The 72,089-nt window shown below is 37.1% G+C and overlaps 1 protein-coding gene across 3 annotated transcripts; it reads right to left on the bottom strand.

Moving 5' to 3' along the window:
* Nucleotides 1-16,588: 16,588 nt before the first annotated feature.
* On the bottom strand, nt 16,589-69,869 carry Cd36-ps1 (CD36 molecule, pseudogene 1). Of its 3 annotated transcripts, none has more exons than XM_063286898.1 (13): nt 56,899-57,028; nt 51,647-51,807; nt 48,771-48,918; nt 48,205-48,384; nt 46,681-46,772; nt 44,791-44,837; nt 38,847-38,916; nt 35,939-36,126; nt 34,629-34,747; nt 33,568-33,641; nt 33,000-33,054; nt 31,901-32,065; nt 16,589-21,503 (listed from the first exon to the last, which is right to left on the bottom strand). In XM_063286898.1, the coding sequence occupies exons 1-12, from the start codon at nt 57,016-57,018 to the stop codon at nt 31,901-31,903; spliced, it is 1,419 nt and encodes a 472-aa protein (XP_063142968.1). In that variant the 5' UTR covers nt 57,019-57,028; the 3' UTR covers nt 16,589-21,503. The 3 variants fall into 3 exon arrangements, with proteins under 3 accessions (XP_063142968.1, XP_063142970.1, XP_063142969.1); XM_063286900.1 differs by lacking the exon at nt 16,589-21,503 and adding an exon at nt 69,373-69,868 and having other exon boundaries at nt 21,998-32,065; XM_063286899.1 differs by lacking the exon at nt 16,589-21,503 and having other exon boundaries at nt 21,998-32,065; nt 56,899-69,869.
* Nucleotides 69,870-72,089: the final 2,220 nt, after the last annotated feature.

Raw genomic sequence — 72,089 nt, 5'->3', positions numbered from 1 at the left:
AAGGAAAAGGAAGGAGGTAGGTGAAGGAACTAACCGAGACCCAAGTTTCAATCCATTCCTTATCCAAAATAACAAATAACTTCCTATTTGCATATGTGGGTGGGCCATGACGTCAACTAAAAGGTGTTTATTAAATGTTTTATATGAAGAATGAACACACACACACACACACACACACACACACACACACACACACAAACACACGCACGCAGGTTCAATTAGTGCTAGATTTTATGCCAATGAATTGAATAAACCTTTTAAAATTCTTAACATAAAATGACTTGCTCTTTGTTCTTTCTCATTTTCCTTTCTCATGGAGTTAATATTAGATTTTGTCTGCCATCTAGTGGAATAGTGACAAATCACATGTAAAATTTTTCAAAATCCATCCTCGTAGTAGGAGTTGAAACCCATTTGTCTGTACCTAAAGTAAGTTTTTTTTTTTTTGTTCAAACTTGTTACATTATATGTCTATAAATTTACTGATTTCTTTTAGATTGTCTTGGTGTTTTTTTTTAACAATACATTTCAAAACAATATATAACTACCTTCTGGGTATTACTGGAATCTCTAATAGTAGTGTTTTTATCTCTGCCCCCTGCCCCAACCCCTTTTCTTTCCTTAATTTGGCTTCTTGTCTATCTTACCCAAACTTTTTAAAGCATTAAATCTTTGTTTTACTGATTATTTTTTACTGTCTTTTAAACTTTTATCATTCTTTCTATCTTTGTCTTGTTCTGCTTTTCTTAAACCTTGAGTTTCTTCGTTTAGTTATTTATTTTAATTTTCTGGTATTTAATGTAGGCATTCACAGCTCCTTTGACCAGCTTTTGTTACAATTCAGTAACAAATGAGCTACATGTTTGCTTTCATTTGTCTGAGTGTTGTTGAGATACTTTTTGTTTTTGTTTATGTTCATTTCCTTGTTGATTTCCCTGATCAATTAATCATTACTTAATCTCCACTTGTTTTGGCTGTCTTTTTAATTTTTTCTTTTAAAGGATATTTTTTAATTTACACTTCAAATGTTATTCTCGGTTTCCAAGACATAAACCCCCTATCCCATCCCCCTCCCCTTCTTCTATAAGGGTGTTTCCCTCACAATGAACCACCGCTTCCAATCTCCCCCACCCCGACATTGCCCTACACTGGGGTCCAGCCTTGGCAGGACCAAGGGCTTCTCCTTCCATTGGTGCCCAACAAGGCCATCCTCTGCTACATATGTATCTGGAGCCCTGGGTCAGTCCAAGTATAGACTTTGGGCAGTGGTTTAGTATCTGGGTGCTCTGGTTGGTTGGCATTGTTGTTCTTATGGGGTTGCAGCCTCTTCAACTCTTTCAATCCTTTCTCTAATTCCTCCAACTGGGACCCTGTTCTCAGTTCAATGGTTTGCTGCTAGCATTCACCTCTGTATTTGACATACTCTGGCTGTGCATCTCAGGAGACATCTAAATCGAGCTCCTGTCAACATGCACTTCTTAGTTTTACCAATCTTATCTAGTTTTGGTGGCTGTGTGTATATGGGCTATATACCCATGTGGGTCAGGCTCTGAATGGCCATTCAACAGAGGCCCCGTTCTCGGTTCAGTGGCTTACTGCTGGCGTTTGCCTCTGTATTTGACATATTCTGGCTGTGTCTCTCAAGAAAGAACTACATTCAGTTCCTGTCAGCCTGCACTTCTTACCTTCATCCATCTTATCTAGTTTGGTGACTGTAAATGTATGGGCCACATGAGGGGCAGGCTCTGAATGGCCGTTCCTTCAGTCTCTGTTCTAAACTTTGCCTCTCTATCCCTTCCTATGGGTAATTTTGTTCCCCTTTTAAAGAAGGTGTGAAGCATCCACATTTTGGTAATCATTCTTAAGTTTCATGTGGTTTGTGCATCTTGCATAATTCGAGCATTTGGGTTAATATCCACTTATCAATGAGTACATACCATATGTGTTTTTCTGTGATTGGGTTACCTCACTCAGGATGATATTTTCTAGTTCCATCCATTTGCCTATGGATTTCATGAAGTCATTGTTTTTGATAGCTGAGTAGTACTCCATTGTGTAAATGTACCACATTTCCTGTATGTATTTCTCTGTTGAAGGGGATCTGGGTTCTTTTCAACTTCTGGCTGTTATAAATAAGGCTGCTATGAACATAGTGAAACATGTGTCTTTGTTTTGTGTTGAAGCATCTTTTGGGTATATGCCCAAGAGAGGTATAGCTGGGTCCTCAGGTAGTTCAATGTCCAATTTTCTGAGGAGGCTCCAGACTGATTTCCAGGGTGATTGTACCAGCTTGCAATCCCACCAACAAAGGAGGAGTGTTCCTCTTTCTCCACATTCTCGCCAGCATCTGATGTCACATGAGTTTTTGATCTTAGCCATTCTCCCTGGTGTGAGGTGAAATCTCAGGGTTGTTTTGATTTGCATTTCCCTGATGACTAAGGATGTTGAACATTTCTTTAGGTGTTTCTTAGCCATTAGATGTTCCCCAGCTGAGAATTCTTTGTTTAGATCTGTACCCCATTTTTAATAGGGTTATTTGTCTTCCTGCAGTCTAACTTCTTCAGTTCTTTGTATATTTTGGATATAAGGCCTCTATCTGTTGTAGGATTGGTAAAGATCTTTTCCCAATCTGTTGGTTGCTATTTTGTCCTAATGACAGTGTCCTTTGCCTTACAAAAGCTTTGCAGTTTTATGAGGTCCCATTTGTCAATTCTTGATCTTAGAGCATAAGCCATTGGTGTTTTGTTCAGGAAATTTTCCCCAGTGCCCACGTGATTGAGACTCATCCCCACTTTTTCTTCTATTCATTTGAGTGTATCTGGTTTGATGTGGAGGTCCTTTATCTGTTGCTGTAAAATTATAACTACTTTCCGTTACCCCTCATTAGGTCCGGCACCTTGGTGTTCCAAGACATCTGTTAGATATCTTCATCTCAGTCAGCAGAACATCTCACCTGCTTCGCTCTATCCCATATCACAGTGCCATTGGCTACTCTCTGAGCCTGGCAATAATCTCTCTACCCCTCTAGTTTCCAAGGCAGGTTGCCACCATGCCAGACATACACATCCCAATTTGGTGGCAGCCCAGTGTCTACAGCTACCACACAGTCTCTTGAATTCAATTAAATCATCACGTGAAAGAGCATACAACACAATAACCTCTGATCCAATTGATAATATATAACTGCCCACTTAGACACACAAAGCCCTATTTAATCCATTTCTTAAGAATATTCATGACAACCTGTAAATGTACAAAGAGGAATCTTAATATCTGCCTCCATGTTCTCTCCATTGCTTCTCCCCATCTGTCCACTCTCCTCTTCCTCTCTAAAACTTTTCTCCTGCCCATCCTTCCTTCTTGTCCAATGACAGGCCTCATTCTATTTGGTACTTGTCTTCTCCTGCATAATGACATCATCCTACATTGATCCACTTGAACTTGAGATTTGCACAAGGAGATAAGAATAGGTCAGTTTACATTCTTCTACATGCTGATCTCCAGTTGAACCAACACCATTTGCTGAAAATATTATCTTTTTTCCATTGGGTGGTTTTACCTTCTTTTACCTTCTATTCCACTGATCTACCTGCCTGTCTCTGTACCAATACCATACAGTTTTTATCAGTATTGCTCTGTAATACAGTTTGAGGTCAGGGACGGTGATTCCCCCAGAAGTTCATTTATTGTTGAGGATAGTTTTCACTATCCTAGGATTTTTGGTTATTCCAAATGAATTTGGAAATTGTTCTTTCTAACTCTATGGAGAACTGAGTTGGAATTTTGATGGGGATTGCATTGATTCTGTAGATTGCTTTTGGCAAAATGGCCATTTTTACTATATTAATCCTGCCAATCCATGAGCCTGGATGGTCTTTCCATCTTCTGAGATTTTCTAAATTTCTTTCTTCAGAGACTTGAAGTTCTTATACAGATCTTTCACTTGCTTGGTTAGAGTAACATCGAGGTATACTGTAATATTTGTGACTACTGTGAAGTGTGTCATTTCCCTAATTTCTTTTCTCAGCTTGTTTATCCTTTGAATAGAGGAAGGTTACTGATTTGTTTGAGTTGATTTTATACCCAACCTCTTTGCTGAAGTTGTTTATCAGGCTTAGTAAGTTCAATGATGGAACTTTTGGGGTCACTTATGTATACTATCATATCATCTGCAAATAGTGATATTTTGACTTCTTCTTTTCCAATTTATATCCCTTTGACCTCCTTTCATTGTTTGAATGCTTTGTCTAAGACTTTGAGTACTATATCCAATAAGTAGGGAGAGAGTGGGCAGCTTTGTCTAGTCCCTGATTTTAGTGGGATTGCTTCAAGTTTCTCTCCATTTCGTTTAATATTAGCTACTAGTTTGCTGTATATTGCTTTTACTATGTTTAGGTATGGGCCTTGAACTCTTCATCTTTCCAGGACTTTTATCATGAAGGGGTGCTGAATTTTGTCAAATGCTTTCTCAGAATCTAATGAAATGATCATGTTGTTTTGTCTTTGAGTTTGTTTATGTAATGAATAACGTTGATGAATTTCCATATATTGAACCATCCCTGCATCCTCTGGATGAAGCCTACTTGAGCAGGATGGATGATTGTTTTGATGTGTTCTTGGATTTTGTTTGTGAGAATTTTATTGATTATTTTCCATCAATATTCATAAGGGAAATTGGTCTGAAGTTCTCTTTCTTTGTTTGGTCTTTGTGTGGTTTAGGTATAAGCATAATTATGGCTTCATAGAAGGAATTAGGTAGTGCTCTGTCTGTTTCTATTTTGTGGAATAGTTTGGACAGTGTTGGCAAGAAGTCTTCTATGAAAGTATGATTGAATTTTGCACTAAACCCATCTAGTCTTGGGCTCTTTTTGGTTGGGAGACTTTTAATAACTGTTTTAATTTTTTTAGGAGTTATGGGGTTGTTTAGGTAGTTTATCTGATCCTGGTACCTGGCATTTGTCTAGAAAATTTTCCATTTCTTCCAGATTTTCCAGTTTTGTTGAATATAGGCTTTTGTGGTAGGATCTGATTGTCGATGCCCGCACCAACATGGCACCGAGAATCGGGCAAAAGCCTGCGGGATTAAAGAAACACACACACACACACACACACACACACACACACACACACACACATACACACACACACACACAGGTTATTCGTGTCAAGCAAGAAGAGGAAGGGGCTCCTGTAGCTTTATTCACCAAATATAAATATCCCAAGTTAACCAGGTAGAAACATTCTAGAAAGCACAGTGGAAAACCCCTGCTGGAGATTTCGGTAACAAAAGACCAACTAAGTGCCCTGAGTTAACTAGGGAGAAATCTGGAAAGACCAGCTTAAATCTCAAAGATAAAAGACTGAAAAGACAAAAGACGGGAATGAATTGACCATTTCCCCCCCCCCCCACCCCCAGGTGTGTAGGTACTGGGCCAGACTGCTCCTTTGTTAGGAACAAAAGGCTACCACAAACATTAGCAGGGCTCAGCAGGGGTCAAACCCTGCAAGAGACCCAGAAGGGTCTGACAAGGTGGGTGAAGCATTGCAGGGGACCCAGGAGGCTCTGACATCTGATAATTTTTTGAATTTCCTCAGATTCTGTTGTTATGTCTCCCTTTTCATTTCTGATTTTGTTAATTTGCATACACTTTCTGTGACCTCTGGTTAGTCTGGTTAAGGGTTTATTTATCTTGCTGATTTTCTCAAAGAACCATCTCCTGGTTTTGTTGATTCTTTGTATAGTCCTTTTTGTTTCTACTTGGTTGATTTAAGTCCTGATTTTGATTATTTCCTGACTTCTACTCTTCTTGGGTGTGTTAACTTCTTTTTGTTCTAAAGTTTTTAAGTGTGCTGTCTAGCTGCTGATGTATGCTCTCTCCTGTTTCTTTTTGCAGACACTCAGAGCTATGAGCTTTCCTGTTAGCACCGCTTTCATTGTTTCCCATAAGTTTGGGTATGTTGTGCCTCCATTTTCACTACATTGTAATAAGTCTTTAATTTCTTTCTTTACTTCTTCCTTGACCAGGTTATCATTGAGTGGAGCATTGTTCAACTTCCATGGATGTATATGTCGGTTTTCTGTCGTTTTACTGAAGAACAACCTTAGTCCGTGATGATCTAATAGGATTTATGGGATTATGTCTATCTTCTTCTATCTGCTGAGGTTTATGTTGTGGCTGATTATATGGTCAATTTTTGAGAAGGTACCATAAGGTGCTGAGAAGAAGGTATATTCTTTTGTTTTGGCATGAAATGTTCTATAAATATCTGTTAAATCCAGTTGGTTCATAACTTCTGCTATTTTTTCTATGTCTCTGTTTAATTTCTGTTTCCATGATCTGTCCACAAATTGGAGTGGTGTGTTAAAATCTCCTACTATTTTGTGTAAGGTAAAATGTGTGATTTGAGCTTTAGTAAGGTTTCTTTTATGAATGTAGGTGCCCTTTCATTTGGAGCATAGATGTTTAGGATTGAGAGTTCATTTGGTGGATTTTTCCTTTGATGAATATGAAGTTTCCTTCCTTACCTTTCTTGATAACTTTTGGTTGAAAGTTGACTTTTTCAATAATAGAATTGCTACTCCTGCTTGTTTCTTTGAACCATTTGCTTGGAAATTTGTTTTCCTGCCTTTTACTCTAGGTAGTATCTGTCTTTGTCCCTGAGGTGTGGGTCCTGTTTGCAGCATTACGTAGCCAGTCCATGACTCTATGTCTTTTTATTGGGGAATTGAGTCCATTGATATTAAGAGATATTAAGGAATAGTGATTATTGTTTCTTGTTATTTTTGTTGTTACAGGCTGAATTATGTTTTGTGGCTCCCTTCTTCATTTATTTATTTATTTTTTGTTTCAAGAAGATTACTTTCTTCCTTTTCTAGGTTATAGTTTCCCTCCTTGTGTTGGAGTTTTCCATGTATTATTCTTTGTAGGGCTGGATTTGTGAAAAGATATTGTGTAATTTTGGTGTTATTGTGGAATATCTAGGTTTATCCATATATGTTAATTGAGGGCTTTGCTGCATATGGTTGCCTGGGCTGGCTTCTTGTGTTCATCTGCCCAGGATTTTCTGGCTTTCATAGTCTCTGGTGAGAAATCTGGTATAATTCTTATAGGCCTGCCTTTATATCTTACTCAACCTTTTCCCCTTACTGCTTTTAAAATTCTTTCTTTGTTTTGTGCATTTGGTTTTGACTATTATGTGACTGGAGGAATTACTTTTCTGGTCCAATCTATTTGAAATTCTGTATGCTTCTTGTATGTTTATGGGCATCTCTTTTTTTTAGTTTAGGAAAGTTTTCTTCTATAACTTTGTTGAAGATATTTACTGGCCCTTTAAATTGGAAGCCTTCATTCTCTTCTATACCTATTATCCTTAGGTTTGATCTTCTCATTTTGACCTGAATTATCTGGATGTTTTGTCCTAGGACCTTTTTGCATTTTACATTATCTTTGACAGTTGTCTTGATGTTTTCTCTGGTATCTTCTGCCCTTGAGATTCTCTTTTCTATCTTTTGTAATCTGTTGGTGATGCTTTCTTGCATCTGTGAAGGCTGATCTCTTCCCTAGGTTTTCTATCTCCAGGGTTGTCTCCCTTTATGCTTTCTTTATTATTTCTATTTTCATTTTTATACCCTATATGGTTTTGTTCAATTCCTTCACCTGTTTGGTTGTGTTTTCCTATAATTCTTTAAGGAATTTTGTGTTTCCTATTTAAAGGCTTTTACTTGTTTACTTGTGCTGTCCTGCTTTTCTTTAGGGGAGTTGTTTATATCCTTCTTAAAGTCCTCCATCATCATCATAAAATATGATTTTAAATCCAAATCTTGCTTTTCAGGTGTGTTTGGATATTCCATATTTGCTTTGGTGGGAGAACTGGGGTCTGATGATGCCAAGTAGTCTTGGTTTCTGTTGTTTAGGTTTCTGTCCCTGCCTCTTGCCATCAGGTTGTCTCTGGTGTTAGCTTGTCTTGCTGTCTCTTACATTTATGTTACATTTTTTAGATCTTGTCAAACATTTTGTGTGCTTAGAAGAATGTATAGTCTGAGGCAACTGAATGGAATATTGTGTGATTTCTTAAGTCCATTTGATCTCTAGTGCCATATGACTCTGAAGTTTCTTTTCTATTTAGTATATATGTGTGTGTATGTATGTATGTATATATGTATGTATGTATGTATATATGTAGTGTGTATGCATGAGTGTGTGTATATGTATGTATGTATGTATGTATGTATGTATGCTTGTATGTAGTATGTGTATGTGCGTGTAGTGGATCAAGGTTCTGGGTGACCTAGTAGGGTTTTGCAGTCACTTGCTATTGCCACCCTTATTTTATGACACTGGATATGTTTATATCCACTGGATATATTCACAGCAGGACTTACAATGGTCAAGATGCAGTTGTGGCTGGACTTAGTAGAACAATACTAACTCTACTTTTTGAAGAAAAGACAATTGTCTGCTAGGGTTTTGGAGAGTCAGTTCAGCTTCAAGGACTTCACTTGGAGTGCTGAGGCTGCTATGTACAGGGAAGAGCAACACAATGAAGTCTCTGATTCTCTGGAACATATAGTGTATGCTCTGCCCACAGAACACAAGAGTTTGTATCACAGAGTTGTTCCTGAGTCATTGTGGTGCTGGAATGTGCAATTGCTCAGCTTTGTGACATGTCCTGGATGTAGATTTCTGCCTTTACTATGCAGATTAGTACTTTCCATTAATTTGAGACATGGACCACTGAGGACAATATTATTTTTCATCTTGACACTATAAGGAGAGGGCATCAGTAACTGGAATGCTGCTTCATAGTATAGCTTAGGTTTGGGAAAGGCATTCTTATCTTCCCATTCAAGTATGATGTATTACCAACTGAGAATAAAGCATTGGATTTAGCCTCAGGGGAAAAGGAATGAAAAGGCTGGTTGTCTATGAACTAGAACTTCCTCCAGCACTTAGTCTAATTTAGGGGCACAGCAACATAGGCCATGGTTGGGAGGGAGTACACAGTGTCTACTCTCTCTTTAGGACAGCCCACCATCCATATGCTTCGAAGCACTGTTAGCTGGGTTCCAAGCCTATAGAGGCTTTAGGAGTCTCTGACAGTAGAAATTGTAAGTTTCTTAAGAAAAGAAGTGGTGGGGTCTTTTTGTCCAAATCTCCCCAAAGGAAGAAAATCTTTTCTGGCTCTTATTTGAGCCTAGATGTGGGGTGAGATAAAAGGGACAAGATATTTTCTTTCATTTTGTATGTTGTTTAGACATTTTGATTTCTATATTCTGTGGAATTTTTGAGGTTTTGATCTCCCCTGAATTCTGATGTGTGTGTGTGTGTGTGTGTGTGTGTGTGTGTGTGTGTGTGTGAATGTGTGTGTCTGTCATTAAGGAATTCTAGCTAACCATCTTACTCTGTTCTCTGCTGCTGTGTCTCTTTTGTCTCCACACTCACAAGTCCACTAAATAATCTTGGCTATTCTCCCTGCTGTAAGAGTGGTGTACTGGTTAATTCTGTAGCTCTTGGCAGAACCAAAAGGCATGGGACATACAGAAGAGGAAAGAGCTGTTTTGATTCATGTTTTCTGAGTTCCATCAATTAGGATGTGGAAGATGTGACAGAGAAGCTCATTATTGGCAAGGATGTAGAAAACATACGGTGAGAAAAACATGAAGGTACTAGGGAAATACACCCATAAATATACATCACCAAGACCTAAGCCCTCTAACTAGCACTTCTTCTCAAAGCTTCTCAGAACCTCTCCATACAGAACTCGTAGATAGGGACCAAGTATTTTAAGCAGGAACCAGAGGAAGACATTGCAGTTTCAAACTCTAGCAAACTGAAACTTTTTACATTATCAAAGTTATTTTCATGGAATAATACATATTTGTACTTTTCAAGAATCTTGAAATTTCATCACTGTGCACAATGGGTGTATGGCAATAACAGTTTTAAAATTGAAGTATCAGGCCCATTCTTTTTACCACAGTGTACACACTTAGAAAAGTGTTCTTATAACACCCAAGAAATGGCCTCATGCTACCAGTGTAATTTAGTTATGATTGCATTTTAAAAAAATTTTCATATCAGTTAATATGATGATTTAAAAAAAACAGAATACAATGATACTGGGATTTGGTGCTATACAAATTCAAGATAAATAATGGATCCTGGATTTTGTTTAATCCTTTAGGTTTACAAAATGATTGGGCATGTACATGTTCATGTAGGGAACTTATCAGTGAAACAAGGTCATTTTGTGTTCTTATATAAACACAGCTGTCAATATAAAATTGCATATGTCAACATATAGGTCTGTGAGTATATCAAAAGTGTTCTGAATTTATCAGCCATTTTATGCTTCACAATTTTGTATGTAATGGAAATTTTTTGCTATGACTTAGACAGTTGACGTTGTAGTGAATTTTTCAGATATTGTACTGCTTTTCCTAGAGCTGTTAGCTATGTGGGATTTACATGATTGGTATAATACAGAAACCTTAAGACAATGTTTTTTAGTTCTTCCATTTTTATTAAATTGGGTATTTCTTACATTTCAAATGTTATTCTCTTTTCTGGTTTCCAGGCCATCATCCTCCTATCTCCTTCCCCTCCCCTTCTATATGGGTGTTCCCCTTTCCATCCAACCCCCATTATCGACACCCCCAACAATCCCATTATACTGGGGATCTAGCCTTGGCAGGACAAAGAGCTTTTCCTTCCACTGGTGTCCATACTAGGCTATTCATTGCTACCTATGAATTTAGAGCCCAGGGTCAGTCCATGTATAGTCTTTGGGTAGTGGCTTAGTCCCTGAAAGCTCTGGTTGGTTGGCATTGTTGTTCTTATGGGATCTCAAGACCTTCAGCTCTTTCAGCTCTTTCTCTGATTCTTTCAATGGGGGTCCTCTTCTCAGTTCAGTAGTTTGCTGTTGGTGTTCGCCTCTGTATTTGACATATTCTGGCCATGTCTCACAAGAGAGATCTACATCCAGTTCCTGTCAGCCTACACTTCTTAGCTTCATCCATCTTAACTAGTTTTGTGGCTGTATATGTATGGGCCACATGTGGGGAAGGTTCTGAATGGCCATTCCTTCAATCTCTGTTCTAAATTTTGGCTCTCTATCCCTTCCTATGGGAATTTTTGTCCCTCTTTTAAAGAAGGAGTGAAGCATCCACATTTTGGTCATCCTTCTTGAGTTTCATGTGGTCTATGAATCTTGGGTAATTTGAGCATTTGGGTGTAGGGAGCTGTATTGGATTTGGGCCTGGCCGCTTTGTGACTTCATAGCTCAAGGTGGCTAGATGACTTTGGGCTGTATGGCCACAGATGCTCACCCCTAGGTGGCTGCTGTTAGAATATGAGATTGTTGAGAGGACAAAAGCCTCTCCCAGGAAGACCCCGGGAGCAATCACAGGATGTTTCAGCCTGAACAAAACACCGGATGTCCCTGAGCAGATTCCTGAGAAGGGTTCGACCTTTTCAAAGAACATGTCCCCAGAAGACTGTTGCCTCTTTGTTTAAGGAGGATATCTTGCAGTTTAGTGATTTACCCTATATCCTTGGGCACTTCCCAATACTCCCCCACCCTAAGCTTCAGTTCCCGCTTCTATTCTTGCCTCAGAGCTTTAAATGCTGTACATTTCTCTCAATAAGCAAGACCTTGACAATGGAACTATTGCTTGGTCTCCTTCTCTTCACCCCCTTTGACCCACAGGCAGAAAGCCTCTTCGGGACGCTGAATAACTGCACCCGCTAGATGGGTCATTTGGACTAATTTACATTTATCAATGAGTGCATACCATGTGTGTTTTTCTGTGATTGGGTTACCTCATTCAGGATAATATTTTCTAGTTCCATCCATTTGCCTATGAATTTCATGAAGTCATTGTTTTTGATAAGTGAGTGGTACTCCATTGTGTAGATGCACCACATTTTCTGTATCCATTCCTCTGTTGAAGGACATCTGGGTTCTTTTCAGCTTCTGGCTATTATAAATAAGGCTGCTATGAACATAGTGGAGCATGTGTCTTTGTTTTATGTTGATGCATCTTTCGGGTATACGCCCAAGAGAGGTATAGCTGTGTCCTGAGGGAGTGCAATATCCAATTTTTTGACGAACCTCCAGACTGATTTCCAGAATGGTTATACCAGTCTGCAATCCCACCAACAAAGGCGGAAAGTTTCTCTTTCTCCACATCCTTGCCAGCATCTGCTCTCGCCTGAGTTTTTTGACCTTATTCATTCTGACCAGTGTGAGGTGGAATCTCAGTGTTGTTTTGATTTGCATTTCCCCTTATGACTAAAGATGTTGAACTTTTCTTAAGTGCTTCTCAGCCATTCAACATGCCTCAGCTGTGAATTCTTTGTTTAGCTTTAAACCCCATTTTTAAGAGGGTTATTTGTCTCCCTGCAGTCTAACTTCTTGAGTTCTTTGTATATTTTGGAAATAAGCCTGCTATCAGTTGTAGGATTGGTAAAGATCTTTTCCCAATCTGTTTTTTGCTGTTTTGTCCTAACAACAGTGTCCTTTGCCTTACAGAAGCTTTGTAGCTTTATGAGATCCCATTTGTCGATTCTTGATCTTAGAGCATAAGCCATTGGTGTTCTGTTCAGGAAATTTTCTTCAGTGCCCATGTGTTCGAGATTCTTCCCCAGTTTTTCTTCTATTAGTTTGAGTGGTTTAATGTGAAGGTCCTTGATCCACTTGGACTAAAGCATGGGTCAATTTGCATTCTTCTACATGCTGACCTCAAGTTGAACCAGCACCATTTGCTGAAAATGCTATCTTTTTTCCATTGGATGGTTTTGGCTCCTTTGTCAAAGACCAAGTGACTACAGGTGTGTGGCCTCATTTCTGGTTCTTCAATTCTATTCCACTGGTCTATCTGCATGTCTCGGTACCAATACCATACAGTTTTTATCACTATTGCTCTGTGATACTGCTTGAGTTCATGGATGGTTATTCCCCTGAAGTCTTTTTATTGTTGAGGAGAGTTTTAGCTCTCCTGGGTTTTTTGTTATTCCAGATGAATTTGCAAATTGTTCTGTCTAATTCTCTGAACAATTGGATTGGAATTTTGATGGGGATTGCACTGAATCTGTAGATCGATTTTGGTAAAATGGCCATTTTTACTATATTAATCCTGCCAATCCATGAGCATGGGGGATCTTTCCATCTTCTGAGTTCTTCAATTTCTTTCTTCAGAGACTTGAAGTTCTTATCATACAGATCTCTCACTTGCTTGTTTAGAGTCACACCGAGGTATTTTATTTTATTTGGAATTATTATGAAGGGTGTCGTTTCCCTAATTTCTTTCTCAGCCTTTTTATCTTTTGTGTAGAGGAGGGCTACTGATTTGTTTGAGTTAATTTTATACACAACCACTTTGCTGAAGTTGTAGACCAATGTTTTATTTGTGTTGATATTTTTACAACATGAATTTTGTAAGTCACTATAAAAGATGTTGGCTAGAGATAGTATGTGTTTCATGTATAACTTTACAAAAAACTGAAGTAAGAGAATTATGGTGTCTAAATACATTGATATTGTTTATATATCTGATGACTACAGTTCTTTTAATTTATGATATTTCCCTCAAAATTTATTCTAAGGATATTTTCCTATAAATTATCTGTTGTAATATAGCTAAATATGGTAAGAGACTTCATATGTGGTTTGTTATAGTTCTTAAATGTAAAGGTTTCATTATGTCAGCATATTTAACAATTACTTCTTCCTATTTTTGGTAATTTTTTTATCAATGTGTGCTCATCAAAGTGGTAAGCTTCATAAGACATTTTTTATTTCCAGGTGTTTCCTGTGCTTTCACCATATCTACCATTATGTTGCCCTCCCTTCCTCTTTCTGTGGATGTGTAATTGAGGAATGTGGCACACAGTGGAGAGAGAAAAGTATTCGGTTATTGCCAGTGTGATACAAGTACTATATGAAAACACAAGAGAAGAAAGTGTAAATGGCATTTCAAATGCCACTAAGTTTGTTTGTATGTACACATGAATATATGCATCTGAGCATTTATCTGTGCATGATATATTTCCCTTACTTTTCTTCTTCAAGAAAATTTTATTTACATATGTGTGTGAGTGTATATGTGTCATGCACACTCACACTTATGAGTACTCATGCTCGTGGAGGCTAGAAGATGGTATCATCCTATAGATTTGTGAATCTCTAAGTTATCTCATTTTATATATGATCATATATGGCTTCATCTACTTTTCTGCCAACAAGATAATTTTATTTCTTATTCCTGAATAAACCTCCATTGTGTCTATACACTATATACTTTATAGAATAATAGACGTGGTGTGTATCACATTTTCTTTATTTTCTCATGATGAAGACTTAGATTGATTCCATAACATGCATTGTAGATGTGCTACAATCCATAGAGATGTAGTGGTGCTACAAGAAGTGAAGCTAGAACAAGATTTTTGTAGCTATTGGTAGCTCCAGAGACAACCCAAAAAGCTTTCAGCTTTGAGAAATTCTTTAATTCTTTAATTAGCATTTAAAACATATGCTTTTAAATCTGTGTGTCTTCATGAAATCTTAAAAGTGCTACAATCATGGTCCTGAGGGCTCTCTGCAGCAAGGCAAGGAGGGAGTTGCTTACAGCTGCCTATCGGTTCCATGTTCTTATGACTTCTTCTAGCAGTTGACATGGACCTGAAAGCTCCTTTGTGCTTCTTTAGATTATCAAACCATTGTCTGACAAGTCCTTCGACAAATAATAGTTAGAATTTGCAGTGTTTTCCCTTCTAAATGTATCTGAACAAGCTGGATGAAGACCAGTCTTGAGGGACCATCACTGCCTTGTCACAGTTAGTAATGTCTTCCAACTTCTCTTTGACAATCAAGTATTCAGACTATGATGTGATGATTCTGAAAAGTTGGGATAGATTTATATGCATATTGTAAGATGATGACTAAAGTTAGCCATGGGTGAAGAATTTAATGGAAGGTTGAGGTCTAAGAAAGACTTTCACAGAGTTACAGCAAGAACTTTAAGGAACATTTGGTGATGAACTTCCACTGTAGCTATGGAGTCAAGAAAAGAGATATTTACTGTAATGAAAATCATGAACTATTCAAATTGGATGTGTGATTTGCTAAGGGAATCCTGAGAATAGGGAGCCAACTGACATTTCAGACGATAAGCAATTTGTTAGGGACCCTTTTATATCTTAGGCATTTAAAAAATCATACACAAGTTAAATAATCAGAAACTATGTTTTCAACCAGGTTCTTAATAAGGAAAACATACCTAATTCCTATTTAGGGAAGCTTAAGTACATTATCAGTAGTGATAAATATCTTATTCAGCATGTATATAAAACTAAGTCAAATCTACTTTCAATATTTAAAATTCAGACATCCAACAAAAGACACTGATCTTTGAATTTTGCTCATTGTTTTTCTAATGTGTCAATAGATTAAATTGTTAATCATAACTATTTACCCCAATTCCTGTTATTCATGATTAAAACTCTACATCAACCTGTTCGTTTCATGGTTGCCTTTGTATATGTTTCTTTTACCTTAGGATTCCAGGATTTTCACTCATTCTGTAGCACACCTTGTTATCTCAGTGACTTCCACACCCCACACATCTATATTTCAGTAACATCTGCATGTCTTTCTTAACTAAGTAAAGTCTTTCTAAAATCTTACTTAATATTCAAGCTTCTTTCCTGTGTGTAACATTTATAATTTGCTCAATCTTTTGAATTTCCTTCATTTTCTGCATGCTTATTTTCTCTAAATGAAAAGAAATTTATTTTCTAATCTCAGAATGTGCCATAGGATCAAGTAGACAATTAATTTGACCCAATGGCATCTTACTGGTATACCACTAGGCATACAGAATATGAGAACAAAATATCTCAAACAAAATATAAAAAGAATGTATTAATTAGCTGAAAGGATTCAGTGAGAAGCCAGGCCAGAGAGGATAGGTTTATAAATGTGAACAGAGCACAGACATCACCCTCTCCGTCTCTTCTCTATCACTTTCTGTCTCTGTCTTTGTCTCTCTGTCTCTCTTTGTCTCTGTCCCTCTGTCTCTCCCTGTCTTTCCATCTCTGCCTTCCTTCTCTGTCTCCATATATGTCTCTCTCTCTCTCTCTCTCTCTCTCTCTCTCTCTCTCTCTCTCTCTGTATATTTGAATTTGAGGAAGTAAGAATAAAATATACAAGGTGTATGGCATGAAAATTTACTGTTGAAATGGGAGAAAGATCATGGACCAGGTACACCAGGCCACATCTGTTTGTAAAGTGCATGTTTTCAGCAGGGGGAAATTATGTCTCATATATGACACATGTGGATACATGTGTCCTACACATTTCAGTTCTCATGTACATTTACTACTTCTATCCATGGATATTTTCAACAAAACTGCAACATGTTTCTCGAAGGCTAACCTGGCTACTTTCTCCCACATTTCGATCTACTCTTGCTTTTCCCCTTTATTAATAGAGCTACAATTCTTAAATAAAACAGAAAAGATACATAATACAGCAAAGGGACATTATGTATCCTGACAAGACATTATCTACAGTTTCTATTTCCTTTGGCCTCAGATCCCCCTCTTACTTTTCTAGACAATCTCCATGTATACTGGGAGTGGGCTAACATGGGAAGACAAAGAATGGAGGATATAATATTGAATTTTTAATTCATACAGACACAGTTGCAGAAACCAATAAACTGTAAACTTGTTTGAATGTTTCCGAGATATCTATTGGTAAATATGTAACATTGATACATGCTGAAACTTCAAATTGACCCCAGCCAAAAGAAAGTTTTCAAAATTCTGTTTCTTAGTCTATGTCGGGAAATGTTAAAGCTTTTCTTATGTCTATTTTAGTGTTGATTCCCATAAAGCTTACCAAAAACTAAATTATCTTCTTTAATCGCTAGAAGCGAGAATGTGAAACTACTTTTCATACTTCTTCCCTCTCCCAGGTTTCTTTACAGACGCTTCTTTCCAAAAATGCATTAGGACTCAGCTGTCTGTAATGAAGATAAGATTAGGGCAGAAATACATTTAACTTGGTACCTTGATCCATCATTCATTTAAGCTCCTGTGCCTGCCACTCTGGGTATATTGTTGTACAGTACAACTCAGGAGGCCACCATATGCTTCTCTTTGTCTTTATGTTCTTCCTGCTCACTGCTCTAGTACTCTGTGATCCAGCCCAAGATTTGCCAATATTAACAACTGTTAACTATTATAATTTTCTGTGAACACAGAATATCTACCCAGAACTACTGGATCCTGAAAGCTTGCTTTTCCAAGTGGCTTGTTTCTGTTTTAGCAAAATTTGTAAGATACACATCAAACCTCAGTGTCTGTAACCTCCTCCTCACCTGCCCTCTGCTTAGTGCAGTAAATATGACTATTTGTCAAGCACTTTGTTGAGAAAATCACATAACACATTCCAGCAAACCCAGGGACCATAAAGTTCGTACCATTTTACCCTCCACTCTGCCATCCAGATTAGCTTTATTGCTGCCTGCGAATATCATTTTCCTGGCTGAACGGGGTAAAATGACAAACAGAAGAATATTTATAGTGACATTCTCGAGTCGGTTGGATTTCATTTCAGCTCAATATGCTTATCCAGCTTTGATCTCTATGTCCTTCTGATCATAAATCAACTTAATACCAGCAACAGGGAAATAAAAGTCGTGCAGGTAATCCGGCTTCTCAAGATTTCATCCCTCACTTTTCAAGTCCTTTGGCACATGTGAATCAGTCATGTACTACATTGCACTACTAGCTTGAACTGTCATGGAACCTGAGATTCTGCAGTTTTAACAAGTTTCTAGATGATATGGAGGCTGCTAGGGCCCCAGAATTCAGATAATTAAAGCAATGATAGTATCAAATATTTATACATGCCCTAGCTGTATTGAAGCCCCCTTCAAACCTAGGGGAAATAGAAGTCTTATTGAGTACTGTCTTAGAATATCTGAGAAGAAAAATGGAAATGACTCCTGAGCACACGATATAAACTTAAAGTAGCTACCTCAAGAAGTGCAGAAGCCAAATGTAACAAAAATACAACAAGTCAGAGTCATGTTAACAAGAGCAAAGTTTTAACATTTAAACAAAAATTTAACAGTTTAAATAGTATAGTTAGCTTGGAGTCCCAAAATGAAACAAACAAACTGCCAAACATTACTATATGAATCTGATAGAGATAAATACATTCTCTCTTAGGTCACTAACATAGCTCATCCCAACAACATATAAATAACAAGAAAAACTACACAGGTGGCTTTGAGTTCTTTTAATGGGAAATCCATAGTGGATAGCATTCCAGTTCAAATCCTTCCAGCTAAAAGAGGAAGGCCACAGGAGAACAGCTTCAGCATCTCAAATACACAGGGCTTCAGGCTAGACCACTGACCTGTGCCTGGAACACCAAGATCTGGGCTATGTGAACTGTAGCCAGAAAGGGTATGATGTAGCTCAGACGATGATAAGTTAAGAGACTGACAGCTGTTGTACGTGTACTAATATAATCCTGAGTATTCAGTCATTTTACACAAGACTTTTCAAAGTTAACCAGTAATTCAAATTCTTTGTGTACTTGGAGCAGCAGCATGCAAGTACCTATTCTCAATTTCTGTTGACTTTTCTGAGCCCATTTACAGATGTGATTGAATTTTAAATTCAATTAATAAGGAGCAGCTTTAGTGTTCCAAGTAAACCTAATAGAGATTTTGTTTAAAAAAATTCATCTTGATTAAATGCTATTGTCTTTGTGTGTAGTAAAAACCACAAAAGAATTTATGAACAACTACCAGTATGCAAATATCCTCTCTTAATACCACTTATTTTCACTGCCTATCAGTACAGTAAACATAATTTTCAAACCTGGAATATTTAAATATTTTATTTATTTAGTAATTGTTTGTTTAATTTTTTTGAGGTACTGTCTTTCTATTAGTCCAAGCTTATAGGTTGATGTCATTATGCAGGTGAAGGCAGATGATAAAACGAAGTTTGTCATTGGATGAAAAGGAATCGAGGAGGGAACAGAGGTTTTAGAAGGGAGGAGAGCTGGGGAAGGAGAAGGGCTGGGACAATATGGTAGCAGATGTTAAGATTCTTCTCTATGCATAGATACAGGGTGTTATGACTATTTTTAAGGGGTGGGTATGTACAGAACTTTGTATGCCTAGACGGGCAAATTATATCTTATCAATTGGATCAGAGGTTATTGTGTGGTGTGTTCTTTCACACATGAAAGTTAATTGAGTTTGAGAGAGTGTGTGGTGGTAAGATGTACCGGGCCACCACAAAATTGGTAAGTGTATGCCTAGTATGATGGAAATCTGCCAAGCAGACTGTAAGTGAATCGTTTGCAGACTGCCCGGGTTAGAGGGAGCCTGGGAGAGAAAGTGTGGAGCAGTAGGCATGGGAACCAGTTGCAACAAGTGCCTTTTTTATTTTTACCACTACACAAGATGGCATTGAATTCAAGAATCTCTTGCTTCTATCTACTGAGCACTAATGCTATTCCATTTATTCCAACCTCATATAATTTACAGGAAAATATCTTTGCATTCCATATATGCAAGACAGAATTTTAAAATCCATGAACACACACATGCACATGTGTGTATAAATAGATGTTTACATGTATACTGTTGAACACATCTATCATTCACTTACATCTGTACTACCTTACTTATATTATGTCTTTAATGGGAAACTCAAAAGAAAAAAATCAATAGATCATTTTTTGCCATCTAAAGTAAATATCCATATTTATTCTGAGATTGAATATTTTCTTTTTTTGTAGATTCTTTTCTTGTATAATATATTGTGATTATAGTTTCCCTCCATCTTCACCTTTCAGCTCTTGCCCACATCCTCTTCTCTCCCTTCCTCTCCAGTTTCCCTCTTTCTGTTTCTCATTTAAAAAGAACAAATTTCTAAGAGACACAAATTAACAAGACAAAATAAAATATAATAAGATGAGGCAAAAACTATTATATGAAGAAAGTTGGACATGGCAATTCAATAAGAGGAAAAGAATCCCAAGAGTAGGAGCAAGAGTCAGATATCCACTTTTTCTCCCATAAAAATACCAAGCTAATAGCCATATTGTACTCTGAGGACCTGCATGTAGGCCCATGTAGGCCCAGCGCATAGTTCTTCAATCTCTGTGAACTCATATGAGCCTTGTTTAGTTGATTCAGAGGGCCTTGTTCTCTATCTCTGTGTCTTACAAACCTTCCTACTCTTTGTCCACTGGATTCCCTAAGCTCAGAGAGGAAAGATTTGGTGGAGACCTAGAGTCTCTCTCCACATAATGTCTGGCTGTGGGTCTCTGCATAGATCGCCATATGCTGTAAGAGGAAGCCTCTCTGGTGATGAATGGATAAGCCATTTTTCTAGGAGTATAGCAGAATATCATTAAGTATCATTTTATTGATATTTTTGACCAGCAGTGTTTGGCTTTATCCTGTCTCTGGGCTGTCCAGTCTCTGGTTCTTGGTTACCAAATGAAAGCAGTGTCAGGGATGAATTGCTTCTAATGAAGTGAGGTCAGATCAGGCATTGATTGTCTACTACAAGTTCTGTGCTACCATTTCTCTAGCATATTTTTCAAGCAGAAGAGATTGTAGGTCAAATGTATTGTGGCTAAGTCAGTATCTATCTTCCTCTTTCAGTAGCCTGCAAAGTACCTTGCCATGCCAAAGAGATTACAGCTTATGGGTGAGGGCTCCATGTAGGGACCAGATGACTTCTCCATGTTCAATGAGTTGTGTGGGTGTTTTCCTCAAGAATGGGACCTCTCTGTCCATTTGCAGAGAACAACTGGTGGTCTTAACCATAGCCTGGATTATTTGGGGATTTCCAGAGAACTCCCTTGTCCAACAACTCAATTGAACTTAACCTAGTTTTGCCACTTGAAGCCTTACCTGGGCACAGGATGTTGTATTCCCCATTATGAGAAGTCCTCATTAGGATCACCTCTGAAGATCTCAGGAAGCTTTCATTGCACTAGATTTCCACCACCCCTCACTTTCAACCATCTCTCCGAGCACCCATTGCTGCCCACTGTAGGGTGCACTCCTGTGGTGAACAACAGTACTGCGCATGCGCAGGCTTTGCACCTGGCATCAGTTGGCCAGTAATATGCTAATGAGGGAGCAGTACCATGCTAATGAGGTGATTCATGCTCCACCAATCCCTGAAGGAGAATTAGCATAGCCTCAGCCTGTTGTCTATATAAGGTGAGCGCTTTTGCTGCTTGAGGTCCCCGTATCAGAAATGAGGTGGTCCTGCAATAAAGGCTGTTAAGAAGGATCCGACGGTGTTGCGTCTTCCTTGCCAGACGAGGTGGGTGTGTCAACTGGTGGCCTGTACGGGGAACCGAGGACATCCTCGTGGATTTCAGAACTTTTCAGCTTCAGGACAGCGACATCGGTAAAGTTCCCAGATAAGGGACGATAAAGTTCTCTGGAGGTAAGCACAGACAATGGATAAAGTTCTCTGGAGGTAAGCAGAGACGATGGATAAAGTTCTCTGGAGGTAAGCAGAGACGATGAAAGCCTTGGTATAGAGGCTGAAAGGTTTGTGAAGGTGAAAGCCTTGGTATAGAGGCCGAAAGGTTTATGAACTACTGCAATGTTGTTTCCAATGGATCCTTTGTGGGTAGGGCTTGTAATTTTGTTTCTTTTTTTCTTTGTGTGGGATAGAGAAGCCACAGAGGGCAAGCTTGAGCCCGGACCAAAACCTCTTTGGCAAATGGTCCCAGCCTGCTTGGAGGATAAACGATGTGAGGAAGCCCTTAAGACAGGTCAGAGGGTCCTTGAAGAGCAACAAGAAAGTATGTCAGAGGGAGAAAAGTTCTCGAAAGAAAAAAAGAAAAGAAAAGGAGATAAAAGGAACAGAGAGAAGGCAGAGATAAAAAATGGGGTCAGTGCAGCTTTTGTTGTGGCTCAAGTTGAGGCTATTGCTAGGTATGTGATTAGGCTCTGGAAACCTCACAGAGTCATACTGATCAGATTTGATAGACGTAGATAACCTGAAAAATTTTATTCAGGAGAATCAAACAAAAAGATAAACTTTTGTCTTGAAAATTGTATAGAGTGTGCCTACTTGGATTCCTGGTCTCAAGGAGATTTAGCAGGTGACAAGGTGCTTCTCTTAAAAAAGCAGTTTCGGGGCTGGGGATTTAGCTCAGTGGTAGAGCGCTTACCTAGGAAGCACAAGGCCCTGGGTTCGGTCCCCAGCTCCAAAAAAAAAAAAAAAAAAAAAAAAGAACCAAAAAAAAAAAAAAGCAGTTTCAATCGGCCTTTGGAGCCTTGCACCTGTAGCTAAGGTATGTGTAGCCACTTCAATTTTGTTTTCTGACTGGTTTTAAATGTATAAATATTCTCTACATGCCTTGGTTATGGACCATTGGCTTTTAAGTTATTGGATATGGTTAAAAAATGTAACATTGGTAACAGAAAGTTGACATAAAACTAGTAAATTTAGACGGAGTCATTCTAGACAACATGTGGCATGAGCCAATCTAGGGAAACAGGTCTAAATTGGGATGATATTTTTATGGAAATTTTATCCTAGAAATCAGGATTCTAAAAGATTTTAAGGCAATGTCTCTTTGTTGAGGTATTGGAGATCACACCATCATGCATTCATATGTAGGAATTGGCAGTCAAACCTTGTAGCATGAAGGATAGACTCGGTGTTTTGGAGACTGGATTTTGGGATGATGAGGCTGATCTTGAGGAAGAGGTTGCTCAGTGTGAGAGGGAGAGATATGATCCAGACTGGCCACATGCTAGTGCACGTGGCAATGAGGCAGACAATTAGGCAAGAAAGCGGTTATACCAACAGCACCTCCATATAACCCTCAACATAAAAGCATGGTGAAGCCTACAAAACCTACTTCCTTTTGCCCAGAGGTGTGGAAAGAGATGGGATTAATAAGACCCTTGAATATTACCCTTCTGCTGTTGCACAGCTTGCTGTGTTAGGCGTAAAATCTTGTATTCAGCATTTTGGTATTTTACCCAAGAAAATTACTATACCATATACAACAGCTCAGATAGAAACATTGTGTGCCTTGATAGATGATTGGGCCATATTACGCTGCAGTTTTGATGGAGAGTTTGACAATCATTATCCTAAGGATCCTTTGCTACAATTTTTCTTTGAACATCCAGTGATTTTTTCCAAAGGTCACTGCCTCATAGATTTAGTTCAAGAACAAACTGAAGCACTGTATCATATGATACAGCTGTCCTGCATTTCCTCCTTTAGAGTTTATGCATTATTTCTTTGCGATCTAACTTTTCTCAGCATTCTCAACAAAGAAATCTTGAATTACATGAAAGGAAACTGGTCCATGAAAGCAGAGCAACTATCAAGACAATTGCTGATGCAGATTGCTGTCCTCAACAGCACTAGGTTGGACCCCATCACAGTTGAAGATTTGACCTCATGTATTACCAATGCTTTCTCCCTTTTTAAGGAGTGGACGGGCATGTTTGCCTGGGGAGCTATTGTCCTCCTGGGATGCGGAGTAGGTCTCTGGCTTATTGGCTGTTTAAAAAGAGAACATGCCAGACCTAAAGTGGTTGTTTACCAGGCTATGACCACCATTAAAAAGGGTGCTTCTCCCAACATATGGCTGGCCTCTTTGAAAGATTAAGAGTTCGCCCTAGATTATTTTTGTCACTGTCATGTGGAGTCATTGTATCCAGAGACAGGCAACTTTCCTCAAGCTTGGACCAACCTAAGCTTGGGGCCCAGTGGCGATAGGGTAACTCTATGACGGATAAGGCCGAGTTTGGATGAGAACGACCTAAGACAGGAGCAATGACAAGATTGATGTGACACCCAGATCTAGACCAGTCATTTTATTAAACAAAAAAGGGGGAGATGTAGGGCACCCTCCTGTGGTTAACAACGGTACTGCGCATGCGCAGGCTTTGCACCTGGTATCAGTTGGCTGGTAATATGCTAATGAGGGAGCAGTACCATGCTAATGAGGTGATTCATGCTCCGCCAATCCCTGAAGGACAATTAGCATAGCCTCAGCCTGCTGTCTATATAAGGCGAGCGCTTTTGCTGCTTGAGGTCCCTATATCAGAAAAGAGGTGGTCCTGCAATAAAGGCTGTTAAGAAGGATCCGACGGTGTTGCGTCTTCCTTGCTGGACGAGGTGGGCGCAACACCCCCCAGTCTCTCTCCACCTCATATCCCTCCATCTGATTACTGAACTCTGATTCCCACCCACACCCAGCCTGTCTGTAAAATCTATTGTATTTAAATGTCACAGGGAGATCCCTACTTTTCTCCAGACCCCTCCCCTTTACCTAAGATCTCTAGATCTATGGATTACAGCTTGGTTAACATTTACTTACTAGTTAATATTCCTTTAAGTGAATTAAGTTAACATACAGCAGACTTACCTTCCTAGATCTGAGCTACCTTACTCAATGAGTTTTGTTTAGTACCATCTATAAATCTTCAAGTTATATGATTTCATTTTTTTAAATTACTGAGTATTAGGCCATTTTTAGATGTACCTCATATCATTATTCATTCATCTGTTGAGGGATATCTAAGTTTTTCCCAATTTCTGACTATTATGGACAAAACAGCAAAAAACGTGGTTGAGTAAATGATTCCATGGTAGGATGAAGTACCCTTTGAGTATCTGTCTAAGAGTAGTATAGTTGCATCTTGAGATAGATAAATTTCCAGTTTGCTGAGGAATCACCATGCTAATTTCCATAGTGATTGTATAGTTCACAAGCATATCAGCAGCGCAGGAGGAGTGACCCTTTTACTTCGCATCCTCACCTGCATGAGTTGTCACTTGTTTTAGTGATCTTAATCATTCTGACAGGGATAAGATGGGAACTTGAATCAGGAAAGTTGGAAGGTCATCTTGATTTGCATTTCTTTGATATGTGAGGATGTTGAACACTTTTTGTGTTTCCACATCTGAGAATTCCTGTTTATATCTGTGCTCCATTTTTAATTGGGTTGTCTGGTATCTTGGTACCTAGTTGTTTGAGTATGTATTTTGAATATTAGCTGTTTATCAAATGCACAGGTGGTAAAAATCTTTCCCATTCTCTAGGCTGCTGCATTATAAAATAAACAGTGTCCTTTGCCATGCTAACAGTGTTATGTTGAGAACATCTTTTCCTGTGCCAATAAGTTTAAGATTCTTTCCCACTTTCTTTTCTATCAGGTTCAGTATATGTTTTTATAGTGAACTCTTTGACCCCATTAAACTTATGTTTGTGCACGGTGATGGATATGGATCTATTTGCATTCTTCTACTTGCAGACATCCAGTTTGACTAGAACCATTTGGTAAAGATGATTTCTTTTTCCATCATATATTTCTGGCCTATTTATCAAAAAATGAGGTATTCATAGGTTTCTGAATTTGTAATTTATTACTATATCCATGAAGTATATGTTTATACTTCTAGCAGTTCTTCTATTATTTATCATAATTCAGTATTGTCTCTCTGTCTCTCTCAGTCTCTCTCTGTCTCTGTCTCTGTCTCTCTCTCTGTTTCTACATTAAACTAGAACTTTTCTTTCAAGATCTATAAAAAATGTTTTGGAATTTATTGGGAATTGCATTGAATCTACAGATTGCTTTTGGTAGAATCATTTATACTGTGTGGCTGTTACTGATCCACAAGCAAAGAAGATATTTCCATCTTCTGATATTTTGTTCAAAGACTTGAAGATTTTTATCATAGCTTTTCCCTGGCTTGATTACAGTTATTTCAAGACATTTTGTGCTGTTTAAGACTCTTTTGAAAGGCCTTGTTCCCTTGACTTTCTTCTCAGGTCTTTTGTCATCTGTATACAGGAGGGCTACTGGTTTTTCTGCTTAATCTTGTATTCAGCTACTTTGTTGAACGTGTTTATCAGCTTTAGGAGACTTTAGAGTCGCTCATGTTTATTATTAGGACATCCACATTGATTGAAAGTTTTTCTGGGTATGTTACTCTGTGCTGGCATCTGTGCTGTGAGTCTGTAGAGTCACCTATTCAGGCCCTTCTGTCTTTTAGAGTCTCCATTGAGAAGTCAGGCAAAATTCTAATAGGCGTGTCAGTATATGTTACTTGATCTTTTTCCCTTGGAGCTTTTACTATTCTGTCTTTGTTCTATATGTCTAGTCTTTTGATTATTGTGTGCTCTAGTTATATCATTTTCTAGTCCAGTTTATTTGGTGTTCTGTATGCTTCTTGTACATTGGTAGACATGTTCTTCTTTAGAATTGGGGCCCTTTTTTTCATTTTTTTCTATCATTTGGTTAAAAATATTTTCTGTGCCTTTGACCTATTTTTTTTCCTCCTTCATGTATTCTTATTATTCTCATTTTGGCTTATTTTTGGTCTTTTCATATGTTCTCAGATTTTCTAGATATTTTTGTGCCAGTATTTTTCATATAACATTTCTTTGATGGAGTTATCCATCTTTCTATCATGTCTTCAATACCTGACACTCTTTTTTTCCTATCTCTTGTATTTCTTTGATCCAATATCTTGGAATGTTATTGATATTTCAATTTCTATCAAACTTTAACTGCTCACATAGATTTTTCTTACTGAGTTCAGTTGTTTCTCTATATTTTTAATTTGCTGCAACATCTATAGGCCAGCTATTTGAATTCTTACCAAGCAGCCTGTCCATGTCCGCATGTTTCCACACTTCATGCTTCCTGATGGTTTTAGCACTGTGCTTCATGCACCAACATTCACACAATTGAGGAAGGGAACACTTTTGTCCATTCTTTATAGACTCTGTGTAAAAATGTCATTAAATGCTATGCTAAGAATCCGCACAGAGATGACCTGTATTTGGGCCACTTTGTCTGCCTGTTTCAGTGTTATAAGATGCTAGAAGTCCATAATGCTACACAAAGAAACCATGTCACCACTGGCAAGTGCACACTGGGCCATGTCTGAAGCTCATAGTCATAGAAATCTCCATATCGTTGCATTTCTCCTGAAGTCTAATGCCACCATGATTTCCTAGACTGCTGCATGCTGTACATAGAGTCCACCTTCATGGAACTTGGGGTGCTTGACTCACTAGTCATGGAGAACGTATCAGCTTTCTCTATGAGACATGTAAGACAGGTGTCTCCCAATACTGTTGCACATCTGATGTTAAAGTCTACAGCAAAGTCTGATTTTCCCTTGTAGGTAAAAATTCTTTCTGCCCATGATTCTCTCAGTGAATTTGCCAAAAAGCTGATGGGAGTAATATGAACTGTTCTCCTTCCTTTTTCAATGCATCTTTCGTTAATCCTGTACTGCAGGCGTGTGATGTGATCGCACTTTTTTTCTGAACTCTGGTGAAGCTACTTCTCTCAATATCTTAGAGCAATGATTTCCCCATCCTAATTAAAAGAAAAGACGCAAGTCTTTTTGTTTTGAGGACCTTCAGATATCCGGAAGATCCTTCCTAAGAGCTATTAGCTCAACCTGAGGTTTTTAATAGAACTTACAAATAAACCTGAAAACTTACACCTAGATGCTATGTGATTACTTTTTAAAGTTCTTTAAATTTTACCGTTTATTTATTAAAATTGTTTCTTTGGGAGTGCTGCATGCCTTTAATCCTACCACTCAGTGCAAACCTCTCATCCCAGCAATCAGGAGGCAGAGACGGCAAATCTAGACCAGCCTGGTCCACAGTCTTAGAAAGCAAGTTCCAGGACCACCAGGGCAACCCTGAGAAACTCTTTATCAAAAGCCAAAATAAAAAACCAAAAGCAAAAACAGACACAGAAACAAAAGCAAAAACAGAAACAAAAAGCAGGAAAAAAGAAAAAGAAAAAAGAAAGTGAGAGAAAGAGAAGGTTTCTTTTAAATTTGAGGTTTACCATAACATAATTTCCCACTCTCCTTTCTCTCCTACAACCTTCTCATACACTCCTCCATCCCTCTTAAATTCCATGTGCACATACATGCCTGAGTGTATAAATGTATAAGTGTCACATGCACACAGAAGGCTGCAGAGGAGAGGCAGGCATTGTAGCAACTAAACAGGAGTTATATGAGGCTATGAGCAGACATATAGGAGCTGAGAACCAAACTCAGGTCTGCTGTAGAAACCTCAAGCACTTCTAACCATTGACCCAGCAGTCCTGCCCCAAACTGTCATGCTGTTTTTGATAAGTTTTGTATCTAGTCAAGAGAGTTCCTTTTCCTTTCTTTTTCTATGTATACAACACAAATGTTTGCTTTTATTTTGTCTTCTATACTAGAATCTATTGGGACTAATATTCTTTGAAATAGGTTACTCTGCTAAAGGAAGCAAAGCAACTATCACTGTGTCCTGGAAAGACGTTAGCCTTCACTCTTACATTCCTGCTATAAAATTAAAGCAAAACATCCATTTCCAATTGGATTAAGACAGAGAAGTCAGGTTAAATGATTCAGAATGATGTAAGACTTCAGATGAAATACTTCCACAAATAATAATAATAATAATAATAATAATAATAATAAAACATATCATGATACAATAGTAACTAGAGAAAACATTTGAACTTAAGAACATCTTTAATGTTAGAAACCAGTTCTTTCTGGGTGATTATGAAAGCAGAATATATTACCACAAATATATATTTAAAGCCCATTCTAGCTTTTGTAAGATTCTATATCATAATCCATTTATAATAAATTACATCTTTTAACACTATAACAGCTCTCTGAAGTTACATTAGTTGCAGCTGAGCAGAAAGAGAAAAACCTACTCAGTTTTTAAAAGAGCTAGGCAGCATGGAACTTGACAACATACTTAAAATAAAGAGCTAAAATGTGCTAAAAATAGTTCATTTCATGGCGAGGAACAGAACATATAAGCTCTGTGTAAGAAAGTAAAAAGAAAAAAGTATCTGTGATACCTGGCCTTGTTGTTGCCAAGGACACCAGAGAGGGAGAGGATTAAACAATATATCAACAATGGTTCATATGTGAATTGTTCATTTTTCATCCTTAAATCTTTAAAATGATATAATCCTTATGACATATCATGTGCTGACAGTCACAAGGAACATTTGCTATAAATGAAAGGGCCACCCCAGACATGATAACAGTTTACTTCGATGAGGAGCAAAACATTTCTTAGAATATACATTCTTGAAACTTGCCAACAGGGAAAATAAATCGTCAATCAGAACCAAAAAAGATAATTGGTTCTGCAGAAATTGAAGTCCACTCAGTTGCAGATGATGGACTTGAAAAAATACAAGATTTTATTAAAAAATATAGGCTTAGTGACATATTAATCTTTTCGAAATATGCTGTTACTTATTGCAGTATATAAATAAATATATATCTGCAATAAGAGAGAGAGAGAGAGAGAGAGAGAGAGAGAGAGAGAGAGAGAGAGCGCACATCACCATTTCTTCAACTACAGATAGGTGTGTTTTATAAAAACAAGCATGTATTAAGTCTTCGTTTTGGAGATTGGTTTTACCAAAGATGTAGCTAGTGCATAAAGTAGGTTCATCCACTACAGAAGAGACATTACCAATCAGAGAGCAGTGAGATAATAAAAAGGCAAAATAGTCTTATATCACATATATCACATCATACATATCATATTCTATCGAGATATGATAGTTTCAGTTATGCAGCACAGTATCTCATGCTAAAGAGAGAAGTCACCTTTCAGTTTCATTTTAAGGGAGATACATGCTCCTCCTCAAGAAGGACACGTAGAAAGCTGCATCCTTAACTCCCAAGAGGTAAGCATACTGAGAGCAGGGAGGGTAGTCAATTAAACTGGCTACTGACAACCCTCATACATTCAAGACTGCCTTCCATGAAGAGATATACGTGTACAGCTTTCAACTGAGCTTACTGTAGTCTCCCCAGCAGCAAGTCACTTTCTCCCTAGCGCGCTACCTAACTCCATTTTGTACATCCAACCCCCCTTAAAATTGTGCACAACTTTTCTCAGAGACATAACTTTTAACATATTACAAAATGATTGCTTCATCAAACCTGAGTCTCATAATTGTGAGTCTAGTAGAGTTAATTTATTGCCAAGGAAGAATCTGTTTTTTGAAAGCACGGTCTTTAAGAGGTGATATATTTCTGTCTTTAAAACAGTGGAACGCATGGATTAAATAGACACAGTGATGTAGGTACTAAGAGCTTTTAATTCTGTTATCAATTAGTACTATATGAACCTAAGAAACCTTATATTCAAGGATCATTAAACATTGATGAAGTTATTCATTTAACTAAATAAACCAGTAGCTTATACAGACTTGCTTTTGTATTTGAGCAGGGATTTGATAACTTTTCAATGGATATTCTGTTTGATCTATGATATTGATATGTGTACACATGCATTCCATTATAACACTGATGGGCTAATGAGAAATATTAAAGTATTTAACTTTGGAGGAGACATTTTTCTCATATTTTATTGAGAATAAATGTCTTTCATGCAATTGATTGAGAAGTTTTCATTTTATGTGCGTGGGTATTTTGCCTGCACGTCTCTTTGTCCATCGTCATGTATGTGTCAATGACCGTGGAGGCCAACAAGTGGTACTGGAGTTAGCAGCTACCTGCTGGGAAAGGGTCATTTGGAAGAGCAATGGTGCTCATAACCAACTGCCATGTCTCTGCCTCATATTTTATGCATTACATTGTTCATATGTCTTGTTAACATTTTAAACACATGGCGCTCAAAAGAATTTTAGAGTGAAACAAATGATCCAGAACAAAACATTGAGTTGCTTTTTCCACACCATAAAGATGCTCAACTCCCATACAATAAATACTGTTAGCTAACTTCCACATTACTTTAGAAAACATTGACATGGTTATCTTAGACTTCAACATGGACAATGTGACATTTGTTCTAATCTTACAGAATGTCTCCAGGGAATAATACCATAGTATTTACTCCAGGTTACTGGAGACTTACACAGGAGTGATGTGATAATTCATGTAAAATATTTAGCATTATCGGTATGTGTTCAATATTAATTATTGGGATTAAAATCAAAATTTCTGCAAGACAAAGGTTATGGTTAATTTTTGGCTTAAGTAGAATACAATTTCAAACTAAGCATTTTCTCCTCATCATTTTTTCTAATAGAATTGGAGATTTATATTTCAAAGTTTATTTCCACTTAGGCTAGGGGAAGTATGCTAAGCTTCCCTTTCTGTTCATGTAGAGAAACATGGATAGTGATATCTAGTCACAGTGGTCATTACTATGTAAAACACCCTGTACAATTTAGCCAAGACTCTTATGTATTATCCACATTACCATACTTTCTCTCAAAACTGAGTCACTCAATCAATTAATTATACTATTATCTTGTAATTTTTTATTCTAATTCTCAGAAAATGGCTTTTAATTCATCATCAGCATGTTGTGCTATTAAGCTCTACTTGGGAATAAGAAAGGCTAGCATCTACAAGCATCCACCCAGGGTTTATGGTAATAATTTCTTTTGCCTCTGTTAATCAAAATCTATATATTGCTACATCTACATCTTGTTCTTATAAATTTCTATCTACTAAAATTTTTATAATTATAATTTTTATAAGGTATAATTTTAATAATTCTTAAAATAAAAGAAATTAGCAAGTATTAATTTGGACAAAAATTATAATTGTGTTCATTTCCCTGTGGTAATGATGATTTCAATAATCATTTGCTTCTCAATTTTCTTTACAACAATAACATCAAAAGTTGGGATATATTAAGACATTATAGCTGGCTAAACATGTGCAGAAATGTATATATGTGCTTTAATGTATAATCCCTTCTCGATGAGATGAAAACATACTTTGATGAAATGATACATACTTTGATGAGCACTTACTTATTTTCCATTCTTAAATCTGCAAGCACAGTATGAAATCATGAAAGCAACAAACATCACTACTCCAACACCAAGTAAGACCATCTCAACCAGGCCCAGGAGCTTTATTTTCCCGGTCACTTGGTTTCTGAACATTTCTGCTTTCTCATCGCCAATGGTCCCAGTCTGCAACCAAGATAACCATTAACGTTATTTTGTTAAATTAATAAAACAAAATAACTTTATGCCATTCTCTCCTTTCAACATTCACATAGGTGTCATCTACCTGTGTCAGCAAGGCAGTAAAATTCACTTCCCGTCTGAAGTTGACCTACTGCACTTGCTGATGTGCGAAGTGACTCCCTTCCCACTTTGATCAGGCTGCCTAGAGCTCGGCAGTGCATGAGCATCCATTTGATCTTTCAGATTCTTTGAACTATTTCACAACTTTCCAAATGTTTCCCGGTGTCAGGGAGAAAGGGCAAAGGTCAACAGCTGTACTTCCTTCGAAGGTTTGTGCAATGCATTTTCTAATTCTGTGACTAATGAATTTAGTAGCTTACAGCAAGACAGTTTACCAGGCGATAGGATTGTGAGTCTAGTCTAACCTGCCCTGATTAGGAATAATTGGTTTTTATCGTCACGATTACATTCAATGAATCATGAATTCTGTGCTATTACATATGTGTTTGTTTCTTGAGTACAAGTAAACATGTAAAACTATATGTCTGTCTGAAAAAGAAACCATAAAATTTAACAAACAGTTCAATGTAATTTAGTTTTTTTTCTAATAGATATATCAAAGTGTACAAGCATATGCACAGGCAGTGTAAATACATTATATTTGAGTACATATATATTATATGTACTACATCTCATTTTATTTATCTTTTATTTTTATTTTTTAATGATTATTCCACTTTGCATCTTAAATGATACTCCCCCTTCCTGGTTACACATCCACCAACCCCTCCTCCTATACTATACTTCCCCGTCCCCTTTGCCTGTATGAGAGCACTTGCCCACACACCCATACTCTCCTACCCACTGCTGCAGAGTCATTTTAAGTAACAAAATCGTTTTACATAAAAATTATTTTAATGAATAATGAAGCACTAACCTCATTTAGCCACAGTATAGGTACAATGTAAGGTCTCTTCAGATTCTTCAGTGGTCTATAATATACATCGAAAATAATTGTGAGTATGCTTGTACATACCTAAAATATACTTAGAGTAAATAAGCTATTGGAAATCAATTATTCCTGTATATCACTTAAGTTCTCTGGTTTTGTTCTAGTCAATGAATCAATTTTAATGGAAATGTCTCTCATAGTCTCAATTCACATATCTAATATAGATTTCTAATTATATCTTATGGGTTCACAGGTACATATTTTAGTCTACAAACGTACATGACCTAGAAGTTACAGTACTAATAATTGGATATAGGGTACATAAGAAGTACCCTCAACAGTATCCAACTAATAGTAGTTAAAATAGACTATTTCAATAAGCATCAGATCTGATTCTCTTTCAAGTAAAATATGTCTCAGACATTTAACAATTCCATAGTAGCATAAATATGAAAAACTGTAAGACGTTCTTTCCATTTTTCTTCATTCACTTACAATCTTATAAGGAAGTGCTACTAATGCATTAATAAAAAACATTGTTAGGGAAACTCACTCTATTTTTCTAGCTGGCTTGACCAGTATGTTGACCTGCAGTCGTTTTGCAAACTGTAGAGTGAATCCAGTTATCTGAAAAGAACAAATTTAAATAACTATAAACTTCTAAAACATTCCTTTAGAATAGTCAGATTTTGCCTTTTCTATTATTCAAAGAGAGTAATTTTGTATTTAAAAATGAAAGAATTCTTAAGGCTGAAAAATTAGAGTATTTAAATGAATAATGTACATAAGTGGTCATGTTCTACCTGCATTTATATTCATAATTGTATCTATATACATAATGTATGCATGTATATATACATAAATATGGTGAGAGAATTTGTCTTAGCTAACTATAGTTTCCTTTACATTGTGAAATAAACACAATTTTGTTCAGAAAGAAAGAACATTAGTAAAACAATACAAAAAGGCCAATACAGTTCATGTAGTTGCTGAACTATATTTCCAAATATTTATTTCTTCAGAGCCCAGATATCAGTAAAGAACAGTATTACAGACATCTGTTATTTAAGGAGAACTGTAAGTCCATAGCTCGCAGATGCTGAGGGTCAGTTCCAGAGCATGGTTGCTTAACAAGCGTTAGACTATTCAGTATATCCATATTCTCCTTTTAAAGGTTCAAAAAGATAATTATCAAGGTAATTTAAATGCTAATAGTAGTACTAGAGCAACTGTTATATGTTATTCTGGTTATATATTTTGTCTGAAACTTACATATAATCACAATGTGCTTTAATCTCCAATAGCAATGATTCCTTACAAAAGCAAATCTAGTTAAGTGAAATAATAATAATAGTCATAGTAATAATAATAATAATAATAATAATAAGGGACAATTACACTAACTTTTATTATTAGAATTCCTTGGTTCCAGGAAAAGCCTTATAAAGTTCCATTTGCTGAAACCAAAAATAAATTTCATGCCATTCATACATCAAAATAGGAAGAAATGAGTTTTATTCTCCTTGACAGTTTCACTGGTCTTAAGGGTATGATCCAAAGATAATTATTTTAACTTAGAGGAATATTAATTAAGTCAGTAAGACAATGACTTACGGGTTCCACATCCAAGTATGTCCTATGCTCATCTTCGTTAGGATTCAAGCCTTCGATAGGTTCTGAGACATCAGGACTTGCATGTAGGAAATGTGGAAGAGAAATGTACACAGGCTTTCCTGAAGACACATTTAAAGAGACAATTGGAAGTAGATTACTGCACAACTCACATATGACTTAAAATATTTGCTAGAGGATAGCCTTTGGTAGATTAAGATACACTTGTTTCTGGAATGCTGATAGTAAAAGCATTACATGCAGTCAGTATTCCGCAAAATAAGAAACAACTGTGACATTTTATTAAACAGTCAGTTGTCTGTTTCTTCACACACTAATTTCTAAAATTCTAATGTTCACTGTTGAACCCAATTGGAACATGTTCAACAGTCGAGTGGTGCTACTCGTACACTGAGCATCTCAGTAGTTTGTTCTTCTTTATCATGATTATTCCATGATCAATACAAACATGACAAGGATGACTTTGAGGTCTGGGCTTTTCCCTTTTTACTGTAGGGGCACAAAAACAACTTATTTTATTCTCTGCTTTCTAGAGGCAGGGGCACTACGATAATGGCAGATGATTAGAAAACTTACTAAATGCTGGGAAATTTTCTTTCTCTGTAACCATCAAAACAACATGGCATAATGCCAGTATGGTTTTCCTAATAAGTCCATTTTACAGTACTAAAACACAACCGTAGCTTCAGGAAAAAGAGCAGAAAGGAAGCATGGGAAAAAAAAACACATAAAAGCAAAACAGAATGTGCTACCACTAAAGATTACATCCCATGAGCATTGTTTTCTTTCTTTTTAAATGTCCCATAAAAAAGAGTTATGGGTTAATATTATATTAGGTGTCAAGATACATTATTCTCATTCATCCATTTCCTTCTTTTTCCTCTTTCATTCAACTAGCAGCCTTTCTCTAAGCTTCTTTGCATGTGAATTTCAATACTAACTCTTCCTTGCTTAAGATCTCATGCTTTCCTATTATGGTCCCTATTGTAGTTTTAAGACCAGAGAGAGAGAGAGAGAGAGAGAGAGAGAGAGAGAGAGAGAGAGAGAGAGGAGAGAGGAGAGAGGAGAGAGGAGAGAGAGGGGAGAGAGAGAGAAAGAGAGAGATATTTCAGTTTATATTCTGCAGGTAAGAGAATATTTGTGATATTTATCCTTCTGAATATGGCATATTTTGCATAATACAATGTTATCTAGACCAATCTAATTTTACATGATACACGTTAAAGAATAAAATCCCCAAGCATAAGAAATACAAGTTCACACGAACTTTGATAACGAGCACATCTACACACCTTCTTTGCACTTGCCAATGTCCAGCACACCATACGACGTACAGTTATTTGAGATTACTTTTTCAGTGCAGAAACAGTGGTTGTCTGGGTTCTGGAGTGGGGAGGCAAAGGCGTTGGCTGGAAGAACAAATCTGTATACGGGGATTCCTTTAAGGTTCACTTCAGATTCAAACACAGCATAGATGGACCTACATGGGGTTTCAAGAAAAGAGCTTCATATTAGAGAAGTAGATCCTCTTCCTGAATTCTGATCCTTTGCTTGTATCAATTTATATTCTTGCTCTAAGTTATAAAAAGGTCACACATTCCTCATAAAATTTTAAACTCTTTTTTTGTGATTAAATCTTTTTTTTTTTATTAACTTGAGTATTTCTTATATACATTTCGAGTGTTATTCCCTTTCCCGGTTTCCGGGCAAACATCCCCCTCCCCCCTCCCCTTCCTTATGGGTGTTCCCCTCCCAACCCTCCCCCCATTGCCGCCCTCCCCCCCACAGTCTAGTTCACTGGGGGTTCAGTCTTAGCAGGACCCAGGGCTTCCCCTTCCACTGGTGCTCTTACTAGGATATTCATTGCTACCTATGAGGTCAGAGTCCAGGGTCAGTCCATGTATAGTCATTAGGCAGTGGCTTAGTCCCTGGAAACTCTGGTTGCTTGGCATTGTTGTACATATGGGGTCTCGAGCCCCTTCAAGCTCTTCCAGTTCTTTCTCTGATTCCTTCAACGGGGGTCCTATTCTCAGTTCAGTGGTTTGCTGCTGGCATTCGCCTCTGTATTTGCTGTATTCTGGCTGTGTCTCTCAGGAGCGATCTACATCCGGCTCCTGTCAGTCTGCACTTCTTTGGTTCATCCATCTTGTCTAATTGGGTGGCTGTATATGTATGGGCCACATGTGGGGCAGGCTCTGAATGGGTGTTCCTTCAGTCTCTGTTTTAATCTTTGCCTCTCCCTTCTCTGCCAAGGGTATTCTTTTTCCTCTTTTAAAGAAGGAGTGAAGCATTCACATTTTGATCATCCGTCTTGAGTTTCGTTTGTTCTAGGGATCTAGGGTAATTCAAGCATTTGGGCTAATAGCCACTTATCAATGAGTGCATACCATGTATGTCTTTCTGTGATTGGGTTAGCTCACTCAGGATGATATTTTCCAGTTCCAACCATTTGCCTACGAATTTCATAAACTCGTTGTTTTTGATAGCTGAGTAATATTCCATTGTGTAGATGTACCACATTTTCTGTATCCATTCCTCTGTTGAAGGGCATCTGGGTTCTTTCCATTTTCTGGCTATTATAAATAAGGCTGCGATGAACATAGTGCAGCACGTGTCTCTTTTATATGTTGAGGCATCTTTTGGGTATATGCCCAAGAGAAGTATAGCTGGATCCTCAGGCAGTTCAATGTCCAATTTTCTGAGGAACCTCCAGATTTCCAGAATGATTTCCAGAATGGTTTTACCAGTCTGCAATCCCACCAAAAATGGAGGAGTGTTCCTCTTTCTCCACATCCTCGCCAGCATCTGCTGTCACCTGAGTTTTTGATCTTAGCCATTCTCACTGGTGTGAGGTGAAATCTCAGGGTTGTTTTGATTTGCATTTCCCTTATGACTAAAGATGTTGAACATTTCTTTAGGTGTTTTTCAGCCATTCGGCATTCCTCAGCTGTGAATTCTTTGTTTAGCTCTGAACCCCATTTTTTAATAGGGTTATTTGTTTCCCTGTGGTCTAACTTCTTGAGTTCTTTGTATATTTTGGATATAAGGCCTCTATCTGTTGTAGGATTGGTAAAGATCTTTTCCCAATCTGTTGGTTGCCGTTTTGTCCTAACCACAGTGTCCTTTGCCTTACAGAAGCTTTGCAGTTTTATGAGATCCCATTTGTCGATTCTTGATCTTAGAGCATAAGCCATTGGTGTTTTGTTCAGGAAATTTTTTCCGGTGCCCATGTGTTCCAGATGCTTCCCTAGTTTTTCTTCTATTAGTTTGAGTGTGTCTGGTTTGATGTGGAGGTCCCAAAGGGAAAACCATTGATGCTGCTTTTACATTTTAAGGCATAACATGGTTAAAAGTATACGTTTACAATATACGTCCTTTAGTTCTTAAAAATCTTTCAAGGTCAAGTCTACATGTGAACTGTCATGTGGGATATATGTTAGAGAAGGTTTTTATGCTTAAATTCTTCCATCTAACAATATTTATGTGTCTTAATCAAGTTAAAACATTTGTGCTCAATTTAGACATTTCCAGCTTTCAAAAGAGCTTAAAGAAAGAACTACTTGCGGGTGGGGAGTGGGAGAAAGAACCACTCACTTGGTGGGTTATGTGCATGGTGGGCTTGGATCAGATCTCTATCATTTACCCTGTGTCTAATATGAGCAATTCTTTGTGTCAGAGCTCATTCAGGATTCTCCAGCTACTCCTATGTGACAAATCACTGTCCTCAGCAATTATTCTGACATATCTAATCAGTAAATCTATCATCTCATCTTCATGGATAAGACTGTAGATTGAAGGTAGTTGTACTCATGGATATATACACAACCCCACCATTTCAAAAACTTTACTGTGTGGATCTTCAACATAGCTCCGTAACAAATGTGTCATTTTCTTTGGATGTCTTCAGAAAGATAAGATCCTGTTGTTTACACTTGTTTTCTGTATCTTGAAACTTTCTCAGCAGACATGATGAATACTACTCATAAAAGTAAAAGAAAATGGTTTGTACTCTAATGTCGAAATCTGTAAGCTAATTTGGAAGAATCAGTAAATATAAATTCCATTTTGTCACATTTATAATTAAGAAATCAAGAGAAATATTTGTCTAGTTTTTACAAATAGTGGACATAATTATGCTTCCCGTTTTTTGTTTTAAGACGGGGATGGGAAAAGTCTAATATTTACATTCTTGAAACTTACCTGCAAATGTCAGAGGAAAAAAACCTCAGTGTTTGAGACTTCTCAACAAAAGGTGGAAAGGAGGCTGCATCTGTTAAAAATCAAGCAAGTGACTAGAGTTTTACATGATGTGAATTCTAGAAAAAAATCTGTAAATCTCTTTCTAGTATAGTCAAAAGAAATAAAGCATAAACTGCATACAAATTTTAAAGTTACCTAGTAGGATAATTACTTTTAGAAAATAAACATGTATATTTAATTTACTCAAGTACATACAGGTTTTCATTTTCAATATAAAATAAAAGTATCTTTCATTGCTAATGTATAGCATATGAAGTCTTACAGATCATTTCAATCACAACAGATATTCTAGCTATTTTTATCAATACAACACAGCCTAAAGTGACTTGAGAAGAAAACTTCCATTAAAGAGCTCTGTAGATCCTATTGGCCCATGAGCATGTCTGTAAGGGAGTAAGATGATTTGAATAAGAATCACCACATAGATTAAATTTAAATGCTAGCCATCAGGGAGGAAGGTATTAGGTATGGCCTTGTTGGAAGAAGTGGGTCTCTGGGGGCTTTCAGGATTCCAAAACCCAAGCCAGATCCAGTGTCTTTCTCTTCCTGCTGCCTCCTGCACTGTCATCCAGCAGTCATGCACCCCTCCAAGACAACAATGGACTAAACCTCTGAAATTGTAATAAGCCCAGTAAATTTTTTTCACATAAGAGTTGCCAAGGTATATAAAGGTACCTCTTTATAGCAATAGAATATTCACTAAGACAGATCTTGGTGCAAGGGAGTAGGGTGTCACTTTGACTGCTTGTTGGTCAAATGTGGACTTTGGAACTTTGGACTAGAAAAGCAGGTGAATGCTTCAAGCAGAACCGTGCCAGTAGAAACATGGAAGCTGGTGCTAAAGAAGACTTGAACTGTGGGACTTGACTCAAGATATTTTAAAGGAAAAGAATATTAGTAAGTGGCATAGAGGTCATTCCTGTGATATTTTTCAAAGATTATGACTGATCACTACCCTTCTCAATATATTATATATATATGACTAAGGCTCAATGGAAGAGTTTTGGCTTAAAGGCTATGGAATGGCAAAGGAGATTTTGTCATGTGGTTTGTAGTGGTGACACTTACGCAGAGCTCTTCTGAAAAGGAGCAAGGAAATGCTCAAATTCAGTTTGAGGAGAAAAGGAACGCCAGAAAGTGCAATGAGTTAAGTCCAGTGATCAAGGAGACTAAGAGTTTAAGGAAAAGACTGATGCTAAATGGAATATGGGGGCAACGACCTCAGGGAAAGAGCCACCCAGCTTTACTTCCAACTCGTGCAAAGCAATTACAGAAAACCTCACACAGTGAAGGAAACCATCAACTACCAAATTTGATAAAACTTAACTGAAATAGAGGGCCAAATTCTTGTCCCAGCAATCAGCAGAACTTGGCAGCTTCAGTCATCTCCTAGTTCTAGCTTTAGAGTTAAAGTTATAAATGTCCTTTTGCAAATAAACAAAGTTCCTGAAGTCAAGAATATACCAGGACTGTCCATGAAAGCGTAGAGAACCATTGCATTAAGCTGTGATGGTGAAGTTTGGTTTGCCTTGCTGATGCCAAGACGTTGGAGATGTCAGACCTGGGACAAAGTCCAAGGAGAACTGCAGTGTGGTGCAGAACCGGAGAGAAGTATGTTACTAGCAACAAAGCTGATAGGAGTCAGTCTGAAGTACGCTTTGACATGAGACATGGAAATGGAAAATTTGGAGTTTTCTCATCTGTTCTCAGTCTTGCTTTGTTCCACTGTTTCCTCCTTATGCTCCCCTCCCCTTTGCACTGGTAACATATTGGTGTCCCTTTATGGAGGAAATATGTGATCTGCTATTTTATTTTGCTTTTATAGGGACTTATAAAGAGCTGTCCCTGTCCTCACCAGCCGCAATACTGGGAGAATGGTCCTTGCATCTTGCCGGGGCAGCATAGTAGAGCTGGCCCTTGATGTAGGAGTTGCACTGAGCCGGTCCCGAGGGTATGAGCACAGGAACCTGTTCTGCCTCATATCTGCTGAGATGTGGCTCGGACTAGACCTCTCTACGCCCTCATCCTTTCACCTCTATGCCAGGTGGGAGAGCTCACGCTTTGGTCATGAGAGTGGCAGAACTGGCCATGTCAGTTACCAACTGTAATGCTTGGCACAGCAGGCCCTGCACCTTGTTTAGGCAGCAGGGTAGAGCGCGCCCTATTTGTGGCATTTGCAGATGAGCCAGGCCTGTGGTGTGAGAGTAAGAGAGATGGAGGACTAACCGGCCTTGACACCTCTCAGGCTCAATTCTAGAGTTTTGAATTAGCCCACCAAGGCATCTACCCTATCAACGAACTCCTGGAGTACATGAAGGTCCTCGTCTTACAGATCCAAAACCACAGGATCTCCACGACATAGGACAACAACAGGATATCCAAAATGAGTCCTGAGGTTCCAGTGTTGATAGCGTATCAGAAGTCAGAGGCTTCATACCGGACTAATGAGTATATTTGCAACGAACTTTTGCAAGGAAAGAAAGTGTGTGGAAATTAAAGGCTACATGGCAGGATACACTGTGACATGCTACAACTTCCAAAATGCCCGGTTGCAAGGGAGGGAGTGTGTGTATGAGGGATGTGGGAGATGAGTGGGACATGGTGTGAAATTCACGAAGAATCAATAAAAAGTTTAAAAGGGGGAATAAAGAGAGAGATTGACTTTAATCTCAGAAGAGACATTGAAGTTTTAACTTAAACAGCTTTTAAAGTTGGACTTAATATACTTTTACATTTTGTGATATGGCTACAAGTCTGTGGGTGCAAGGAGTGGAATATGGTGGTTTGAATACGAATGCCCCCGTAGCCTTATAATTGAATGTTCAGTCATCAAGGAGTGGTACTGCTTAGAAGGAATTAGTAGGTGTGGCCTTGTTGGAGGAAGTGTGTCAGTTTTCAAAACCCCTAGGTAGGTCCGTTGTCTTACCCTTCTGACCTAGTATCCATCCAGATGGAGAACCCTCAGCTACTCTTTAGACCCATGTCTGCTTACGTGCTATCATGCCATGATGATAAGGAACTAAACCCCAGCTACTGTAAGCAAGCTCCAATTAAATACTCTCTTTTATAAGAATTGCTGTGGTCCTGGTGTCTCTTCACAGGAATAGAACACTGTCTAACTGTCTAAGATACAGAGTGTCTTGATTATTATTCAATGGAGGAGGGCCCAGCCCACTGTGAGTACTGCTATTTTCTAGGATGATGGTCCTGGCCTATAAGAGAAAGTTAACTAAGCAAGATCCTAAACACGAACTTGAGAGCAAGCCAGCAAACAGAATCCACACATAAAGTTTTGAAAAAATAGTTCCTGCCTTTAGTGACTGCTCTGAGTTTCTCAGTAGCGAAATAGAAAAATAAGATACATCTTTTATTCCCCATGTAGATCTAAATCAGAGTGTTGTATCACAGCAATACAATGAAACCGCAATTGCAGGTATAATTCAAGTTCCTAAAAACCACACATGGCTGGAGACTACATAAATTACTGACAGATATATGCAATGTCTATTTACTGGTATGAAATAAAAAACCCTAGTAAAGCCACTGTTAAAGTTGTGAATGTGTTTCTGAAGCATCCAACCCTATTATCAGCTTGGCACTTTTCTTGGCATAAATGCTTTTAGTATCCCTAGTGTATCAGCATTGTTCTAGCATTTAACATTAAACAGAACTAATAATTTTTAATTTTTTCCTTGCTAGAATTTCTCATAAATGCTTAAAATATTTTTATACTTAAGATGATATTTTATTGCTTATTCAAATTTCAGTATAATTTTCATGGCAGACACTGAAGAAGTGAAGTTATCACAGAGAAGATAACTCTTCACTGTTCCACTAATGAATATGTCCAAAGTGAACCACCACTGGTTGTGTTTGGGTAAAATGTTCTGGCATATCATTCAATTATAAGTTCATGTGTTTTTCTCATCAAGTTTTATTTTTTAACTTTATAAATTTTGTTCTTGATTTATGCTTATATGAATAAAGAATCAAGAAAGTTATAGTGCTCTTGTTACCAATGTTTGATTCTTTCATTTCGAGGACTAGATAGTTTAAAATTTCCAGACCAGTAGGCATTTGTCTACACTTGAGCATCTAGTGATTAATCAAATAAAAGGTTATATATTGCAAACACTTACATTATTTTTTGAAACATCGCTGCAGATACAGAATAACTAAATCTGCAAATTTCCATAGTCAAGAAATATAAAATTGTTATTAGTGGAGTCACAGTTTTCTTTTGTTTACACGGTCATGTATGTGTGGAGACCAGCGAGAAACTTTGTACATAGCACTATAGATAATGTCCATCTTTAATTTGCTCTTATTGGGACCTGAAGCTTACTGGCTGGGCAGGCCAGTGAAGGAACTCTAGGTATCCACCCATCTCAGCCTACTCAACTGTAGAATTACTACTACACTTAACTATGTTCAATGTTTCCATTCATGGTTCCTAAGACCAAAACTTGGGTTCTTATACTTTTTATCATACTATTTCCTAACCAAATTATATCCCCACTACCCAAGAGATGCTTTTCTGAAAACAAACATTCTAAATGTGTATCATTCCTTTTAGTGGATGTGCTTCAAACCACAAGAAGATGCGATTTTAAATTATGATGGACACATGTTAGCGTCTTTGTTTCACTGTCATTTGTCCCCTCCTAGTCCCATATCGAGAGTCCCTCTCACAGGGACCATCTCCTCGTTACTCATCTCTCTTCCTGTTATGATTACCTCTGGAGTCTGTTTCTAGATCCCTAGTTTCATTACTCACGTTCCAGTCCTTATCACTAATAAATTCCCAAAGCTCTGTTCTCTTCAGTTCCTGAGACCAAAAACAGAGTTCTTAAGCATGAAGCATTCATCGTTCATGACTGTTTAGGGACAGCGTAGTACAGGAGTGTTAGGCTTATATAACAAAGTATTGAAATACTTGACAATTTATTTGGAAAATGACCTTGGAAAACCTTATTGTGACCACTCTATCTTTTCTACTCTGTGAGAAAGAACAAAAGTAAATAAACCTGCATTTCTCAATTGTGTCTTTGGAAAGGTAGCCCCAGGCTTCCTTTGTTATTTAAAGTTTCATCATCTTCATTATATCATTTTCCTATTAAGTATTCCCTCTCCTACTTTGTAAATATTATGTATGTGCTTCTTACTAATTAAAGGCTTTTCTTTGATTTAGATTACTTCATGGTATCTGATTAACATTGTGTTGTACAACCATAATTCATACATGGAAGAACACTGTGTACTTTGTTTTTCATTAAGGACAATAATAACCGTTACCTAACTATATCCTAAAGCAAAGATATTGTTTCTTCGCATTCCAGATCTAATGTAGAACACATTTTTGCATATATTCTTCCTTATAGTATATATATAACCTTGTTTTATTTTTTCCTTTTCTCCCTCATGCTGACCAACATGTCCAAAATAGGTTGCTTCTGCTCTCCAACCTTGTTGCTTCTACCTAAGCTCTGCTTCTTACTGGGGGTGGGGTGGGTAGGTTATCCTTTGTGAAATTGTATTTATTCACATCTTCATTGTCAGTCTACTACTGAGGAACAATTGACTAATAACTATACCTCTACATTTGTTCCTACCTACTTTTTAGATGACAAAGTCCTAAGAGAGTTACTTTACAAAGAAGAACTGTTCTTTTAATGAAACAAGGCTTATTTTCCATGGTTAATCTGAAAAAATCCTATCCCGTTTAGGACATATCCTATTCCCACCCAACCCAAAAATAGACTCTGAATTATACTGACTGGTAATCATAGCCCCTCAACCTGGATTTTCTTGGCTAGAAGAGGGGTAGATTTGTGGGAAAACGTGAAGTTTTTCTCACTATGTTTATGACAACAAAGATTCTTACCTGTGCCATTAATCATGTCGCAATAACTTTTCCAATAGGACAAATTCCTTAGGAATGAAAGAAAGAAGATAAACAAATACTCTCATTTCAAGAACACCATACTCATATTACTCTTTCAACTTTGAAACACTTCTTTCTTCAACACAGTACAGAACAGAGGCGTTGACACTAAAGGTTTAGTAACTATTCAACCTCACTCAATCCATATTTGTTTTCTCCCCTAATCTTATCACTATGAAGGAAATACTGGGCAACAGAAGAGGACAGACCATAAACATAAGCAGCTAGATGCCAAGCTCCTTAGAAAGCACTCTGACAGACATGGTTCTGGAAGAAAATATGAGAGAGTAGATCTCCAAGCAGGAATTGGTTTCCTTGAGAGAAATCAATTATGTGGAAATTTGTTCAGTGTTCATCCTGATAGAAAAAAAGGTATTAAGGACATTCCTGACATGAGCTTCCCATCACATAATAGTGGGAGAAAAAAGAAGAAGAAGGAGAAGCAGAAGGAGAAGAAGGAGAAGAAGGAAGAGTAGGAGGAGGAGGAGGAGGGGGGGAAGATGAAGAAGAAGAAGAAAAAGAAGAAGAAGAGGAAGACGAAGGAGAAGGAGAAGAAGAAGAAGGACAAGAAGAAGAAGGACAAGAAGAAGAAGGCAGAGTATCAAGGCTGTGGATTCATAGATTTCAAAATATGTAAATATTTAATGTTTACTTTTCCTCATTGTACATTTTACATGTTTTACATTTTTCCCAGTTTATTAATATCAGAAACTCAGAAACCAGTATTAAAATGGGACAGAACTTATTTGTCCTTTATTATCTAAATTATGTATATTTATATCTGGACCAGATTAAAAATATTAGCACTTAATCTCCATGAATATTTTTTAATATTTTGAGTGAGAAATAAAAAAAAACACTAGTGCTGTCTACTCCTAAAAATATCTACTAGTTTATCATATACACTGCTGATTAATCTTTTTAAAGGAAGTGGTGTTAGTTATACTTAATGAGGATACATGCATCTAAATCAACTGCATGCACAATCTCACAACCTCGAGGATTCTTTTTCTTCTGATATTTATGAGTTTTCTTCCTATTTTACTGATATCAAAAATTAGTATTCTTCCAGATAAATTGTCAGGAACGGAGATACAGAAAAGTATAGATTCATGAATCTATTGTGTTCTTTAACCTTTTCAAAGGTGGCATTGTATATTATGTTAATTTTCCTTGAAATACTAATTTCATTTTCTATCAGTAGAAAAAGTTGGCATGGCAGTAAAATTATAAAGGTGTATGAATTCACTTTAAACACTCACCTGTTTTGAGTCATTTGGAAAAGATTAGTGTAAGGTATAATTTTTTCATATGGTCATTTTAAAAAGCACAATGTTTGCCTACCTCATAGACTTTTTGATGTTTCAACTCATTATCATCTAATTGTATGGATGAACTGTAGTGTTAGACATGCTGCAGAGAAAAAAATTAATGCTGCATTTCTCTAAGAGAAGCTATGAATAAAGGCAAAGTTTTCATATGTTCATGCTGCTGACTGTTAATCAGGTTGGTTATGAACAAGACAGTGCCGTGAGGAGAATAATGTCTGGCAGAAAAAAAAAAGTTGCTAAGATTTCCCTTTAGCCATGTCTGTTTTATAGGCTGATGCTTGTGCCTTAACTGTAATAGTAAAGTAATACTAATAGCACATTAGAATACCCTAGTCTGCTTGCATCTCTGTCTGTCTGTCTGTCTGTCTTTCACCCTCTGTGTCTATTTTTTCCTGTCTTACTCTCTCTCTCTCTCTCTCTCTCTCTCTCTCTCTCTCTCTCTCTCTCACACACACACACACACACACACACACACACACACACACACAGAGTTCCTTACCTTTTCCCTTTATAGGTATCAATTATGGCAACTTTGCTTATGTTATCCTTTCCATTGAAAACTTTATAAACTCCATCTACAGTGTTATTGTACTGAAAAATATGAATAAAAGATTACTCATGGATCAACATTTATTTACTCTGTCATAACACGTATGCGTACCTTACTTTCACATTTTTCAAAAAGGGGCCAGTCATTCAGCAACATTTTTTTTATCATTTGTGATATATGACACAACATGAATTTTACATTTTGAACTTAAAGTATTTTCATGTTAAAATATAAAGGTTGTCCACAAATAAGTGTTATATGCTCACCCAAAATATAAGAAAATAAGTAACAAGGCTAATAGGTACCTTTCCAGCATTGCTGTGAGTTATCCAGCTGTCATGCTCTCAGGTAAGGACACACTGAGTTAAACTTAACAAAGCTTCTACAGATTCCTAAGTATACTCTAAATTCTGAAGTCATTAGTAGTGGTTACTAACATGAACAAGATCATACAAACAAAATTAAAAACATCTCTCAGCCAAAGAAGGAGCTGCAATGATTTTGTCCAAATAATAATAGACTTTAATTCCTTCAGACTTCTCTGTCAATGTTTAACTAATATACAACGAGTAACCTGAAACATTAGCCACAAGGAACGGAAGAACCGAAGCAGCACTGCTGTCCAGTGTCCAGTATACAACCATCAAAACAGAGACATGGGTTAGCCGTGTTGTTCTTATCATGCTGGGAATCTAAAACTTAAAGCTGAGGCTAAGTAGAGCAGGAATCACCAAGCTGGACTTCTCTCTTCTTCCTCTCAGCTCTCTCTGTGAGCATCCCCTTCTCTCTTTCTCTCCCTGCCCCCACCCTACTCCTTTTATCTGAAGATGTAGACTTCCCTGGCCTCAGTCCTTGGCATCAGTGAACTTGCCTGAGAGTAGTTTCCCAATAAACCTACATTTAATATATATATATATGAATTATATATATATGAATTATATATATATATATATATATATATATATATATATATATATATATATATATATAAAAGAATCACCAAACTGCCATTCTTGAAGTTCACTGGCAATTCTCACTAAGAGAAGCTTGCTGAGTATCTCAAGTGAAAATTCACAGTAACTTATTCATCGAAACTTTAATATAATTAAGGCTCTAGAAAATGAGGAAAGATATGATTATTATGTCTGATTTGTATACAAAGACTTATTAACCTTGATTCTCTAGAAAAATTAAAAGTAAATACAACATGCAAATATTTACAGGTGAATTTCTAATTTTCTATAAGAATAAAATTTGGCTAATTTTTAAAGTAAAATTAATTTAGTCAAACATATTAAGTAATAATTCACTATGAAAACTGATAACATGAAAGATTTTGACTTTAAAAATAATGATATGATATGTTCACAGATTAACTAGTAAGGCTAATAATATGTGAAATTATAAATGTTTCCCATTATCATTTTATTAACATACTTAAAAATATAACAAACATTTATATTTGGTACTTACAGGATAAAACACACCAACTGTGGTACTTATAGGATATGGAATCAAACTCAAGAATGGATCTTCATAACCCCACAAGAGTTCTTTCAAACTTCGTGTTTGGAACATAGAAGACTTGGACTTTTTGATAAATATGTTGAGCACACCTTGAAAAAATGAGTTTTGGTAGATATGTGGTACAGCCTACAAAAAATATCAGTATCTGAGAAATCAGTATATTATATTTCTTAAATAAATGAATTAAATATAACAACTGAGTTCAATTAAAATCAAACAAACCTTTAAAGTCTGCCAAATTTTGCCTAATCTAAAATTATAATTAGTGGCATTTTTTCTAACCCCTTAGAAGATTACTTTTTATAAGAGCTAGTTTTAAATTATACTAAATAATCAATCAATTAAGTCAATTGAGTATGCTGATCGGGTCATCTCTCCAGATGACAAAATAGTACAAAACAGTTTTAGTTTTTTGAAGTAGTAAAACAACTCAAGCCAAATGATGAGGATACTTCTGAGGTTAATTGTGACATGCTCCGAAATGGTCCACATAGCTTCTGCTATTCACTTACTGCCACAGCCAGATTGAGAACTGTGAAGTTGTCATTCTCTGTTCCAACAGACAGTGAAGGCTCAAAGATGGCTCCATTGGGTTGTACAAAAGAGACAGTGCTGTCTTTGGGGTCCTGAGTTATACTTTCCTTGGCTAAATAACGAACTCTGAAACAAACAGAAGTCAACGAAATGGGGGGGGGGGTCAAAGTCTTGCATGACAAATGTCTCAATTTATTCAACAAAATCTATTTGAACCCAGAACAAATCACAATTTACACTAAGAGAAATTCATGATAAACATTAGCTATTACCACATCTCTGGCAACTGAACCAAAGGGTATTAAACCTGGAATAGAAAGTAGACTAAAATGAACTGAGTTAAAATAGACAATAGGCTTTGTGAGGCAATGGGGGGAGGATGGGGAGGGGAACACCCATAAAGAAGGGGAGGAGGAGGAATTAGGGGGATGTTTGCCCGGAAACCGGGAAAGGGAATAACACTCGAAATGTAAATAAATACTCAAGTTAATAAAAAAAAATCTGAAAAAAAAAGCTTTATCATTTATTCTCCGTTGAGTAAGATACTTAAGCAACCTAACACTGAAAGAACCCAAGGCACTAAATTCCTAGTAATGCCTTTCTCATAAAATATCTATTTAACATTCAGGTACCATCAGTATCGATTCAAGTAAGGCTACAGCAATTTCAGAGACTTCAATGCAGGGATGACTAAGTGAAACAAAAGCTAAATAATTATGATTCATTTTTTTTCCTAACTGGCACTTACAACATCAAACCAGTAGATGGCACTCAGTAAGAGAAAACAAAAGCAGTAAAGCATGCCTCATCTTAGGAAAGTTATTTTGAAAGAGCATAATCACTCAATTTTTTTTATTGGATATTTTCTTTATCCACATTTCAAATGTTATCCCCTTTCCAGGTTTCCCCTCTGGAAACTCCCTAGCCCTTCCTCCCTCCCCCTGCTTCTATGACCTTGTTCATCCACCCACTCCTCACTCACCCACTCACACACTCACTCACTTACTTCCTTCCACCTCCCAGCCCTGACATTCTCCAACAGTAGGGCGTCTAGCTTTGGAAGTGCCAAGGACCTCTCCTCCCATTGATCCCCAACAAGGTCATTTTCTGCTACATCTGCAGCTGGAGCCATGGGGCCTGCCCTGTGTACTCTTTGATTGGTAGCTTAGTCCCTGGGAGCTCTGCAGTGTCTGGTGGGTTGGTATTGTTCAAATTTTAAAATAAAAAAAATGGATGTCTTTGGATATATTTGTTAACAATGTCAAGAGAAATAGCCTTCTGCACATGATTACATGATGCCTTTAGTACTATTCTTGCCAAAGAAGACATAAAATTTAAAAGGTAAAATATCTAGAAGGAATTATAGTATAAGAATTATTATAGATTGAGATATAATTATGATATTAGACCATGCAATTTTATGCTTCGATCATGTCTTATACTGACAATTAATGACTTGTCTATATCGTTTTAACAATCATTGGCCAAACCAACCCGTGCTTCTGTTTTAGGGGGCATATTTTTCAACATCTTCAACTTAAAATGGATTCAAGTATCATCAAAGGCATGTAAGTCATACTCTCACCTAACACACAGAATACCTCAATATAGTGAACTTTTTTTTGAGATTTCTTAAATCTGATTCTTCTTCCTTTGTTTGAGGCAACTAGGCCAGCTAAAGAAATTCCAGGTTGATGAATTCTTGAGACTAGAAGCATACTTCATCAAGGACAGTTTGAAATTGCAATACGAGAAGAGCTTGCTGTAAATCCTATTCCTTCCCAGCTTTCTCTGTTGACTTAAGAAGCAAAACAGATATATAATCTATCCTTTTATAGTTCTGTACAGAAATACGTTATAAGTTATAGGCATAAATCTTATAGTAGAATAGTTTGTTTTAAGTGCCTTTGACTACTCTAAAAGTGGAAAAGAAGACAGTTTATAATTTAAATATAAAAAAACTGTATGTAGAAATATGACTACCAGCTCCTATCAATCTCTATATGAATGTGGACAACATTTGGTGGTATCATTTTGTGCCCCCCCTCCTCCTCCTCTCCCTCTCCCTCCTCTTCCCCCTCCTCCTCTTCCTTCCTCCTCAACCTTCTCCTTCTGCTTCTTCCACTTTCTTTTTCTTCCAACAAAAGGTGCTGAATTAGTATTTCCCCTAGATGCACTTATTTCAAATTTTATTTATAACTTTATTAAATAAACTATTAAAATATTTAAAAGTATAAGAGCGTGAAACATTGTAAGCTTTAAATTGCTATTTAAATCTCAATGCATATCTGACTTCGACACTTAGCAGGGGCTGCATCTATGCACAATCATTTCATTTCTGTGGTTCTCAACACTGAACTCATATCTGATTTCCACAAAGGAGTTTGAAATAACCAGGTAGAGTCTGTTCCATCCACTTGTTGTAGCAGTTGATGGGTGTTACGGTTGTTTCTGACCTAGAGGCCACACCAGGATAATCACAGAAGTCAGATACCTGTTTCCTTCTAAGATGTTCATCATGTATTCATAAATCTCTCAGTATGCCAACTGGACATTTTGGAACATGACTCAAGTGTCAAACAAACCATCCATAAAGTTTTTAGTAGGGGAGCTACTTAGTAGCTTTAAAATGATAATAAATTCTATAGCTCTTTTTGATATAATATATGGTAACATTTGGGTAGCATATATTGGTAGAACCTAAATCTGTAGACTAGGATCCTTTACTTGTAGGGAAAACATTTTGATGTAAATTTTGTTGGCAAGATTAAGTACACTTCAATGCCATGGAATCCTTAGGAGGAAGAGTTCTCAGAAACAGAGTGAGACCACTACTCCTGAAGAGTCCACTCACCTGTATGTGTAAGGACCTCTCTGTTTAACCTTGATCTTGCTGCTATTCTTTGCCACTTCATCTGGGTTTTGCACGTCAAAGATCCAAAACTGTCTGTACACAGTGGTGCCCGTTTTCACCCAGTTTTTGAAAGCAATGGTTCCTTCTTCAAGGACAACTTCCTGCAAAAAGGAAACAAGTTTGGTTTGTTTCTTGTAGTCAACATGGAAGCTTCTAGAACCTTGCTATGTTTAGTCAGAATAAAAGGAGCACCTTGTGAACACTTGTGTAACTTTGTCACACACTTGAAGCAGGAATGCTGTCCACAGAAAGGGTTCTCTCTTGGTTAATGTTTATGAAAAGGACCAGTGTGTAAAGGATGAAGCCATCCTTGTTGCTTTTTTTTTTTAATTAACTTGAGTATTTCTTATATACATTTCGAGTGTTATTCCCTTTCCCAATTTCCGGGCAATCATCCCCCTCCCTCCTCCCCTTCCTTATGGGTGTTCCCCTCCCAACCCTCCCCCCATTGCCGCCCTCCCCCCAACAGTCTAGTTCACTGGTTTTAAAGTAACGTTTCAAGTGAACCTGTGGCAATATTCCCTTAGTCAAAAAACAGTAAGTTAAGCTACTTCTAAATGTTATTAATCCAAAGCTTTCAACTACGATGATGACAACAGCAACAACAATGAAGATAACAGCAGCAGCAACAGCAGCAGCAGCAGCAGCAGCAACAACAACAACAACAACAACAACAACAACAACAACAACAAAATCCCTTTCTTCCAAAGTTGGGCAATTCAAGATATTGTAAGTAGTCTTTATTAAATGAAGATCATAAACCCTTGAAGAAGAATTACATAAATATGGATATTTCCTCTTTGGGATCCTGTTCTATAGAACCACTGGGAACCATGTTTGAGGATTGCAGGATTGTGTTTTTACACATAATACAACTCCTTAATCAGTCATTGCATCACTAGTTTTCAAAGAGCAAAATTAAGAAGGGAAGTGTGGAATGGTGTGTGTGTGTGTGTGTGTGTGTGTGTGCGCACGCGCGCGCGTGTATGCACGCACATGCATGTGCATGATACACATTAGAAACCATGTATACCAGCAGTGCTGAAAATATGAAACAAGAAAATATACAGCCTCATGACTGAAACACCCTTTTTTAGAAACTGACTCCTGTTTTGGAGTTTTGGGACCTATGTATTTCCATCAACAAGCCAACTGGACATCTTATGATAAAGTTCTGTGTTTTCCTTCCTTCCCTGATTTAATCCCTTTATCTAAAATTCTAATACATCTATTCATCAATAGTTTTTCCTTAAGCTTCACCACTTCAGGCCTTTTGTGATATAGTGGACCTATAGACAATGACATTTCTAGCCCGTGAAAACCATCTTTAACTCTCTTCTACAAAGATTTGTGTGAGAAATGCTTATTCCTCTATAGCTTTTGTGTCTTCATTTCATGACCACAGCCATTTAAGGGTCATACTATTCAAGGTTATATTATCGAATCTGTTATATTTCCTATTGATTAATTAAGAAAAAATTGATATCTTGAGATTATAAAATTGATGAAATAATTCACATTTATAACAATTAGATGGACTTTTTTTACATGGGAAGGCCTTAATTATACCACTGGTCTATTGATGGTACTGCTCTCTTATGCATGTTTCCTTTCATCTTACTGAAAATAATATAGCAACTGTGTTTATTAAAGCACCAATTCATTAATCTTCATAGTGTTTAAAGCTTCTCAAATCCAAGTACACTCTGTATCCACCTCTTGTTTATTCTAATTTCTCTGTTAAGTTCTCTAACTTTTAATACTTTACAATACACTTTGATCATGTTTTTCTCTCCCCCAACAGCAAATCCTCCAAGATCTTACCCTTCTATTCACCACCAAGTCCACCCAAATTCATTCATTCATTCATTCATTCATTCATTCATTCATTCATTCATTTTCTCTCTCTCAAATGAAAATCAAACACAGAAACATTAACAAAGCAAATTAGACAAATAAACAAAAAAAAAAACCTAAACCAAGTCATAACAAACAAAAGGTGCGCAATAAAACATGGAGTCCATTTTGTGTAGACCAACTACTTCTTGGTCCTAATATGACCTTTCCTGTTGTGTATATAAATCACTAAAAGTGATGCTGCATTGAAGAAACCTGATTTTTTTTCCCCCAGCACGTATTGATTGTATAGATTCTTGGTTAGGGGGTGGCAATTTGTGTCCTCTTCTCTTCTCTTTGCTGGCTTTTTGCCTTCTTTGAACTCGTGTGGGTCTTCTGCATACTGTCACAGTCTCTGTGAGTTCATATATGTGACTGAAAACACTGCTTCCTTGGAGCCAACCACCTGACTTTTACAATCTTTCTATCTTTCCTCCATGTTGCTCTGTAGCCTGTCCCTCTTTATTGCATTTAGTTGCAGCCCAAAGCTTTTCTCTGTCCATTAATTATTCTTATAGTCTTTTCAAATTATAAGCTTCTTCAAAATCAAACTTTCAGTGCCTTCCTGAATATTCATGACTACTCTCTTTTTTTTTCCTATGTAACATTTATTTTTTCATAGTACACAAAATTTAATTCTATGCTCTCAAAGTTTTGTCCATTTTTTCCATAGGACACACATTTTCTTAAACTTTTTGATTTATTCATGCTACCAATTATTTATGCTACAAAACTGTGCTTTGATACAACTGATTGTCTCAAAGATTACGAAAACTAACTTGGGAAGTGAGGCCAACACTCGTGAATTTGACATTTGGGCACTGTTATTTGATACTTTTTCAAATGAATGTGGGTGCCACTGGGCAGGTTAGAAACCCTTTCTCTACCGTTCATTTTGTTCTGGGTAGTTTTCCTTCATTTGTAACCACTATTTCCAAACTCTCGTTTTATGGGTTCTCATTATGAGCTCAGATCAAATTATTAAAGATTTGATTCAGAATGATGGTAGTACTCACATGCTACACAAGAAAGTTTATATGAACAAATTTTGTTGAATGAAGAAATGATTAACTGATCAGTACCCAGCCATTGTTCTTGTCGGTTTATAATATGGTATCCTAGAAGACAATGACTTTGTTTTTTCTCCAAAGATAGTTTCAGACAATGGGTTAACAGAGACAATAATCTATGATGATCTGGGTGGAAACCACAAGTAATAAAACAAAAAGACCTGGAGCAGTGGCAGTTCCCTTCCCCCCACCCCCACCATCAACCCTGATCAAGCAAGCCTCTCCTGATCCAACCCTTCCCTTCTTTGTAATTCTATATTAATAATACTACCAAGAAAGATAATACTACCAAAAAATTGAGTTAATGATCATATATAATATGTATATAATAGTATGTATATTTCAAACCATTTATTGTACAATATAACACGTTCTTCATTAAAGGCAAACATTTGGAAACATGTAAGTCATGACTGTATAATTATTGAACAATGTAGTGTGTGTGTGTGTGTGTGTGTGTGTGTGTGTAATAGGAATTCTTATCTTTAATACTCTACACAGAGAGATGGCAGGTAAATAGTTCAGGGAGAGGGAATAGTTCACCTTAAATCCTCAGCACTTGTAATGAAACAAGTAAAGTGACAATGTAGTAACTTCTATTTGTGAATAACTATATTTGAGGGTTTTTTATATTAATTATATCAAGCCAGTGCTCCTTTGAATTCAAATAATGCTTGGTTATATCTTTTTTTTTGAATGATCATATTCTTTTTTTGTCTGCTGTGTGAGCTCATGCTTAAATTCTACCAGTTTTTAAGAGTATAGATTAAGAAATAATAAAATCTACTTAACTACTTGCTTGATTAACATTGCTTACCCAAACAATTTTTGTACCCATACTATTAAACATTTAAACATTTGTTTTAGGGATTCTATCTTCTCAGGCCAGTAAAATATTTCACGTGTCTAGTTTTATTTATTTATTTTATAATGAAATAGGTAGTTACTTTGTTACTTTAAGTCTAGTGTAAGGGTACTTCAATAAAACAGTATACATAGAGAGACAATTAGTAAAGTAATTCCGTTAACTGCTTTGTTGCTTCAGGAACAAGAAGGTTTCTCCCTAATAAACTTGCCCCGATATGACTGGGTGCCAAACATACTGGTTTTATGCTACTGGGTTTTGAGGTTACATCTTGATGAAGGTGATGTAGCCAGAATTAACAAGTAGATAAGAGACAGAATGGTCTTGGCAATAACAGAAGTTTCAGTGCACATTAATACAATTAATTCATTGCTCTGGTTCTCTGCAGTATAGTTACTGTCTTTCTAGTTTGCTAGAATCAAACTAACTTGGAAAGTGAGGCCAGTACTCCTGCATTTGGGTACTGTTGTTGATACTTTTTCAAATGAACATAGGTGCCTCTGGGCAGGGCGGAAACCTTCTCTGTACCCTTGACTTTGGTCTGGGTAAGTTTCTTTCATTCGTAACCACTAATTCCAAACTACTGAATTTCCTTCAGGACCACAGCAGAAAGGCTTCCCTTAATATATCTTCCATCCACTAAAAGTTCTTTGAATTTGAAACACAGAACAATGAACCAAGGAGGGAGAGGATTTTGTACATATACATATATTTACATCATTCCAATTTGAGTTTATGATCCAATTTATTGATGTTTGCCAAAATGTTTCCTACAGAACATTTTCCCTGAATATTTGACAAAGCCAAATCCTGAAGTGAGTAAACAGAGACTCTTTATTAGTAATGAGAATTATACCTGTTTAAATGATCAATTTTTCAGAGCTCCTCATTAAATGTTAGACACTTTTTGACATGCTAACACACATAAGTATGTGCATTTTTCATGATTAACTAAAATGCAACTACTTTTATAAACATACACTTACAAAATACTCATTTGAATATTTCTATCCAAAAGCACGTCAGTCTACTCCAAAAATGAAGAAAATTGTTTCTACTAAACTACATGATTATAACCTGCAGTTTTATCACATTTGCTATATTTAAGATTAATAATGTATTCCGGTACATTTTACGTTGTGCTCCTAAGAGTGTATGCGTTCATTTTGCACTACATCTTAATGTTTCCCACAGGCTTACTTTGTCTAGTGGGGTTACAGTGACTCACAATCACCCTCCTTACTCAAAGCATAAAGTTACCAGGCAACACAGAACAAGCAAGCATCCAGAGCAAGAACACAGTAACAAGAGACAAGGTAGAAGAAGTAAATGGCACAAAAGATTCTCTCAATCATTTTTACCCTTTTGATTGTCTTCTCAATGAGCAGGTCTCCAACTGGCATGAGAATGCCTCCAAACACAGCCAGGACAGCCCCAATAATGGCTCCGGCAATGAGCCCACAGTTCTGATCACAGCCCATTCTCCTCCTCCTGCAGCAGAATCAAGGGAGAGCACTTGCTTTCTACGTGGCCTGGTTCAACTATTAGAAACAGGTCATAAAAAAAGAAGCCTGAGTATCAGCACAAAAAGATCAAAGTGCAAAGAATTCATGCAACTGATACAGAACATTTTGTCAACTAACAACAAACAAATCTTTTGGTTTGCTATGACATGCTGTTTTTCTGGGTCCTACTCGTGTTTTTTTTTTTTTTCACAAAAAAACACAAGAAGTGGAAGCAACATCATATAGAATGCTTGCTTTGTTTTTTTTAAAAACTTTTCTGTTTTATATTTTCATCCCGGGGTGATCGACATACTAATCTTATCTAAGGAAAGCCATATAAACATCCCCATCCTAATACTCATTACCATAGTATGCGTGTTTTTTTTATACCTTCACTCCCTATCTAGTTTCTCCACTGAAACAGAACCCTCAATGCTCTCCCACGAATTCTCCTGCAAAACAACTGTGGCTGGATTGATATGCCTTGTCTACTAAGCCATGGCGGTAATGGTAACATACATAATTCATGCATGAACAGCAGTATCTGAGTAGTGTTGGAAATAGTCCATTGAGACTAAGAAAGTTTCAACACTTCGAATCATTTGTAAGCTACCTGTCAAGACACAAATGCAGAGGAAACACACATTATCACAAAATTAATACTAGCATTTTCTTTCATGCAATCATAGCATTAAGGAAAATTCTACTTCTTTTCCAACTTTTATGCTCATGCCTGATATTTTTTCCATACAGTATGGAAGACATTAAAGAAACTTTTAAAAGTATATGGTTTCTAATCTCATTATCAATGATTTTGACAAAACATAGGTTAAAGGATTTGAAGATACATACATATATATATATATATATATTTATTTATAGTATATGTACATATTTGATTTTCATTATTCTCAAAGATTATTTTACATATCCAACTGTAGTAGCATTAATTCTTTCCTATGTAGAGATTCATGTCAATGCTCTCAAATACAGTAGTATTGCTCTTGTACACTCAATGTGGGCAGTTTAATTTGTGACATCTTATTTTATGTGGCTATTGTATAACATTGAAAGGAAACAATTTACAGAATTACTGAATTCCACTGCAACAAAACTAATAAAATCGTGTCTTCTTCATCAATGCTTGAAGACGAAGTTGGGTTTCAGTGACATCTTTATGATGTGTTTTGCCCTTCATGGTGTGGTATATCTGTGGTTTGTACTTTGTAACAGTTTTGTGTTACATCAAAACGCCTGATGTCAAGAGGAACACAGATGTCAACAGAACCAAGAAAAGATAAGGCACACAGAGAGCACTTATAAAACACTCTGCATACAACTATAAGCCTTTCTCAAAAATGGAGAAGCATAAACAGTCCAGACCCTTTCTTGGCAACTGTACTCCCCCTGCAATCCCTGGGGCTTCCCTTTACTTAGGCCTACTCTCTTCATGCAACTGGAAGGTCTGAGACATTTCCTGAAACAATCTTTCAGGTACCCAAAGGACTGGGGAGGAGGCTGGACTTCTTCCAGCTGTAAAGGAAGAAGTCATACCTATGAGGCAGAAATCAAACAGAAGGATCCAGCAGCCAGCACAAATAAAAGGTTGGAGATTAAATAAACCTGACATTTCTGCATCCTTCTCAGAGGTCATAAATAAATATTCAGTCTCTTCTTATCTTGACTTTACTAATGTTTCAAAATCAGATCTAAAGTGGAAGTGGCAACATAACATGTGAGTAGCAGAAATGGTATTCACCCCCCTTTTTTTTCTTTTTGGTCATTTTCTAAGTTGTTGCCTGCGAGATCAAACTGTGAATGCACAGCAAGGTATTCACACCCAGAAACATTTGTCCCCGACATACTACATATCTGCCTAACACTTCTTAAAGAAGTTTAGGAGACCTCTTTAGGAAAGTGTGGCCCATGATCATAGAACTGGGACAGGAAATCCTGTGTGTTCTAGAAGTTTGGTAGATACTAATTAATTAGATCTAAGTCAAAGCACATACTGAGTCACTTCAGTTGGGAAGTTATTTAATGCCAATATGAACATCATTAAAATTATTCATTTGGGGCCGGGAGATGGCACAGCGCATAAGCCCAATTGCTGCCAAGTTTGATATGTTGATTGGCATCTACAAGGCAGAAATAGAGAATTAAACCCTGAAAGTTTTAGACACACATACACACACACACACCACACACACCACACACACACACACACACACACACACACACCACACCACACCACACACACACACACACACACACAGAGAGAGAGAGAGAGATAAAGAGAGAGAGATAAAGAGAGAGAGACATATTTTAATAAATGGTAGAAATTATTCAGTAAGGTCATTTATAATTCTGACAAGTAGAGTATAAAGTGACCTTAAAATTAGAATAATATCCCTTCTGAACTTGAGATGCACCTGTGCATTGTGAGAATGCCATTTCTACATGTTTTTCTTATTGAATATTCCTATGCATGTCAGCGAAGTGTTTCTACAAGAAATGCAAAGTTTAAACAGCATCTACTGGAGCACCCAAGAAACAGAGCCTGTTCTCCATTGCCAAGAAATCAATCATGAAACATGTATACCAGAATAGAAATCAGCAGATAGAGGAGGGTATGGTTTGAGTTGTGTCTGCTTCAAATGGAAGTGAGAACATACACATATCCTATTGATGTTGAGTCAGAAAACAAGAGTATTAAGAAATATATTTAGTTAGAGTATGATGTTAAACCTTGATATAAGCATTTATCTAACATTCAACCATGTGCTGATATTTGAAGGATGGAAGAAGTTAGAGTGTCCATTGGTTCATGTTTTTAATGACTGAGTCACTATCATTCCATCATGTCATGGAAAGTTTCTGGGTTTGCCCTAAAAATAGGAAATATCCTTTTTTACTAGATTCCACTGATTATCATTTATTTAGTCCCTTAACATTATGAGGAAGTAGGGATTTATAGGGTGATCTTGGCTGGTTTTTCATACATGACTAAAACTGAAGGTGTTTCATTGCCCTGAGGACATAGATGCTCAGGTTAGCTCATTCTAGCCAGTAGCTTGTCCATCCAAACTTATCTTCAGAGAAATGTATAGTCTTTTTAACTCCTGTCTGTCAATTTAGCTATTAAGGATTACACAATTTGGATCTGAGAAGATTACATTTTCTCAATAGCACAGCTGCTCATATTATACATTGTCTATTTTCTAACTTCACATTCATTTTGCTAATGCGCTATAGTGAAGATATTATTTGCAATCAAACTTTCCTGCTTAAAGTATTGAAATTTAGAAATTAAAGAGTAATCAGGACCAGAGAACTGTTTGAACTAACCTAAAAGAGGAGAGGGGCTCAGATGGCATATTTTAAAATGTCACCAGCCGTAGGGAGCGGCTAAAGATGGCGCCGACATCCAGTGGTCGTTAGTGATAAACACCTGCAATATGCATGTGTTGGCATTTCTCCAGCAGTTATCAGACTGGAGTGATATTCATGCTAATAAGGTATTTCATACTCCACCAATCCCCAGAGGACAAGTTTACAGCCATAGTCTGTCTTGTATATAAGGCTGGTGCCTTTGTTCCTCGGAGTCCCCTGTATCAAGAACGAGATGTTCCTGCAATAAAGGCTGTTGAGAAAAATCCAATGGTTTTGCGTCTTCCTTGCTGGTCGAGGTGGGCGCAACAACTGGTGGCCATATACGGAGACCCAAAAAAATTCTCTTTTCTCGTGTGGATTCAGAACTCTTCAGTTTCAGGACTGCGATGTCGGTAAGACTCTCAGATAGGGGATGATAAAGCTCCTAGATAAGGGAATATAGAATTCCCCAATAGGACAATAAGGTTCTCTCGAGTAAGCAGAGAAGATGAAAGCCTTGGTTTAGAGATTAAAAAGTCTGTGGTCTAGGATTTGTAGTTTTGTTTCTTCTTTGTGTGGTGGATTTGTTTTTCTTTTGAATTGCTACTGTCCCGGACAGGAGTACATTTGCTGGGAAGAGCCCACTAATGATGAGCTACAAGATCGTGTGTAAATATACACGCCAGCTTGCCCTGCTCATAAATCAATTGTAAATAGGTTCATAGAGCATGGGAAACTCACACTCCACCCTGCTCCTGTTAGCTCTTTAGGAGCTTCTTGGTCATCATAAGCTTAAAATTGAAAGGAAACGAGACAAAGAACCTTGAGGAAGAAACCACTCTTAAATAAAAGTTCCCCAGATAAGGCCTCCAGCTATGGAGTAAGTGTAGTGAGTAGGAAACTTAATTTTATGTACCTCGCTCTAGTGACGGTGTGTTGGTTGATAGCCAACATTATTTTTTGAAGCATAGTGTTTTATCTGTGCTTGTGCTCGCAGCCCACACAGTAGGGGGGAGCGAAATTAGCTGCGGAGCTGCTGCAGTGAGCATGGAGACTTCTCAGTCTCACCCAATTTTTCTGGCTCTTCAAGAGCTGTTTGAAAGAAAAAGGCTTAGGATGAAAAAAAGCACTATAGAGAGATTTCTTAGTGAATGCGAAGCCATTGCACCTTGGTTCGCTGTCTCTGGGAATATCATGGTGGACAGCTGAGATAAGCTGGGAAAGATTTAGATTTTGCTTGGGATCAAGGAACCTTAAAGGGACAGGCTGTGTTAGAAATGCTACAGGAAGAATGATCTGAAATGCTGAGAGTGAGGTGGGGGAAGATTCTAAGGAAAACAAGAACAAGAAAGGAATTTATCCATCCCTCAAAGAACAAGGTCAGAGAAAAAAATAAAATAAAAAAAATTCCAGTTGCTGCCAGTTGAAGGCCTGTCCTTCAACACTTGCTCACAGAAAGAGAGAGCTCATTAAAGAGAAGTTCTTTAAGGGAACCTGCCTTATCTGCTGGCCTTATTCCAAGAGAGGAGTCAGTCTCCAGCATTAAGTTACTTTTCTCCTTAGTCATCATTAACATGCAGAGTGCCTTTGATCCTATCCCCTCAGCAGCCAGCTCCTGCCCCTGTGGTCAAAATGCCCCAGGTTTGGGGACAGGGGAACCACTAAAATAGTTTCAAAAAAAACTACAACAGACTGTGAATAACTTTGTTTTTCCAGACAGAACAGGTTTTAATTTAAGATGATAAGAGGAGAAAGTCTTGTTACCGGCTCTTCAGCTTACTCCAATTAGAGGCTGTGGCCAAAGTCAAGATTAATGTTTTCTTTTCCATGGGCCTTTAGCCCTCTGAGACAGTTTGATAAAGGGCTGTTACTGAGGTCCTGAAAGTCCCAGGTGAACTGGTTACAATTCTTTTGTCAGCCACTTGATGAAAAAATCATTTAAAAACATTAAATGACTTTCAGAAATTACTAGGAAGCATAAATTGGATTTGACCCTATATTAAAATGCCCAATGTAGATTTACAACCACTCTATGAGATCCAGAAAGGGGATTCTCAGCTTACTTCACCCCATGCTTTAACCAAGGAAGCATGATTATCTTTAAGGAAAGTAGAAGAAAGACTGGAAAAGGCAATGCTAAGAAGGTACAAGGAAAAGGAAGATCTCCTTTTGTGTATACTGAGAACTTTTCATCAGCCTACAGGAGTACTATGGCAACAAGGACCGCTTCTGTGGATTTATCCTCATATTTCTCCTAATAAGACCCTTGAATATTATCCTTCTGCTGTTGCACAGCTTGCTATGTTAGGTGTTAAATCTTGCATTCAGAATTTTGGTATTGTACTCAAGAAAATTATTATACCATATACTGCAACTCAGGTGGAAGCACTGTGTGCCTTGATAGATGATTGGGCCATATTACGCTATAGTTTTGATAGAGAGTTTGACAATCATTATCCTAAGGATCCTTTGCTACAATTTTTTACTGAACATCCAGTGATTTTTCCTAAGGTCACTGCCTCAGAGCCTTTGTCTGGAGCGTTAGATATTTATACAGATGGCTCCAAAACAGATGTAGGTGCCTATATGGTTGATTCTCAAGAACCAGTATTAATTCAATACAGTCCAAGCACCCCCCCCCCAAATTACAGAATGTAAAATTGTATTAGAAGTTTTTAAAAGATTTCATGATTCTTTTAAATTAATTTCTGATTCTGCTTATATAGTTAATGCTGTGTGCTCACTTGAAATTACAGGGCCAATTAGGTCGACTAGTACTGTATGTCAAATTCTTTTAGAATTACAAAAATTGATTTGGGCCAGAAAAAATAAATTTTTCATACAACATATTCTATCTCATTCTAATTTGCCTGGTCCCATGGCCAGTAATAATGCCCTGGTAGATGCTAGTACTCGTAGAGAATTTATTTTTCATACACCTCCGGTTGATCTCGCTAGATAATTTCATCAAAAGTTTCATGTTCCTGCTTTCATTCTTCAACAAAAATTTAAAATCTCTAGAGCTGCAGCTTGTGATGTGGTGCTAAGTTGCCAAAATTGTGTTCAGTTTCACCACCCTCCTCAGGTGGGGATTAACCCTCGTGGTCTGCTCCCATTAAGACTTTGGCAGATGGGTGTCACACACATATCTCAATTTGGAAATTTAGAATATGCCCATGTTTCTGTTGATACCTGTTCCTGGTATTATACATGCCACTCTGATGACTGGTAAAAAGGCTCATAATGCCATTAGTCATTGCTTAGAGGCGTGGGCATCCTGGGGAAAGCCTGATAGTCTCAAGACAGACAACAGACCTGCCTACACTGGAAAGTCCTTTCAGGCATTTTGCCAAACAATGCAGGTCAAACATACTACAGGATTGCCATACAATCCCCAAGGTCAAGGAATAGTGGAAAGCGCGCATTGTACCTTAAAAGAGCTCTTACAAAAACAAAAAGGGGGAATTGCCTATGGCAGAACACCTAAAGAACAACTTTCTTTAGCTCTTTTTACTCTAAATTTCTTAAGTTTGGATGCGCATGGCCGCTTTGCTGTGGATCGCCATGCTGCTACTAAACCTATGACTAATACAGATGGAAAGTGGAAGGATGTCTTAACTGGTGAATGGTGTGGCCCAGATCCCATAATTTTGAGGTCTAGCGGAGCTGTTTGTGTTTTTCCACAGAATCACGACAATCCGATCTGGGTGCCTGAACGTTTGACTCGCAAAGTGCCTCCTGCTCTTCATGAAGATGAGACTACAAACTCTACTATTACTACTCGGAATGGTAATCCAGGTTGATTCACTTACTCTGTCGGCTATTGCCAGATCCTGGCCAGTACTTATGCCAGTTCATAGCAATTCTACTGTTTTGCCAACCTTTATCTCCACCTCCTGTTTGCGTGCTGTTCCTTGTATAGTGCCAAATGGAGAATTGCCCCAATGGTATACTGACACTAATATTTCTTTATTACATACATTATGTTTCACTCTTAAAAATTCCTCCAAGCCTTGTGTATGGCTGCGAAGGACCACATTGGCTAATTGGTTAGATCCTGTGAGCAATAGTGCTATGGGCACTGGAACCATCCTGGCTGCTTTGAGTCAAATTATGCAAGGAGCCTCTTCTGGAAGTGGAGACACATCAATCAATAATTCTGCTGAGTTGAACATTACAACTTTGATTAGGATACATAATTGTAGTTTTCCATGTATTACTCCTTTGCAAGCTAATTTTTCTCAGTATTCTCGATGGAGCCAAGAAATCTCGAATTATCTGAACACAAACTGGTCCATGAAAGCAGAGCAATTATCGAGACAATTGCTGATGCAGATTGCTGTCCTTAACAACACTAGAATGGAACACATCACAGTTGGAGATTTCACCTCATGGATTACCAATGCTTTCTCCTTTTTTAAAGAATGGGCTGGCATGTTTGTCTGGGTGGCCATTGTCCTCTTGGGATATGGAGTATGTCTATGGCTCTTTTGCCATTTACAATGAGAGCATGCCAGACACAAAGCGATTGTTTACTAGGCTATGGCTGCCATTGAAAGTGGTGCTTCTCCCAACATATGGCTGGCCTTTTTAAAAAATTAAGAGTTTGCCCTAGATTGTATTTTGTCACTGTCATATGAAGCCATAGTATCCAGAGATGGGCAACTTTCCTCAGGCTCGGACCAACCTAAGACAGGGGCCCGGTGGCGATAGGGTTACCCAAGGACAGGTAAGGCCGAGTCTTGGAGAGGAATGACCTAAGGCAGGAGCAATGACATGTATTGATGTGACACCCAGATCTAGACCAGTCATTTTTAGAAAACAAAAAAGAGGGAGATGTAGGGAGCGGCTAAAGATGGCGCCAAAATCCGGTGGTCGTTAGTGATAAACACCTGCAATATGCATGTGTTGGCATTTCTCCAGCAGTTATCAGACTGGAGTGATATTCATGCTAATAAGGTATTTCATACTCCACCAATCCCCAGAGGACAAATTTACAGCCACAGTCAGTCTTGTATATAAGGCTGGTGCCTTTGTTCCTCCGGGTCCCCCGTATCAAGAATGAGGTGTTCCTGCAATAAAGGCTGTTGAGAAGAATCCAATGGTGTTGCGTCTTCCTTGCTGGTCGAGGTGGGCGCTTCAACCAGCTACAAATCTGTCAGCTGCTACATCCTATTCAGTGTATAAAATACATATAGATATGTTTTTCAGAAATTCATACTGACTTCTATATGGTAAGTTGTATCATTACTATTCTTCTTCTTCTTCTCCTTCTTCTTCTTCTTCTTCTTCTTCTTCTTCTTCTTATTATTATTATTATTATTATTATTATTATTATTATTATTTTGCCGGTGTTGTCAGATTGGCAGAGTACTCCTATTGTGGACTTTGAAGCACAGGCTCCTTCCATTACATTCCTTACCCAAGAAAAGAGCAGCACTTACCCATGATAACCTAATGTGGAAATACAACTAGGGGTAACTTAATGAATAAATTGAATTTAGGTTGAAATGTGAGTACAGGATTTTTTCAAAATGAATTGATTATGTCCTTTAAACACATTTACTCTCCACCCTGTCTATTGGTATTTACAAAGCCATTATTCTATGAAGACAACATATACATCTAAGAATAGATTCATAGTACGGTGTAAATGTAATTTTTATTTGCCAGATGTATTTGTCATCTCAGAGGCCTACTGTTGAATAAGTTTACACTTTCTAGCTCTTTCTGAATTCTGGCTGACTGGTTTAACTCAGTTTTCGGGGCCAAAACTCTTTTCAAGACTGACTGATTCAAACTGGCTTCTCTCAGCTTGTAGCTGAATTTCTCTGCTTAGCCTCAAACTAACTCTTGCAATCTGTTCTCATCTTCCCTTTATCATTCTTTGGCTCCTTCTCTCTTCACCTACAATTTTTCTCTTTAAAACTATACCAGTAAAAGTGACTCTGAATTCCATGAACTGAACTGCCAAGAACTTTCTACTGCAGAGCCTCTCAACTCATTGATACAATGGAATTGATTGACTTTCAGAACCCAGAGTTTCTGCAAGCCTCTGTCTCCTGAGTGCTGGGATTGAAGGCATTTACCTAAGTGCCTGGACCTAAGCTTTTTTTTTTTTTTTAAATGTTAAACTTGTTCTATCCCTGGCTGGTCTTAAACTCCTTGAACCCAAGAGAGCTGCTTGTCTCCTGGGATTAAAGATATTTCTGTAATTCCAGCCAGATCACAGAGATATAGGAGGACTTTGCGTATGATCTCTTGCTAAAGCAGCCATGTTGCTGGATTAAAACTTCTCTATGGGAAGGTGTTCAGTTATCTGATAGTACTTGATCATACTAGAACAAAAGGCCTAAGGCCAATCTTTATAAAATTATGTGTGGACATAGAACTCCTTGGTTTAATAGCCCGTATGATTCAGTTTAGAGAAGGGCTAAAACGTAGAAGGTAAGAATTATGATCTTGCTTTCAGCTGTGACTCACATCAGCTTTCAAACATCACTTCAGGATTCAAGGGCTCTGCAGAAAACTTGTAAGTTTCTTGATAAGGTGACCTCCAAATTCTCATCTAATTCAAGTCATCAGAATCCTTTGTCTTACTCACATGTTCATTTGCATCCTAATAGATTATATGTGGGTTCCATTTACAGCAATAACAAATGAATAAATAAACAGATATTTGTAGTGTCAATGAATCATTTCACTTAATTAAACTTATTGAATTACAATAAAAACTTGTCTTGGGGATAACCTTATGTAATTAATAGATTGTATTACACATATAATGGCCCAAATCCTTCAAAGCTAAGTCTATCTTTTAGAGGCTTAACTTGGAATTACTGTAGGTTTGAACTGATTCCTTTTGACAAATTGACTTAAACGGAACAGCAGGAAAATTTCATTAGTGAGCAATGAACTCCAAGAACATCCAATGGAAGATCCAAGAAGTATCATCTGCTTCCCTAAGCTTGAGAATCAATTTTTATAACTTCTGTAAACTGTGTCCCCAAATTGTTAACAATGAATACAGCTAGGAATTAATTGGATTCTGTCTGATTCAACCTTAGAAATTAAGTGAAACTATATATGTGAGCCATTTGTACAAATATTTATTTGAACCTAGGTAGCATTAGTATTTCTTTCTATACTCTAAATTCTACTATAGTTAGAATATTACTGCAAGGTTTTCAGGGCTTAAAATCTGAAGTTAGGAAATATGTATTCAGTTGTGGATTTTTTGCAAATTATTTTTATTCTATTTTCTCTGAGTATGACATAGATTAAGAAAGATTGCAAGTGTGCAATGAAATCAAACACTGTAAGAAGTTAAATTTGCACACAATGAGTTTGAAGCATTATGCAACATTATTTTAAGCAACTTTAATGTAGTAATGACTAATTTCATGTTGCCCAATAATGTAATTTGGAAAACTGTAGTAAATGTGGTTATATAAAAATTACATAAATATTTTCAAGTTTCAATAATGTCTGATTTGTACACATTGCATGTGTAATATTAAATTTTTGTTCAGTGGTGAGAGAGCCACTCCATCAGATCATGAACTTGAAATTTCTAGTAAACTAACTATAAAGTCTTGGATTAAATCACAAAGCAGTAAAATAATTGGTTCCTTCAGTAAATAGCAAAATAGACAAAAAAAGAAAGACAAAAATTTCAAATTTAGAGAAAATAATCATAAGTTTCACTAAAGGTAAGAGCATCAACTGTGACTTTCAAAATGAATTCCAAAGTTGTGGGTACACTCTGTACAAATGCCCCCATCCACTGTTCACTTTACTGCTTTCCCCAGGCCATCCTGTTATCTGTTAATCTGAACCTGGTTTATTGTTCTGGTTCAATAGTGATTTTGGTAGAAAGGTTTCTTTTTTTTTTTAATATTGTTCATTTATATACTCTAAAAGACTCTTGAAAAATCAGCTAGTAAAGTTTTTTGAGAATTTCATTTTTACTTATGGACAAAGCAATATGTCCTATAAGATTTTCTTAGATTTTTCAAAAGAAATTGACAACCTAAAATTACCTATGAAAGAAATGGAAAGTCCTGGGATCCTTCCAATGCAAAAACATTTCAAATTTATTTTAAAAATTTTATGCCATTTATAGCTACTTATAATTAGATTATTATTTTTTCTAAAATGCGTTACCTATTTTTAAATCTAAAATTATCATTTAGAGGATTAACTAACTAATATTTGTAACAATTTTTTTAATTTTCAAAGGCATTCATTTACTTTTATTTTTACATTTAAGATGCATACTGATTTACACTAATTAAACTTACAGTCATCATTTGAAATAATCCACTTCTTTTGGGTAATAAAATATCTTTGTTCATTAAAGAAAAGTATTTGGTAAATGTATATGTAATACCCTCCTCACTTCTAACCTAACTGTGTAGAGAAAAATCAAGTTCACCCAAAATTGTCCATGGACACTTCAACAAGCTATTGACACAGAACAGCAGCAAACGCGTTAATAAATTTCATTCAATACACAGTGTTGCCATAAGATTTACAAATCATTTGTATACTAATCTCACTGTTTCAATACTCATTAAAAATGTTCTTCATCCTATTTTAATATAAAATCATGTTTTAATAGAGAAATTTGAATAAAACTCAACTGGCCTATAAATCATTTTAAATATTAACAAATGAGTGTTGGAAAATACACATGATATCAAAATTCATAAATTAAAATATCACTGATCACTAAACACAATTTTAATACTACCCAGCAAAAATGTAGGAAGATCTATAAAAAACACATATAACAATTCAAATAAAGCCTAGAGTCTATACAAAAGCAATGGATTTACTTTTTCAGTTTACATTTTTCATAAGAAGTGTTTTAAAATATTATCATTTCTTATCAGTGTAAAAGTAGAAAAACTAATATTTTTTTATGTAAAGGGGGGAAAAACCCACACAACTTACCTTTGAAAAGCTAGGAAACCATTCACCAGTTGCTCCACACATTTCAGAAGGCGGCTGTGAAGAAGAAAATGTCCTCAGTAGAAAACCCTTACCCTGAGTTCCTCACTACTTATGTGTGGGAGAGTTAAAATGAGCTTTTAAAAACAATTCAGTGTCAGAGGCCAGTTTGTGGTTTGTTGCCAACAGAATTGAAAAAGAGAAAAGAAAAAAAAAAGCCACTCTACACTGCTAGTTAAGCTCATAGGGGTCTATTTCTGCTGAAGACCCATTACCTACATCTGAAATACTCAGCAGTTTGTTTGTTTGTTTTTTTGTTGTTGTTGTATTGTTTTTTTGTTGTTGTTGTTGTTTTTTTAAGGCCATGTTCCCATCCAAGTAAGTCAGAGGTCAGAGAACCAATGGAACTGACTAAGTGAATCACCCCCTTCGATGCTTTGTTTTCAAATGTAATCATTATTCCAGATGCTGGACCACAGCAAGGGGGAAGTAAATTAGGGAACTGGTTGATCTGTCACAATTAAGCTTGCAAATCTCAGATCATAAAGTGCAAAGAAGAGTGTCTCCTCCTCACACCCATACTACAGAGCATGAACCCAAAGACTCTTGTTTTCATAATTTGGAGAACAATTGGAAACTCTATCAATCAACAGGGATGACAAACAAACTTTACAAAGGGAAATGGCCCCATTATTCTAAGTGGAAGTTCTTATCTATTTGTCATTTTTTTGTTGTTAATTTAGCTGAAATTTCAGAAGGACGGTGACATGATTTTAAAAAAAAGCCTAGATTTTTTCATTCAAATCAAAGCAGCAAGCACTATACAATTTTAATTACTACTGAGCTTGGCATCTCAGGTACCGCAGTAACTTCTAGACCTACAACGTGAAGAATATTCTCACAAAGACACCAGGAGCAGACAGACAAAACCCTCATAAGGTGATCCTGGTCAAAAGCTGGCAGACTCCCTAGAAAATCATCTCCAAGTTGCTCCTGAAGTGAAGCAACCTGAGAGTACCAGGCAAGAATATATTTAGCTCCTAAGCTCAGAGTTACTCCAGTCCTTGGTCTTACATTGTACGTGAGGGTGTGTGATGCTGGCCCAGCTTCCTCTCCCTTAGAGGGGTGAAAAGTAAAGAGAGAGAATATCTGAAACTCATTCTTAGCCTTACGCTTTGCTGAGGCTTCCTAGGGGAATGACACCAATACATCCATTTAACTATTATCAAGAGGTCACTAATCTACTCTGGCTTTATTGGGGTTTTGACTTGGATCTCAGTGGATTAAGAGATGAAACCATCATGTTAAACCTCACTATAAACTACTGACCTTTTCATATCGGAGGAGTTACTTATAGGAAAGGAAACCATAGACAATCCTTTTAAAACTATGAATATTTTATCTGCATTGCATTATAAGACAATGGAGGATAAAGAATATCTTAATAAATATTTTGACTGAGATTTTCTACATACCTATTATGGAATTCAATCTTTTTAATATAAATGCTTTTTTCTCAGCTTTAATTCTCATGCATATAAATATTAAGGCAACCATCTAGAGATAGATTTTCAACATAAGGGCAGATAAAGTAAGTCTTAAAGAGAATATTTAACAATATTGGCAAAGGCAATACAAAATGTGGAAATATGGGCACTAAAAGAAAAAAGATATGTCATAAAAATTGATGTGTTCATGAACACTGCATTCACTTGGGTGAATATTAGTTAACACTCTAATGTCATCTCTATCTTCTGACTTTCTCTGGAGAGTAAAATATCACATATTCCATTGAGCAAGTCCAAACACCAAATTTATATTTGCAGAGGCCACTGATAGATTTTGCTCAGCTTCATAGCCAGCAGCTCTTGCTATTTAAGACTCAAAAGACACCCAGTGGAATCAAATCCACAGCATGAATATTCAAGAAATTGCAATTTTAGTTTTAAGGCAGTGCATGCTATGTTCATTTAAGAGTAAAGACTTGGGTTAGTTTCATGTGGGTGTGTATGGAGAGGAAAGGTATGTGCATATATTTGTAATCATGTATGTGAATCAGTATGGGTGCATGTGTCCATATACACACATGATGTGAAGGATAGAGTATAACCATAGGTCTTATTCCTGTGTATGCTATCTATTTCTTTTTTTGTGGTTTTATGAGACAAGGTTTCTTATTGGCATCGGGGACTCTGTGACTATGAGAGGATACCTGTCCATAAAGCTCCAGGTCTATGTCTATCTCGACTCCACAGCTCTGGGACTAGAAACATCAGGCCTGGCCTTTTCACATGGATTCTGGGATGTTCAAGTGCTTTACTGACGGAACTCTCTCACCAGGCCTAAGTTTTCATCCTTAAATATTGCTTGAAACAGTATTTTGAACCAATGTGTTCCACGTGAAGTTCATCTAGCCCTCTAGATATCCATTCCAGCAATAAATAAACAGATATGAATGGTAGGATAGAACCATCAATGACAATGAGTCGACTGAGGTTCAATTCTTTGGGAAGCCTCCTTGCCATGAGAATGTGAGCAGATGTTGGTTTGAACCCTGTTCTTATTAGGTATGACTATTTAGTGTGTAACAGGAGTTATATAACCATCCCTTATAGTCTGTTTTTGTTTGTGACTATCAAACTTAATGTGCCTTTTACTTTTCTTCTTTTAATCAAAAAACGATGAAAATTAAAAATGATATTAAACACTAAGTTGTGTAG

This window comes from Rattus norvegicus, chromosome 4, assembly GCF_036323735.1.
Source record: "Rattus norvegicus strain BN/NHsdMcwi chromosome 4, GRCr8, whole genome shotgun sequence".
Taxonomy (NCBI): domain Eukaryota; kingdom Metazoa; phylum Chordata; class Mammalia; order Rodentia; family Muridae; genus Rattus; species Rattus norvegicus.
This window is presented reverse-complemented; position numbering and strand designations above follow the sequence as displayed.

Excerpts from the sequence above, each read along its gene's own strand:
- Cd36-ps1 (XM_063286899.1), bottom strand. The coding sequence starts at position 57,018 with ATGGGCTGTGATCAGAACTGTGGGCTCATTGCCGGAGCCATTATTGGG. Across the intron at positions 48,385-48,770 it reads TTCTCAATCTGGCTGTGGCA|GCTGTACCACATATCTACCA; the intron begins GTAAGTGAATAG and ends TATTTTTTGTAG. Across the intron at positions 46,773-48,204 it reads CAGTTGGTGTGTTTTATCCT|TACAATAACACTGTAGATGG; the intron begins GTAAGTACCAAA and ends CATATTTTTCAG.